Below are 69,584 nucleotides of genomic sequence, written 5' to 3'. Positions count from 1 at the left end.
TCTGTCTTTCAGTGCTCAGGTTTTTTCCGTCTCATCCCTGCTCTGGCCAGCTCTCTCTCAGCCTGCCATTCAGCTGACTGGTCAGCTCAGCTCCACTGTCTGGTCTGCTCCACTCAGCCCACCACTCAGCTCCACTGTCACTTTCCCCGTTGCTTTCTGCACTGCTCTCAGACTCTAGCTCACTGCGCTGCCCCTCGCTGCTGGCTCTCCTCCCTGTTTGCACTGCTGTTGCTTTTTGATCTGTAACCACATGGATTCCGTTTGCTGGGAGTTGTTTTCAGACTTTCAAAATTCTTACAATAAATGTAGCATTAAAGTCATAGTTCTGTTTTTCTATCTGGAAGGGCTGACAAATCTGGGCTGTTATTCACAATTTTTTAAAATAATAAATATATAAGTATGTAAGATTCCACAGGCCTTCTGGTTCTTTATGCTTCCACTTCCTTGGAAATAATAATTTAAAATGGTTTCTTCTGACCAGAATAGAAAATTAATCATAGTAATAACTTCAAATGTTCACTTATGAGTTGGTATTAGCATATGGAAATAATATGCAGATTTGTGCCTCTCCCTGCACCTATGATTGAACCTTTGCATTCTCCAGCAGTGCCCTGCACGTGTGCCTGGATCCATTGGCAATGCACAGTTGTAAAGTCTTCGGTCTTAAGCAATGTTCTTTAGCCTAGGAGAGACTAACCATCAAGCTTCTCTTAGTAGGATCTTCTACTGCAGTACAAGTGGCAATGGATGCAATCCCAGAATCCCATAGGCTTTAGAAAGCTACAAGTCTTGCATAAGTTTCCACTTTTGTATTTCTACCACTTAGTGTTATCAAGAGTTGTCATTATTTGGCCAAGCGAATGCTTCATTCCCAGAATCCAACCACCAAGCAAAGCTTTTTTTTTTTTACAAAAAACAATGTAGCTATGAGTTAAGCCCATCAGATCTTATGCTCCCCACTTGTTCTTCTCAGTAAAAGCAGTTATCTTAAGATGTTAAGAATCCCTGAATTTCCTTGAGAATGTACTTCCATCATAGAGTACTTTCTTGTGGCTGATGCCATGGCAGCAGGCTGTTTTCACAATTGCCAAGAAGTTGTTAGTCACTTACTCCACATGCCAAGAGGGAAGATTGCTTAAGGTACTGGAATCATGTGGCTATTAATGCCATGTATTTTTGCTGCATTTGAGCATTGTAGATCTGGCTCTGTCTCCCACCCCACCCCACCCATCCTTGGGGAAAACTCTTTACTTCCAAGCAGAGTTTTGTGTGCCTATTTGCCCCAAGATAGCTGCACTAATATTTCATATCCCCCGCTTTCTTGCCATTCCCAATTTTGTTATGCAGTATTGAAGGAAAGAAAGAGGATATGAAAGAATCTGATTTAAATATCCCACAAGGATTTACACACGGCATTGTTGCTCCATCTCTCTGTTCAGATGTGTGCTCAAGATTATGTTTTTAATTTCTGCTGTTTAATTTATTGTTGCTGCTGCTATTGTTAGTAAACAGCAGTAGCAGCAGCAACAACAAATTAAATAGCAGAAATTAAAAACATAATACTCTAATTCAGAGGTTTACAACCTGGCAAGATTTGTGGACTACATCTCCCAGAATACTGCATTATTAAACAAGTGATTTTAAGTCAAGGACTACCTGTAGAGGCACTTCCTGTTACCTGTTAAAAGATCTTTCACCTGGAGATGCTAAGTCCTGGATCTACAACTTTTTACACATCAAGCATATGTTGGACTACCTCTGAACTAGTCTCTCCCTAATGATGTGGCTTACTATAATGAAAATAGCAATAGCACTTGGACTTATATACTGCTTTATAGTGCTTTATAGCCCTCTCTAACCTGTTTATAGAGTCAGCATATTGTCCTTAAAAATTTGGGTCCTCATTTTACTGACCTTGGAAGGATGGAAGGCTAAGTCAACCCTGATCTGGTGAGAATTGAACTGCCAAACTGCAGTCAGCCGGCAGTCAACAGAAGTAGCCTCAGTACTACACTCTAACCACTGTGCTACTACAGATTTGAAGACACTACAGTTTCCAAGTTCATTTGAACAGCATATGTAATATGGAATGGGAATGTATGTGTGATCATGCGTGTGTAGCTGATATATTGGGATTTTGTTCCAATTTGTCTCCTCTGCATTTCTTTATCTGCCTCTTCAGTAACACAGAGCATTGGTTTCAAGAAGTGCCAGCCTTTGCCAAAGAATGAAATCAGCCTATCTTTAGCAGTGTCCCCCAAAACATTTATATTTCAAGGGCATTCAGAGACAGACCAGGCTCCTGAGCCAATCTTCCCAGTTGGCATGTCTTCTTGTTTTAATCCTGATGAAGATAAACACAGTTCCATGGGAAAAAACAGCAGATAAGAACATTGGGCAGCTGGGAACTTTGAGGCGAAGTCTACAAATATGTAGATTGCAAGGCACTTCTGTAAGCAACAATTGAATTGAATGCAAGGAAGGCTTTTGTTAAGATATTTAAATTTAGTAGCTGGAGCAGTGAGGTTGTGCAGTGAGCCAGAACACAGTTGTACTAGATTGATACCAGAGTGCTTGCTCTTCTGGCAGGGGTGAGGTCTCTTTTTCCACACCTTTTTCCTTTGTGGGCCCTGTGTCTTTTGGTATTTACCTCATGATGTCCCTACTTTATTGATTTACCTGATGATGCTCCTGTTTGCCTAACTATCTAGTTTATTGTATATAAGTTGTAAAATACATTTATTTATTCAAAGCAACAAGTTTGTATCAAAGTCTCTGATTCCATTTGGACACCAACTCTGCAATTCCCTGAGTTTTTGACTCTCATGCTGAAGGCAAAGTTCTAAGAAGTGTTGGGCACCTTGATCCCTGTCAGTTAGCTTTAAAGATGTCTGAATTTAATGCACCAGGTGAGCAAAGCACTTGGCCATGAACATTGGAAACATTGAGAGCATGTTGCAAATGTAGAACATAACCATACTGATAAGACTATTTGCCTCCCATAATTTCTTTACTATCAGACTTTCCCTTCTCTTGTGGATGCACACTGAATGGCACCCAGCCACCAGTTTTGGAGCTTTCTTTCTCATTAAGGGACTGACCTCTTATAAGCAAGGTGTTACACCTTACAACCTTTGTTTACTCATATGTAACTGCCCTTATTTAACAATTTCATCCTCCTTCACTGGACATTTTCATGGGAATTAAAAAGGACCATTTAGTTCACCGCAAGCAACCAAATAACTTGGAGTTTCCCTAAGAATTGAATTTTTTTTAGAAAGTATCATTAATTGAAATAGAAAAGCCCCATTTGACTATCTGTAGAATTCATGTACAGGCTTATTTTCTCTGTCAGAAATTAAACCAGAAACTGGCAGATGTTTGTTGTCCTTGCATCTATCTCTAGTTTTATCTGTGGACACCTAGTTTAGCTCACAACAGAGCCAGGCCAGTACAGGAATGGTACATCCAAACGTTTGGTTCAGTTCCATCTCTAATCCCTTCCCCACTTGGTCCAGGAGACACAGGTCCAGGATGCTGGGGCATGAACTGATGTGACAATGGAAATAAATCATTGCACACAGGGACTTGTGTAATGCAGAGACGGGGAAAAGTATTCCAAATATTCTCCATAGATATATAGACAAGATACCACTTGTAGGAAACAGTCTGAAAGAAATAATGCAAGAGAAAAATAACTCTAACCACCAAAGACTTAATATGTTCACAGGTTCTTCATTATGGTTTGTTCATAGGTTTTTCATTATGGTTTGTTGACTGAACCATGAATGGCTGAGCTCACAGAACATACTAAATGCCATGCTCCATACCCATGAAGGGTTCATTATTCTTTATGGTTCTTTTTATTAGACTTTTTACATTAACAAAAATTTACTCTACATGGGGCTGCCCTTGAAGAATACCTGGAAGCTCCAGTTGGTACAAAATGCAGCAGCCCGCATGGTTTTGTGCAGACCCCAGTGTACACGTTTCACCTCTCCTGCGGAAGCTGCATTGGTTGCTGATTTGCTTCTGGGTGCAATTCAAGGTGCTGGTTCTCACCTTTAAAGTCCTTCATGGCTTGGGACCAGGTTATCTGAGAGACCGTCTCTTGCCGGTCACATCTACCCAACCCATCAGAGAGGGGAGGCAGGGAATGTTGTGGGTCCCATCCCTGAGGGAGATACACCTGGTGAGACCCAGAAGAAGAGCCTTCTCTGTGGTGGCTCCCTCTCTCTCTGGAACATCATTCCCCCAGAGATTAGAATGTCCCACTTTCTAATACTATTTTGGAAGGCACTGGGGGAACCCAGAGTGGGATGTAGCCCATCAAATGGCTAATGTGATGTGCTGTCATCAGGACGGGCATGGGAGCTGGGAGTGATCTTTTTATTTTTTTCAGATTTTGTTCTTTTGTACTTTATTAATTTATTTGATTCTTTTTGTTAGTGTTTATTGTTTTTTATTTTAAATATGGTTTTACATTCTGTAAGCCACCTCAAGTCTCCATGGGCAAATAGGCAGCAGTATAAATTCAATAAATAAATAAGTAAACAAAAAGGAACTCTGCTGAAAACCCAAATACCAGTCAGAAACATAATTATGAGGTCCAAGGCTACTTCTGAACCTCAAGTGTACAGGTAGTCCTTGACATACAACCATTCATTTAGGAACCATTTGAAGTTACAACGGCACTGGAAAAAGTGGGTTATGATTGTTCTTCATATTTACGACTGTTGCAGCATCCCCATGGTCATGTGGTCAAAATTCAGGCACTTGGCAACTGGCATGTATTTGTGACAGATGCACTCTCCCAGGGCCATGTAGTCACCATCTGTAGCCTTCCCAGATGGCTCCCAACAAGTCAATGGGGGGGAATGGGGAAAACTGGATTTACTTAATGACCACGTGATTCAATTAACAACTGACTAAGTTGCTTAAAAATGGTGGCAAAAAGGTCATAAAATGGGGCAAAACTCACTCAACCTTCCTTAGCAACAGAAATTTCAGCTCAGTTGTGGTCGTAAGTCAAAGACTACCTATAATCCTGGAGGCATTGTTAACAAAATGAAAATCAGAGACATTACAGTTTATGGCTCTGTTCGGAAGTACTCACTCTTCCAGAAAATTCAGAGGAAGTGGGAACATCATCTTGTCTGAAGTTGGGAAGCTTCCTCTTTAATCAGTCTTCTGATTAATAGGTGTTAACAATCATCATGTTTTGTGTACTTCTTGGGAAAAATCCATTGTTTCTAAACTACAAACTTAGACTAAAGGCTATCATAAATGTCATCATACAAAAAAGGAGCTTTAAAGAAAAGCTGAACCCTTCTATAACGACTGGGTTGTTTACATAAAATAATTGTCTCCACAACCCTTTACCATACCCTCTTTTGAGGAACCATACCAAAGTGCTAAATACATATGTTAACGCAAACCAAATCAACCACATCAGCTTAGAACACAAAATGCAATGATTAAGTTGGATTCAAAGTTTTACATATTCAAGGATTGAAATCTTGATTTCAACAGCATTGAGAATTCAGTGGGCTTCAAGAGCACTGAACAGAGTATTGAAACATTTTGAAATCAGTGGGGCAAATTGGTTCTACATGAATTTGACTGATCCTTGTCTGTCTTCCTGTGGTATCCTTTAATCCAGTTCTTCCTCTTGCCAGGCTTTGAATTTTGTCCTTTCAAAGAAACTCCTTGACTCCTTTCAATTATGTGGAAAGGAAGTGGTGATAATCCCTGCCTATAACATTCGGGCTCCTCAAAGTGAAAAATCCATACTAAAGTTATTCTTTGTTGCAGGATGTATGCATTTCCTCTGCCAGGTCCTCCCTGATAATTGGATCTCCATCTGGGAGGTTGACAAATGAGTCCCTGTGGCACAGCAACTCTCATTGAGTGGTAGGGGTAGCTCTTGGAAGCTCTCCAAAGCTCTTATCCTTGGAGATAAGAGTCTAAAAACAGATGGATGGTGACAATTTCTAAGATACCTTGGGCAGGATTTGCCTGGACTGTGGAAGAAGAGTGAGAGATTACAGAGAAGTGTTATCAGTTCAGAATATTTATTTGTGCGTTCTCATTTCATGTGCTCAAAAACAAGAAGACTTTATGTAAAAACAGCTCAAAAGAAGGAGGGAAGGAAAAAGAGATAGCAGGTAGAATTTGAAGGTGTCTCTTCAGGCCTTTTCAGTTCCCAGACCAAAATCCTTAAGGTACAACAGAAAAGTAGAATATTTTCCATTTCTTCAATTGAATTGGCATCCTTCAGTCTCAAGAGACTATGGCAGTGGTGGCTAACCTTTTTGGGCTCCTGTGCCAAAAATTGTGCATGTGCCATTGCACACACACTTGTGTGCCAGCACCCAGAATGCAATGTGCCTCTCCTCCCCATGCCCCCTGCACATTTGTGCGCAACACCTCCCCCCTTTACCTGCACTGCTCCTCACAGCTGATTTTTCAGCTGGTTTGAGGCCTTTTTCGGCCTCCCAGAAGCTTGGAAAAAGCCTTTGCAAGACTTTTCAGGCCGAATTATAGGGCCGTTTCATCAGTTCCTACTGGTATTACAGGAAGTGACAAAACAGGCCTATAATTCATCCTGAAAAGCCTTGCAGAGGCTTTTCCAAGCCTCTGGGAAGCTGAAAAAGGCCTCAAACCAGCTGAAAAACCAGCTGAAAAACCAGCTGTGAGGTGCATGCATGTGCAGTGAGGTAAGTTTGCTTATGGCTCACGTGCTAGCACAAATGGCTCTGCATACCCCTTGTGGCACACATGCCATAGGTTCGCCATCATGGGACTATGGTATCGTGCTCTGAAAAGAGGCCCTAAAACAGCATCTAGTGTGGCTAAAAAGGCCAATTTGAGAATGGCAATCCCTTCCACACTAAGGACAGATACCGTCTGTCTCCTGTCCAGCCCCCGGATTAGGGACTGCTTCTTTGCTTCAGCCTGCCGAACGGGTGTCTCTTCAAATTGAAGAAGGCCATGCTGCATCTTTAGCCTCTAAGTTGAACGATCGGAAGTCAAGGTTCTTCCATTACTATTATTTATTCAAGATTCTTTATTCTGCACCTTCTTTGCTAGTGGTGCATTTGGAATTAACACTGAACTGAACTGAACTGAATTCTTTATTGGCCAAGTGTGATTGGACACACAAGGAATTTGTCTTGCTGCATATGCTCTGAGTGTACATAAAAGAAAATATACATTCATCAAGAGTCAAGAATCATAAGGTACAACATTTAATAATAGTCATAAGGTACAATAAGCAATCAAATCATACTAGGAAACAGTCAATATAAATTGTAAGGATACAAGCAACAAGGTTACCATCATAGTCACAAGTGGGAGTGGATGGGATAAGGAGTGATGAGAAGATTAATAGTAATATAGTGCAGACTTTGTAAATAGTTGACAGTGTGGAAGGAATTGTTTGTTTAGCAGAGTGATGGCGTTCGGAAAAAAACTGTTCTTGCGTCTAGTTGTTCTAGTGTGCAGTGCTCTATAGCGTTGTTTTGAGGGTAGGAGTTGAAACAGTTTATGTCCAGGATGATTTTCACAGCCCTCTTTTTGATTCGTGCAGTATACAGGTCCTCGACTGAAGGCAGGTGGGTAGTAATTGTTTTTTCTGCGGTCCTAATTATCCTCTGATGTCTGTCTGTCCTGTTGGGTTGCAGAACCAAACCAGACAGTTATAGAGGTACAGATGACAGACTCAATCATTCCTCTGTAGAACTGGATCAGCAGCTCCTTGGGCAATTTGAGCTTTCTGAATTGGCGCAGAAAGAACATTCTTTGTTGAGCTTTTTTGATGAAGTTTTTGATGTTAGGTGTCCATTTTAGATCTTGTGATATGATAGAACCTAGAAATTTAAAGGTCTCTACTGTTGATACTGTGTTGTCTATTATTGTAGGAGGTGGTAGTATGGGAGGGTTTCTTCTAAAGTCTACCACCATTTCTACGGTTTTGAGTGTATTCAGTTCCAGATTGTTCCAGTTACACCATGAGGCAAGTTGTACAACCTCCCATCTGTATGCGGATTCGTTGTTGCCTCAAATGAAACCAATCACTATTGTATCATCTGCAAACTTCAGTATTTTAACAGATGGGTCGTTTGAGATGCAGTCATTGGTATATAGGGAGAAGAAAAGTGGAGAAAGCATACAGCTTGGGGGGGGCTGTGCTAATTGTACAGGTATGAGATGTGATTCTGCTTCACCTGCTGCTTCCTGTCTCGTTAGGAAGTTTATGATCCACTTACATGTTTGTTCAAGTACCACTAGCTGGTTTAGTTTAGTTAGAAGAATGTCTGGAATGATGGTATTGAATGCTGAACTGAAGTCTACAAAGAAGACCCTTGTGTAGGTATTTGGAGATTCAAGGTGTTGTAGGATGTAATGCAGAGCCATGTTAACAGCATCATCTGTCGATCTATTTGCTCAGTATGCAAACTGCATGGGATCTAACTGCAGGTCTGTGATGGTTTTCAGGTGGGACAGCACAAGCCTTTCAAAGATTTTCATAACTACAGATGTTAGAGCAACTGGTCTGTAGTCATTCAGTTCCCTGATGGATGGCGTCTTTGGCATTGGGATGATAGTAGGGCATTTGAAGCAAGAAGGAACATAGCACATCTCTAGTGATTTTCTGAAGATTCGGGTAAAGATGAGAGCCAATTGGTCAGCACAGACTTTTAAGCAAGAGTTATCTTGTCTGGGCCTGATGCTTTTCCTGGCTTTTGTCTGTGAAATAGATTTTGCACTTCTTTTTCTATGATCACCAGAGGTTGTGAACCCAATGGGTTGGGGTCAGTTGTGAAAGCTTTGGTTGTTGTTGGTGTGTTTGAGATGTGGTCAATTGTAGACGGCTTGGCTGTTGTTGATCTGTTTGACATGGGGGTTGTGGAGAGAGGTGGCTGTAGTTTCCTTTCAAACCTGCAGTAAAACACATTCAGGTCATCTGCTAGTTGTTGATTTCCTTCTGCCTGGGACAATATTGTTCTCATGGTAAGTGATAGAAATTAGAATTGCTGGGCCATCTTCTTGAGCTTTCAGTGTTGCAGATCCCCTTTATAGCCAACAGGGCAAGGTTGCGTACATTTTGTTACCAAGATTTATGTGGTATCTCAAAATCTGTACTGTAAAAGAGGATGAAGTCAGGGCCCATTTGGGAAGGCGAGTTTGAAAGCATGAAACTGTGTCCAAAGCAAGGCTTAAGACCCTCATTTGACACCCTAACACATCCTCAAATACCCATCAAACCTCAAACCATCAATTGCTTGGGCATCATTTTCTCTGGGAAAATTTGAGGGGTGGGGGTCATATAAAGAATGTTGGCAGGCTGTAAGTATCCCTTGGGATTGATTTAACAGGTAAATCTCATCAGCCTCTTTTGCCAATTTTTTTGTAATACATTCCAGCAGAAAGTTATGAGGATTATCTCCTGTTTCTTTAATAGTGTGCTATCTCATCTTCTTAACTCATTCTTTTCTTATCACAACATTTTCTGTGAGTTTTAGAGAAATGCCATATCTTCTCCTTTCATTATTTTAACATATCTTTTCATTCACTTTTATCTTGGTCATTTCTATTTACTTGTTTTAGGCCAATTTGATAGTCTCAGATTTTCTCCATCAGCACTTTTGAGCTTCTTGTATGATTTTTAAACATTTTATTTTAGTCATAGTTCCTTACAAAAGATTTGCTTTTGATGGTTCCGTTCTTTTCATCATCCTTGGAAATACCTGTAAACAGTTTCACAACAAAATAGTCCATGGAGAAATAAAAGCCATTCTAGTGTGAAATTGTTAACGAGGATTTGTCATTGGAGCATATTAAAGCTTTTTCTCTTGAGATGAATAGTAAAGCACCACCACCTATTGGCCAAAATGAAAATTTGGAAATGCTGTTTAGTTATAAAATCTGCTTATAAGATCAGGCAGGACAGGGTAATAAGTTTTTTTTGTTTTCCTTTACTGCTGCATAATTTCTTATGCTTCAGCCCTCATTACCAACAACAGATAATCAGAGTTGGAAGGGACCTTATAGGTCATCTAGTCAAACCCCCCACCCAAGCGGGAGACCCTATACCATTTCTGACAAGTGGCAGTCCAATCTCTTCTTGAAGGTCTCAAGTGATGGCGCTCCCACAACTTCTGAAGATAAGCTGTTCCATTGGTTGATTGTTCTCACTGTCAGAAAGTTTCTCTTTATTTCCAGGTTGAATCTCTCCTTATTCAGTTTCCATCCATTATTCTTTGTCTGGCCTTTAGGTGCCTTGAAAAATACCTTGACCCCTTCCTCTCTGGGGCAGTCCCTCAAATATTGGAAGACTGCTAACATGTCTCCCCGATCCTTCTCTTCATTAGACTAGCCATGCCTAGTTCCTGTAACCGTTCTTCATATGTTTTAGTCTCCAATCACCTAATCATCCTGGTTGCTCTGACTTCATTAGCTGACTTTGTCATTTTGTCCTTAAGTCATAATTAGATTTTAAAAGATATGGAGTCATACCAAATGGCACTGATGTAGTCTTATCCATGTGCACATAAATAGACATTCACTTTTGTCCTATTGTCCTCTCTGCTCAAACAAACGTGAACATTTTTAGAAACACAGTCTGTAAACTATCAGACACAATTAACTACCAGGAATTGAATAAATTTGCATATCTTAGTACAATAAAATTCATCGACCATGCTGTATTATTATTATAGGGAAGCGGGGAGATTTTGCCCTGTCATGTCTAATACAGATTAATAGAGTTGGAAGAGATCTGGGGGGCTTTGAGTTCAACCTCCAGCCCAAGCAGAAGACCCTATACTACTTCAGACAAATGGCTGTCCAATTTCTTCTTAAAAACCTCCAGTGACGGAGCACCCACAACCTCTAAAGGCAATCTGTCCCACTGATTAATTTTTCTCATTGCCAGGAAATTACTCCTTAGTTCTAGGTTGGATCTCTCTTTAATAACTTTCCACCCGTTATTTATTGTTTTGCCCTAAGGTTGACCTCCTTTTCTTTGAGACAGCCTCCCAAATATTGGAAGACTGCTATCATATCACCCCAGTCCTTCCCTTTATCAGTCTAGACATACCCAGTTCCTGCAACCATTCATTATATGTTTTAGCCTCTGGACTACTAACCATCTATAATAATAATCTCCAGACTGAAGAAACTCTTTGGAGTAGTTTCTACACTCCATACAACATTCACTGAGCAGCCCAGGAGACAATACAATGGTGAGGCTGATTGGAATCTAAAACCTGAAGAAGGCCCAATTGTTAAGGACTACTGAACTGAATTCTGGAAGTTGAAGGCGACAGTTCTTTAGGCTGCTAAGGTTGAGAAATACTGCTCTGGAGACCATTAACTGTGGAATGATTGGAATGCAATGGGAAAACTGGGTGATGATGATTCCAGCTATAGAGTAAAAAGTTGTAACCATCAGAAGCTTCTAATGATTTTTCTTTCAAAGCAGGCTTAATTTAGGAGATGATTTCTCTTGGAATTCCTTGCTACTCAAGAAGTAGAAAGTAGTTTATTTTTATACATGTAAAGATAGTCTGGGATGACAGTACAGGTAGCCCTTATAACTATTTGTTTAGTGACCATTCAAAGCTACAATGATGCTGTTGTATAACTTACAACCCATCCTTGGACTTTTGATGGTCATAGGATTCCCACAAGTCACATGATCAAAATTTGGGCACTTGGCAACCAGCATGTATTTACAATGGTTGCAGCATCCTGAAATTACATAATCGCCATTTGTGTCATTCCCAAGGATTTTCAACAACCAAAGTCAATAAGGGAAACTGGATTTGCTTAATAATTCATGTAATAAAACATGGCAAAAAGGTCATAAAATTGTGCCCAATTCACTTAATAACCGCTACAAGGAGAGGAGGATTAAATATGAGAGCTCTATTTTAACTATATCTTGTTCTTTACTTAATAAAATTGGAATTGTGAACAGCTTGCCAAAAACATATTGCTTGATTTGCCATGGTTAAAACAATTAAATAATTGCTTGGAGACAGTGAAATTCACCCATGAGTCTAGAAAGAATGGCACTATATAACCAGCATTCTATTAGTAGTCTGTCTACTGGGCTTAAGATAAGTAACCAATGAAAACAAAGGGCCTAGTATTCTTTCCAGATTGAAAACCTGAAAGAGGAAGTTTTATAATAATACTTGTGTTTCATAACCTAGGGTCATGTGATTTTATTTTTATTTTTTTAAAGGTTTCCTTCCTGAATTACAAATTGAGAAAAATCATGCATCTTTACTTAGGAGGTAGACTACTTCAGCCATTGCAAGCTTTTACAATAGTTCAAAGAAAATCAGCCTTCATATGGGAGACAAAGGTAGCTGTTGCAAAGTATTTTCTCTTCCTGCAAAGAAACTTGAACAAGGTGGTTGAGTAGAAGTGGAATAATGCACTGCAGGCAAAAACCTGGACCAGGAAAGGATGCAGGGTTTCTGCAGGCTGTGAACGAAATGGAGCTGCTAGAATAACATGCATTGATGAGACAGTGGTGTCAGTAGAATGCCTTTATCTGTATATTTCAAATTCCACATTCTTGCAAAGTGAATTCCCTACAAAATAAATCTATATCATGAGGTCAGTGAAGAAATCAAAAAGGCAGGTATATATCTGGCTGTTAAAAAGATTTTATCAGTTGTATTCAAGGACATCTCAGAATACAGACACACCACTTTTTACAATATCATTGAGCTGGGTAGCTCCAAAATCTCACATAAATCTCACCAGAAGTACAAGGATTGTGAGTTCAAGTCCTGATAAACTTGAGCTTGAACTCCATTGAGTAAGATGTGGCTAAGTATCTGAGAGGAGTCCTAGTCAGGATGAAGTGGGTCAAATATTGCCCCAAATGGAAATGTAAGTGAAAACAGGTTACCAGTAGACCTCAACTTACAACCATTAATTTAGCGATCATTCTAGGTTACAACAGCACTGGAAAAAATGACTAGTATTCACACTTATGGCCGTTGCAGCATTCCCATGGTTACTTGATTAAAATTCAGGCGCTTGGAAACTGCCATGGATTCACTGGCCATGTGATCACCATCTGTAACATTCTCCAACAAACAAAGTCAATCGGGGAAGCCTGATTCATTTAACAACTGCTTAATAACTAGGGCAAAAAAGATTGTAAAATGAGACACAACTTTCTCAACAACTACCTCACTTAGCAATGGAAATGTTGGACTCAATTGTGACCCTAAGTCAACGTACTTGTAACTGGGTAAAAGCTAGAATATGCTCTTTTTAAAACAAACAGATAATTTTAAAACAAATCTGTTCTTTTAAAGTGGAGTTGAATTGTTGATTGGTTAGGAAACATCAGGGAAAGAAAAAAAAACCTTGATTTTTAACTGAAGCCACAACAACTTATCTGAGAGTCTTCTTTCCATGCAGCTGGCCTTATCTAGGCTGGTTTTCAGTGGGCCTTAAAAAGCCATTTGTTTCACTTTTATTAGACTTTTTGGTGATTGAGTACTTCATATATTACTGTCTTGAAAATGGATTTTAGCCATTAAAAGCATAATCTGAAATGCTAAAATTGCTCTCACATAATGGTAATTGGCAGCTCATTACTGGAATTTCTTTAAGTCAGCCACTGGCATTTGGCAAAAGAATAATGAATGCTTAGATCTATCTTCAAAGATGTCATATAGATCAATGAGATACTCCATGGTAAAAGCCAGAATTGCTTTCCTCCGTACTGGGTCTTGTTGCAAACCTTATTTCTGCAAGTAATTTCTGCAACTTTTTGCCTCCTCCCTCCTTTCCTCTTCCTCCTTCTCCTCTTACTTCTTCCTCCTCCTCCCTCCTTCCCCCTTCTCCTCTGTCTCTTTCCTTATTTGTAAAACACTCAGCTAAACTAACTTGTGGACATCCTGATTGTACTGTATTGTCAAACCTCAATTTCCTCTACCTTTTGAAGCAAAGATAAAAGTATGGCTGAATCCTGATTGTTCTCTTTTTCAAAATTTATTATTGAACTTTATCCATCTGAAAAGATTCTCACATCAACCTTCAATCCATCTATGTTGGAGTTTAACTTGTTAACAAACATATTCAGGAATCCAGGAAGGGGATTAGAGAGGGAGATGAAAAGGAAGTATTAAAGTTATTGCAATGTCTCATGGACTGTTGATGGATGAAACAAAATGAACAGTTAAGACCTAGAAAACATATTTTCTCTGTCTTGATGCCTTTTAGACATTCACACACAGAGAGAGACCATATTCATGGTTTCAGAGAGATGGAAAACTTCAGATCTCTTTCCATAAACCTCTTCATCTGGTAAGTAGACTTGTAAATAGGTTCCCCTACTTATATTCCCTGCCCCCTTTCTTATGGATTGCAAGAGAACATAAATCCATTACAGTACACAGATGTTGCTACAGGAATTTCAAAACTCAGTGGCTAAAGGTGTCTAGAATGTATACCCATTTACTGTACACGTGCACAAGACTCCTGTTCTATTTCCTCATTTTATTTTCCATTTCCATATATTTTAATATGTTATATCAACTATCATTTTTTTGCACAGCTATTTCTCTTCTTTTGTTTACCATTAAGGCCTACCAGTTAATCAACTGTCAGCAGACTACAAGTATTATCTTCCATCTTCAACAAACACACAGCAATGTTATCAAATAAATAATGCAGCTCTATATTTTTGTTTCTCTTCTTTATTTTGGGAAGCTTGGGGGGGAGGGTGTCAAAATGTCATGAGGTAAATAATTTTCTATCACAAGGCTTTTACTTTTGAACTGTTGATATTGCAATTTTTATGTGATTTTTACACAATATAAATAATTCCAGACCTCTTCATTACTTTCCTTGGTTAGAAAATGGGAATCATTGTGATTTATCCTGGGAAATTTAACTATTATATTCAAAGACACAGATACGAACAGGTATATTAAGAGTGCTCATCATGAGGATTCTCTAGCTAGGTTGGTCTAGTGGTTAAGGCACCAAACTAGAAACTGAGAGTCTGTGAGCTCAGGCATGAAAGCTATCTGAGCGCCTTTGGGCCAGTCATTCTCCTCATCCCAACTCACCTCCCATGTTTGTTGAAGGGAAAAGAGGAGGAGAGAGGAGCATTGATTGTGTTCACCATCTTTATAACAAATAACAAAGACAGGATAAAAATAAATAAAATTACCTGAGCAGCAAAATAGATTCAGCAATAACAGTAGGATTGCACATCTCTGCATCTTCTTATGGAAGACTGTGAAATATAATATTCTGAACTAAGATGGACAGAGGCCCAATCCAGCAGGTCTCTTCTTACATGCTTATGAAATCTTATATAGAAATAAAATGTGAAGTGTATTTGTTCAGTTACCTTGCCATCTTCTCTTTGTTTTAATCTTCCACCACATCTGTTCCTAACAGAAATGTTCAACATTCCCTAGTTTATATTTCTAAGAAGCCATCTGTTTGGAACATGTCCAAACTTTACACAAATACTGCATCAAATTCGCCCCTCAATATTTATGCCATTGAGAGATATAATATCATTCTGAAATGAAGAATCAAGATTTGGGGGATTTACAAATTCAACCATTTCAGAGCTCTCCATACCAGGAAAGGAGGTACCTTTAACTTGGGCTAAATGAAAAGGTGTTAGTACACTCAGGTTCAAAACAATAACTGCTGCCCCTTTAATTCTTGGCTTCTCTCCAGGGTCCTGAAATGTGCAGATGTTCAGAAATCCTGATGTTAATTGACTTGCCTATCACCCTCTCCTGGTTCCAATCCTTGACTTACCAGTCATGGGCACTGCTATACTATGAAAATATGCATGTCTAACCTTAACCAAGAAGGTTGAAGCTATTGACTAACTCCACCCTAGATAACCTAATATAAGTTTTCCCAACTTGCCACCCTCCCATTTCTGTTTATCTGGAATATAGTTGGGCCGTCTTCTGATGAGATGGAATTTATAAACTAGAATTAAATCAGGGCATTGACTGGCCAGAAAGACTCACAAAGATGACTGTGTTTTAAATTTGACTATCCCTGTAAGATTGCTACAATGACAGAATTATTCTTAACAGAGGAGAAAGAAGTTTCTGACAGATTTTTTAAAATAGAAAAAAACTGTATGGATGAGCCATCTTCAGCAATTTGATGACTTGCCACATGGGGGAGCAGCTGCAGCTCCTGAAGGATACCAGTCCTAAGTCTTGGTATAAAAAGATGAAACTGTTATGACTATAAGCAAAACGAAATCTGATCCATAATCTTTATGAAAAAGGATAGAAATGATAATCCCCTCTGAGTTATTTACAGTTCCAAGTGAGCACAGGTATTACATGTGATACTACTAGTAGTAATTTAATGTCGGGCTATAGTAGTGCTACAACTTGACTTTAGAAACCCTAGTATTTGAAAGTCTGAAAATACTTGTTTTCTGGATTTCTTTTCCATCTCTCATCATAGAGATAACTGCATAGTAGAGAGGTGGTTGGGTGAGCAGAGGTTAAAACGACTGTTCTTTCTCCCTTTTCCTTATTACATCTGGATTTCTTTTCTCTGCCAACTCTGTTCTTTTGTTTTGGTGTTTTTGGTATTATTCCTTGAGTTTAATGTTTTTAACCATTGTAAACCACCCTGAGTCATTGGGAAGAACTGGAGATAGATGGATTCTTGCAAAAAAAAAAAAAGCCAACCCTAAGAATTATTTACAATTACAAGTGAGTACAGATATTACATTCAATCCTGCTACTAGTAGTTTAACGTTGGACTGTAGCAGCATTACAATTTGAATAATTTATTTGTGCTATTGGCAGAACTCATCCTTCCCAAGTTCAACCCAATAGGTCCCCAAGCAGGGTGGGATTCTGAAGCATCACCATAGATCGGGAGAGCCCTAGACCTATCAGGTACATGAGTGGGGGAGCAGCTCCTGGAATTCATAATCATCACGCTGCTGAAATGTATGGCCTATTAGAGCAGGGGTCCCCAACTCCCAGTCCACAGGCCAGCACCGGTCCGCAGCATGTCAGAAACTGGTCCAGGCAAACAAGTGAAGCCCCATTCAAGGAGTGCAGGCAGAAACATCACACACACATACACACACGGGTCCACAGAAAAACCTTTCTCCACAAGAAATAGGTTTAAACCTCAGTTCTGCCAACACAGATGAGATCTTATCCATTTGGAACTCTGCCAGCCCCTGAGATTTTCAGACTCTCCACTCCACTGAAAAGGAAGGTCCCAGCCCCCAAAAGTTTACAGGCTGCTGATTTTGCCCCTATAAATCTTGATACACCAATGCTATAAATTATTTGTTTGCATATCACAACCAGTCACTCAGCCATCATGCAAGGGAAATTACTTATCCCAATATGCCAAGAATATATGATTACAGATAACTTAGACAAGGAAAAGCTATTTTTGTCATGTTCTCCAATATAGATCCTGAAGTGGTGGAAGCAGAAAAACTAAAACAGATACAGAAAAATGAATAAATTAATCAACTGGAGTACAGTCAAAGGTCCATTTCCAATAAATTCAGTTCAACAAATTCCCAGACTTCTGTCAGGAAAAATATAAGAACAATAATCATCAACATATCAATACCTATGCATTTTTTTCCTTGCCTAAGAAAAGTAGAACCTTACTTTTTTCACCAAAATGAAATTCAGTGGTGAAAAAACTAAGGTTCTACCTTTAGGCAAGAAAAACAAAATGCACAGGTACTATAGGTGGTACCTCGCTCAATACTAGTAACTGTGAGCGGAATCTTGGAGTCCTAGTCGACAATCATTTAAATATGAGCCAGTACTGCTGTAGCTGCCAAAAAAGCTAACACAGTTCTAGGCTGCATAAACAGAGGGATAGGATCAAGCTCAGGTGAAGTGTTAATACCACTTTATAATGCCTTGGTAAGGCCACACTTAGAATATTGCAACGGTTGCTGGAATTGGGTATGTCTAGTTTAATGAAAAGAAGGACTAGAGGTGACATGTCAGCAGTGTTCCAATATCTCAGGGGCTGCCACAAAGAAGAGGGAGTCCAGCTATTTTCCAAAGCACCTCAGGGCAGGACAAGAAGCAATGGATGGAAATTAATCAAGGAAAACTAGAACTAAGAAGAAATTTCCTGATAGTTACAACAATTAATCAGTAGAACAACTTGCCTCTAGTAGTTGTAAATGCTCCAACACTGGAAGTTTTTGAGAAGAGATTGTACAACCACTTGTCTCCAAAGTCTCTGTTATTCTGTTATTACATTTTCCAATTGCAGCTATAAGGGTGGTTTTGATTGGTTTCTTTTGATTTTATATACCACTTGTTCATCTTCTTCTTCACTTCATGTAAAAAGAGGTCACCCCAATGGAGTCTCCATCAGGACTCAGCAGGAAAGAAAAGGACAGAGTCTAAGGCCAGTTGAGTCACACCAATATAACAGTTCTCGAGTTACAAATGGCAACTTGTGGCCATTCTTTTTTTCAGCCACAAAAATGCCACAGACACAGTGGGGCACACACAAATGGTACAGACCACACCAGATTCAAAGGAAAGAAGGACTTTTGACCATTTGCACATTCAGGTCATCTGTTGAGAATTTTTCTTCTCTTCTCCTGAAAATTCTTGGTGTCAAGCACTAGATATAAGAGAAGCGGGAGGGGAAGGGGAAAGGGAGGACAACGGGTATGCTCATCTGGTCCGGGGTAATCCCAAAGAATGTTTATATAAGTACCAACTCAGCAATTGTGTTCAGATTTCACATCAAGTGATACTGAGGCTATGTGGATTTGGATGTGTGCATGTGGTATACTGTAGTTTTTAAATCATAGTTGATGAAATAAAATACCGATTGTAGATTATTCAATGAAACATAGTTTTAAAATGGTTTAGTTTAGCATGAGATTCAAGCATGGGAGAACCCTTAGCTCCAATAAGTCTCCTTCATCACCATGTTCTCCAGCTTGAAGTACTAGATTTATAATGGGGATCTCCAAAATCAACACACTGGGAGGGTCTCCTAAGCTCCTTACCCATCACATCTTACAAACATTGATCCTGTTCCTCAACCTTTACTGAAACCCCTAAGCTCTTTAAACAATAGTTAAGTTATAGAAAAAGATGGGGTTGGGATTCAAAGCTGTTTGGAAGTTCCATTGATTCATTTTATGAGTCCACCAAGCTACATGGTGGCTTAATTCTGTCTCAATAGGTTATGCCCTCTCTTCCAGTGTGATGTTTTAAGATAATGTATGAACTCAACCAGTTGTGATTTATCCAATACATTACCGTTAAAGAAACCATGATTTAAGACAATGCATGAAGCCTATCACTTCTCACCAGAACAGTGTGTCCAACCTGTTCAGTATCTAAGTACCACTTTAACCTTACACTGTATTTTCTTCTCCTTGATGTTATCTAAATGAAATATATGGGAAAGACCATAAGACAGGAGTGATTCTTCCATGCCTTTCTCTGTCACCTCAACAAGTGAACAGTTCAAACCAATGCAAGGTCACACCACACTAAAGGCTTCTATTTCATACCTCCATGGAGGAGAGGAGGATGTGGCTGTAAAATCTCACACCAAATAATTTCACAATTGTTTCTAAAAGCCACCCAAGAAGGCAACCTCCGGGTTAATAATATTTGCCATGACCCAGGTTAGGCCATAATAAAAATGAAAGAGTAATATTTCATGTCAATGAGCAGCAATAAGTGAAGAAAAGAAACTACTGACTTTACAAACTACTAACAGGTCTCCTTAGGAGTTTAAATTGAATTTGCAGAAACTGGGAAGAAGGAAAAAGATCATGGTGAAACATATTATTATTCATCCCTTGGCACATTCAATAGTGCTAAAACAGAACCTGCAGACTGCCTTCCAGTTTTGTATCAAATTTAATTTTCTACAATAACTCTTCTGACTTCTGAATGCACATTATTTTATTCCTACTGCCCAATTTTTTCAGGACATAAAAGACTGTTTGCCATATCTATTTTCTTACCTAGAAGCCCCCTAAAAAAGACCTTGGCTCAAGATTTCCTAAAATATAGATTTATTTTGAAAGTTAAAGCCACAGTTGCTCTAATACAATACTCATTTTAATTGACATTCAGGCTATTCTTTTAATCTCAATAAAGTGAAATACTCAGGTTATTAATTTCTATATTATTGCATTATTCTGTGCCTTTTCTTTCTATACCATACCTGATATTGTATATTTAAGAATATCTGAATAATCCTGTGGTATCAAGACCAACAGAGGCCAACTAGATGCTATGACCCTATTATCTTTTCATATATAAAGGAGTGTAAATAACATTCTCAGCCAAGAACAGTTTGGCTTATAGTTCCTACAGTTAATTGCAGGATCCGATAACAGAACAGAGCAGCTGATCATTTTTTAAAAAGATAAGGCAAGCAAAGGAGAGAAGTGACTTCATCATCTCGCTGATATACTATGACTGACAATGCAGCTTGCAAGCACGTGACTTTGAATTGCATTTTTGATTATTGATGGACAATATTGGCTTGGATTTTTAGGCAAATTTTCTTCTCTCCCCCTCCCCCCCTTTCTCGGTTGGCATTTTTATTTTACTTTATTTGGAGCAACTCCTTGGAATGGAAGTAAATATAGGGAGTCCTCGGCTTATGATCACAATTGAGCCCAAAAGTTCTGTGGCTAAGTGAAATATTTGTTAAGTGAGCTTTGCCCCATTTTATGATCTTTCTTTCTACCGTTGTTAAGTGAATCACTGCAGTCAAGTTAATAACAGGTTGTTGAATGAATGTCACTTCCCTGTTGACTTTGCTTGTATGAAGGTTGCAAAAGGTGATCACATGAACCCAGGACAATCAGTTACCAAGCATTTGAATTTTGATCACATGACCACTGGGGTGCTACAATGGTCAAAAATGTGAAAAAAGGTCATAAGTTTTAACTGAACAGTCATTAACTCTGATAAATTGAGGATTACTTGTAAATAAGTTAAGACTGTTTATGGACAAGCTGTAAAGCCCTTGAGAAGTTCCCTTTCTTACACCATTAAAAAAACTTGCTGATTGATTCCTACTGTTTGCTTCCTCTTTTTCACCAACTACCAATATTCCCTTATTCCATGAGAGCTAATTTTCTCCACGTATTCAATGAGGCACTTTCTGAAAATCCAAGTATGCAACAACAGCATTGACAGGACAATCTCTGGCCACATGTCTGGCTGTCCAATCCGTATCATCTAAAAATGAACATGATCATAACAACCACGATCATTTGATTTATGCCTCAAAGAAGCCCTTGTGTGTGTGTCCCAGAAAGGGATTAAAGGAACAAAGCCGCAGGACAGGAAATAAATGGTACATTAACTTTTGCAGTCAAGAACAATAAAGTCCATTATGATGAAATAAAATTAAAAGGATTAAGAGAACAGCATCAACAGACAAGTGACAAATCAAGTGTAGCTTCCATGACTTAAGTGAAAACAACGCAGAAAACCCGTGAGTTTACCCCCCAAAAAACCTTTGCTTCTACAGTTTCTCTCAAGGGAGATGAAAAATCATGAGAAATTAGGATTTATATAGACGACCATTGACTGATTAACCATATGCCCTGCCTTCCCTCCAGAAGCGCAAGGCCATCAGGTTGTCCACGACTTATGGCTACAATTGACATCAAAATTTCCATTGCTAAGCAAGGTGACAATAAAATGAAATTCAATGTAGAGAAAAGTAAAGTCCTATACTTAGGCAAGAAAAAACAAAAGTATCCATATAGACTGGGTGAACCAGGCTCAATAGCAGTAACTGTGAGAGGGATCTTGGAGTCTTAGTGGACAACCAGCTAAATAGGAGCCAAAAGTGTGCAGCAGCAGCCAAAAAAACCAATGCAATCCTAAATTGCATTAACAGAGGGATACAATCGAGATCAAGTGAGGTACTAATACCACTCTATAAAGCCTTAGTAAGACCTCACCTAGAGTACTGCATCCAGTTTTGGTCACCACACTGTAAAAAAGATGTTGAGGCTCTAGAAAAAGTGCAGAGAAGAACAACCAGGATGATTAGGGGATTGGAGACTAAAACATATGAAGAACAGCTACAGGAGCTGGGCTTGGCTAGTCTAGTAAAGAGAAGGACCAGGGGAGACATGATAGCAGTCTTCCAATATTTGAGGGGGAAGGGGTCAAGCTATTTTCTAAAGCGCCTGTAGGCCAGACAAGGAATAATGGATGGAAACTGAACAAGGAGAGACTCAACCTGGAAATAAGGAGAAACTTTCTGACAGTGAGAACAATCAACCAATGGAACAGAAGTTGCCCTGGGAAGTTGTGGGAGCACCATCACTTGAGGCCTTCATGAAGAGATTGGACTGCCATTTGTCAGAAATGGTGTAGGGTCTCCCGCTTGGCGGGGGGTTGGACTAGATGACCTATAAGGTCCCTTCCAACTCTGATTATCTGTTATCTGGTTGTTAAGTGAATCACACCAATTTTAGGACTTTTTTTTGCTATGGTTGTTCAGTGAATCATGCGATCATTGAGCAAATTCTGCTTCTCTCATTGACTCTGCTTGTCAGAAGCCAGCTGGGAAGGTTGCAAATAAGGATCACGTGACCTTCAGAAGCACCTGAATTTTAATCATGTAACTGTGGTCTGCTGCAATTGTTATCAATGTGAGGAAGGGCTGAAAGCCACTTTGACAGTTGCCCTGGGAATTAAAAGGAGCAAGGCTATCTGCTTTCACCCATCAGCCCCCAAAACCAAGAGTGATGCACCTGCTATTCAAACAAGGAGACCTCCGCCTCCTCCAGGGTAGGTATCCTGCAAATCAGGTTGTCCAGCCTTGAGAACTTTAAGACTTGTGGACTTCAAACTTCCAGAATTCTAGGAATTGAGGTCCATAAGTTTTGTTGACACCAATTGGGCACTTTTCTTGATAATGAGTTTATAATTTCCTTCCTGTTCCCCCCCCATTTCCTAATCTTATCCACAGCCTTAGAATTTCCTTGTGTCTCCCATCCAATCCACTCCTAAGCCCACCCTGCTTAGTTTTTCCAGATCAGCTGAGTGTTGCTGCCAAACTTTGTAAGGCTAAAAATACATATTCAGCATGCTTTCAAGAATTGGTCTTTCTTTTTTCTCTCTCTCACCTTCTGCGTTTTTTCATGAATTTCCTCCTAACCGGACTGTCCTGGATTAGAGAGGCTGGCCTCTATCTTGGTTTCTTCAGCCACACTTCCCTCCCTAGGCCACAAAAGCTGAGTTCACACAAATGGGTTAAAGAAACCAAATGACCACATTGGGGCCCTGCGGGAAGCTGGTTATTGTAAAAGAAACTAAAAGCACCAACAACCAACAACCTGAGTTACTAAACCAAGCCCAGCTGGAGTTGGTTTTATTCAAACTTCAGGGCGGTTTCAGAACCATTACCAATGGCTTGGGGGGGTGTTCTTTCTTGAGGCGAGTCCTGCGTCCAAATGGCACAGGCGCTCGTTAATTAGTGGCTATTTTATTGAGGGGGGAAAATCCTGTTTTCGGGCTTCCCACCTTGCGCCAAGTCAAACGGTTGAGCAGCAGAACACTTTTTATCAAGGAGTTGCAAGCTTTGCAAAAACGCTGCGCCTGGCTCCGTCCCTGCCACGAGGCGGTTTGCTTGCTCGGGGCCGAACTCTGACTGTGGCTTACCGTCTTAAACAGGGGTCCCCAAACTTGGCAACTTTAAGACTTGTGGACTTCAACTCCCAGAGCTGGCTGGAGAATTCTGGGAGTTAAAGTCCACAAGTCTTAAAGTTGCCAAGGTTGGAGAGTTCTGGCCTTAAAAGAAAAAAAAAACAGGGGGGGGGGCTTATTTAGCAAGATTTAATCACCGGGGGAGGCGAGCGTCCGGCGAGGCGAACCCGCCTCCTTTCTGCAGCCCCAGCTGGTTCGGCAGCGAGAGAGGCGTGCCCGGGGGCGGGTTGGAAGACTACACCTCCCGAGGGGCTTTGCGCGGCCCAAACAAGGGGGCGGGGCGGGCGCTCCGCGGAGCCTTCGCTGCGCTAGAGGAGGCGGTTGCGGCTCTCGTAAGGCGATCGGTGTCTCTCTCTCTCTCTCCCCGGCCATGTCCGCCGCCTGTTGTCGCCCCGCTCCGGAGCCCACGCTGGGCAGGGCTATCCCCGGCCCTAACAAGCTGCTCGACTTGGCCCAGGGAGTCTCCTTGCCTCCGGGCGACTACGGCACCACGCCTGGCGGCACCCTCTTCGGAACCACGCCTGGCGGTGAGCAGAAGCCGCTGGAGGGAGGAGAGGTTGGCGTGCCTCTGAGCATGCAGAGAGCGCCCAGAGGGGGAGATGCTGAGAGGGTCTCTGAGCACGGAGAGAGAGCCACAGAAGGGAGAAGAAGCAGTGTAAACAGTCCCTCTGAGCATGGAGGAGAAGGACTGTGCCTTGCCTTTGAGTATGCAAAGAGCATGCAGAGGTGTTAAGGGAGCCTCTGAGCATGCAGGGAAGGGAGCAGGAAAAGAGAGCGGAGCACCAAGGGGAGCCTCTGCCATGGAAAGAAGGGCAGTGGGGTGGGGAACGCGAGAAGGAAAGTATTGCAAACCTTGGAAGAGAAGGAGCAAGAAAGTGAGCTGGCCTGCTGGTGGAGGGTAAAACGTCTTGTACAATAATGCTTCTGGGCTAATGTTCCTGCAGGTTAAGGTAGGGTAATTGTTCTTCTGAGAAGGGAGCGATCCGGGGCTTAACCCTGAAATGGTGCCCAACTTTTTAAACTCCTTTCGAAGTCGCGCTAATGTCTTTCCAAGAAGGGCAGACAGTTCTGTCCCGCCATGCACGGCCAGCTGTCAGGCTGGACTCAAGCTTGCCAGCTTTTCTCCACTTATTCAAGAGTTTTCGTTTGATCAATAACCCCCTGAACTCTGTGTGGGTAAGAGAAAGGAGGATTCACCCCAAGAGGGAATACCACAATGGGGCTAAACCTGATTTCAGACTTCTCCTATTCTTAATGGAAAAGGCTGGCATTCTTCACACACACACACACACACACACACACACACACACAGTGGAATTAAGGTCCTTAAGAGGTGGCATATTTCTTTAAGATGGGCCCTAGGCCTACTCTGTCATGAAATCTCTCAATATCTGTGTAGAAAGACAATGCATAAATGAGTTCAGAGGCCACAATAAACAAAATGGAGTGGAATTTTCTTATTTGTCTAAAAGGAAACAGAGTGGACATATGGATCAAGCATCCAGTAGGGATTTTCCAGCCAGGAACAGCCTTTCCTGGGAAAATGCTCAAAATGGCTAATATCCCATCTGAAACTTGCTTATAGATATGAGGATCCTGGCTCAGAATAATATTTATCTCCAATTTGGTGCCTTTCCAAGTTTAGATTAATTAATACTTAGGTTCTCAGTGGCTCCCTTGAGTGCCTTAACAGTACAAACATTGGCCAGGGAAGAAAATACTGTGCTTTGAAGGTAATCAGGAATAGTGATTGAAGCCTAGAAACATTTACAGGAGACTAGCAATGAATCATGGATCATTAAGGACCTTTTTTTTTTAATCCAACAGAAAAACCACTGTTCCGTAAAGTGTGCTGTAAGGTGTGAGTGTGGTGTATAAAGAAGCATTGCACAGAAAGTTTTTTGTCCCAGGCTTTGGTGTAGGAAACCTGACACAAACCTCTGAACTACAAACACTGCAAAATAGGCTTGCTTTTTTTCAGAATACAGGCATGCCTATCCGTACCTCTTAATTGCATTTGGACCGGATGTGTTGTGTAAACGAGGGCTGAGAACATAAGAGTAAATAAATGTAACATTGCAACATTTTTGATGGCGGGCAGACTGGGAACAAGATATATTTTCTGCCTGAGGTGTATTTAGGAGTGCACGACTAGGACTCTTTTAAGACATCAGTACAGATAGTCCTCAAATTATGACCACAACTGAGGCCAAAATTTATGTGGCTAAGTGAAACATTTGTTAAGTAAGTTTTGCCCCATTTTACAACTTGTCATGGTTGTTAAGTGAATCATTGCAGCTATGTTAAGACCAGGCTTGTGACCTTGCAGACCATGTGACCTTGTGGATGCTGCAATGATCTTAAGTGTGAAAAACAGTAATCAGTGGTGTAATTTTGAACAGTCACTAAATAAACAGTTGTAAGTAAAGGACTACCTGTATCCAATGCAGTAAAATACAGTGGGTACCATAGCTTATTTGCTTTCTTAAAAACAGCCCAAGTCTGAATTAAAATGTATTTGTTAAAACTGAGGCATCTTGAAGCCGTAGGTTTTGCTTCTTTTTAGCTATTTATTTATAAACCACCCATGTGTCAATTGCAAACTCAGTGATACATGGGTAAATGGTTGCTGCTTCTGATTGTCATGATGCTTCCTCTAATAGACAGGCTGATGCATGCAACTTCAAAGTTTAATTCCTAATTTCTGATGCAAAGTAGCGAGTGCCTTTAACTCTGGATACATTTAAGGGAACTTTAGCAGGCAGTCCATTCTGGAATGTATTTGGGGGGCTGGAGAAGAGGCACATGGCAGGTCATGGGAACTGGGTGTCAGTAAATGCAACTTAAATCACAGGGGTGGACTTCTAAACTTGCATATTTTTGTCCAATAAAATGTGCAACTTTTCTTAGGTGAGATCTAGTCTGTAAACAATATGTTCATTAAAAAGAGAATAACTTGAAGTATTCATGACTGCGTGGCAGGTACTGGATTGACACTTAAAAGAAGCATGCATTTGAAGAGCAATTCTGGTTTGCTTCAAAAAAGAGGAATACTGGTAATATTTTATTAAATTTGTATGCTTATCCGACTCTCAATGACTCTGGGTGGCCCCAACAAAGAAATTGTAATAAAAGATAAAAATAAAAGATGGCAGGTGTGACAAAGGCGGTCTCTCTCTGGCCAAAGTCTTGGGTGAAGAGCCAGGTCTTCCTGGCTCTTCTAAACAGAAGAGTGAGGACTGTCCAGATCTGAGGTTGGGGTGGACTATAACCTTATAGAAAACGTGTGGTTGTTTCTTCTGTGCTTCAGTATATTGTGTGTTGCATCATCTGCCATTCTGAGAAGTTATTTTTGAACGTGGTTTGGATTGCAGTAAGTACAAGTCAGAGAAGTATTGCAATAAATACTGCTATAGAGAAGATGCACTTCAAGAGTCCCAATAGACAACATTGTTTAATTATTGTTCGCTTTTCCAGTTTCTCCACTTGCAGAGAATAACTGTCCTATCCTCTCTGCTGGCATTGCCCAACGTGTGATCGAAGCCATCTTTTTTCTCTTATCACTAAGCAAAACACTCATAGACACAACTTTAGCATTATTGAAATTGAAAATACAGTTTCCATAGTACAGGTGACCTTGAGTTTCAAGGTCTGGCCTCTTTGTCTTGTGTTATTTAATCATCCAGTAGTTTTGTGGCATTGTCAACAACAAGCAAAAAAGATGAGGGAAGGAGGGAGGAAGGGAAGAAGGAAGGGAAGGGAAGGGAAGGGAAGGGAAGGGAAGGAAGGAAGGAAGGAAGGAAGGAAGGAAGGAAGGAAGGAAGGAAGGAAGGAAGGAAAAACACAAGGAATTTGTTTTATTTGACCGATAAGCATCAGTGAATGAATTTGCCTGCTTTCTCAATCAGTTGAAAAGCCTGTTGCAATCAGAAATGATGCCATTAAAAGCTATTGTTGCTGGGTGGAGGAGGGTGAGTTTACAGCTGCTTTTCACTAAAACAAGAATGAATGTGTGTGTGTGTGTGTGTGTGTGTGTGAATGAATGAATGACTAACGTGGAAAAGCAACATGAACAACCTACAGCTCTTTGATTTTCTATGTCCTAACATTGAAATAAATAGGGGGAATTTTATAAAGGAAACTAACCTATCTACGGATAGTCCTCAACTTACAACAATTCGTTTAGTGACTGTTCAAAGTTACAACAGCACTGAGAAAAGTGATTCGTGACCGTTTTTCACACTTACAACCATTGTAGCATCCCTGTGGTCACATGATCAAAATTCAAATGCTTAGCAACCGACTCGTCTTCAGCAATATTGCCCCCAACAATTTGAGTCCTCATTTTAGTGACCTCGGAAGGATGGAAGGCTGAGTCAATCTTGAGCCGGTGAGACTTGAACTGCCAAACTGCTGGCAATGGGCAGAATTAGCCTGTAATATTTCATTCTAAGCACTGTGCAACAATGGCTCAAAGTTTATGATGGTTACAGTGTCCTGGGGTCATGGTCACCTTTTGCGACCTTCTGGCAAGTAAAGTCAATGGGGAAGCTAAACTCACTTAACCACCATGTTAGTAATTTAATCACTGCACTTAACAATTGTATGTTGTAAAATAAGGCAAAATCCACTTAAACAGCAACAAAAATGTTGAGTCAATTATGGTTGTACGTCAAGGATTTATAGGGGAAGTTTGCAAAATTCCTTTGGTTCTTTGAAGTCAATCTTAGGTGGGATTAAAGGGGTGCATAATGTGGTTTAGAGACACCATGCTCTGAGCATTTTTGCTTCCCTACATTTGTGCACACAGCCCAAGGGTCAGTGTGAGATTTGCACAGTTGCAGCAGAAATCCTCCTGCTTCAGAAGTCTGGAGCTGGAAGGAAACATGTTCAGCTCTGCTTGTTTTGTATTGCATAATAGTTTTGGGCTGCCATCCAGGCTGCTCACAAGGTAACTGTTATCATTTCTGGTGTCACCTTGATGAACTTTAGCAGGTTGTGAATCATGAGTTATGAACAAGATGTACAAAGCAATTATTTACTAATGCCAAAACTTTAATGTTGGAGAAATCTTATGGAAAACCTATGGTCGCTTCTTCTGTGCTTCAGCGTATTGTGCATTGCATCATCTGCCACTCTGAGAAGTTATTTGTGCACGTGGTTTGGATTGCAGAAAACAGAAACTAGGCTGTTCTGGCAATAGTGTTTTTATTCTGTGATTTGAATGTATAGCCTGAACATTTTCTTTCGTAATGATTCTTTTTTAAAAGTTCGGCCTTGAAGTAGAGGCAGAACTAGGTGAATCCACATCCTCTAATGGTTGCTACAGCATTTAACACAGCTTCCCTTCTGAAAATAATACAGCTGTGGTGTCCTCCTTCTGGCCACCAGCCTTTAAAATGTAGGGAGAGTGAGTGAGTGAGTGTTGAGTGCTTTTTGTCTCTGACTCTAGAGTAGAAGAATGTCCATAAAACCTGAAAAATGTCTGTCTGCAGACAGTTTTGAATGGTTGCTCATGGTCCCCTCCACGAGGTGAAAAAAGAGAACAAAATGTGGTGGAAAACAATCTGACTGTAATTATCATGAAATAATTGGTGTTTGCTTCTTTCAAATGTACTCAGAACCAGCAAAGAAGATAAATAATCGTGGGTCTAAACTATATGTTTGTAGTCCCCTTGGCCAAACAGATAAAGTATTATTGCAAAATTTTTCAACCTTGGCAGCTTGAAGATGTGTGGACTTCAACTCCCAGAATTCCCCAGCCAGCCAGACAACTTCAAGCTGTCAAGGATGAGGAACAGTGGTCTATTGAGAGAGCAAATGCATTTCCACATGGAGAGAGCCAGTGGTAGACAAAAAAACAAAAAGCGGTAAGATGGCAAATAAAGTTTAGGATTAACTAATAAAGCTGAGCTAGAACCCAAAGGGGGAAAAGGTAAAGACTGACCCCTGCTCTGTGGAAAAGTTACAGAACACAACCGAGAAGGGATGAGGTCATTTTGTCAGCTGAGGACCTGGGAAGGGGGAAAGATAACCAATTACCATAAATCTAATGCCAGCAGGGTTGGGTTGCACTTCGGCTATGTTTTTTTCCTAGCCAAATGCAGAAATCCAGCTTGCTACACGTCTCTTGTTCTCCTAAAAATTCAATAAAGGTAGTGATTTGTTTACATTTTCCAATACCTTTTCCTTTCAGCAGGAAGAGATTACGTAATGCAAACTGCTAACTGGACTAAAATGTATTGTTTTCCTTTTGCTCTAAAGCTGAGCCTGGGAAAAGGGAGGACAAACGTCTGGTTGAAATCCCCTCTTTGTATTTCTGAATACAAGGAAGTGGGATTTCGAATAGGGCAGTTAAAGTCCTTGTGAGCCACAGTCTTTTCAGTTTCCAGCCTTAATTGTAATTTTCTCTCCTTGACCCCAAGGAGGATCCCTCAGTCCTCAGAAGAAGAAATACTTTTTTTGCTGCTGTGCAGTAAGATTGATGGCCGATAGTCCTATTTGTGGGCTGTTTTGAACCGTCTCAGATTGCCCCTGGGAACATGGCCAGTTTGACCAGTGTCACAACATTCATGTTAATGGCATGGAGGCATGGACCTAGCTCACAACAAACATTCAGCCTGTGGTCCCCTTGGAAAAGTCCATGGGTCTGGATTTTGTGAAGCCCATTGCAACCACAGCTGAAAAAAATTACAGCCAGGCAAGATGGTGTTTGGAACAATCAGCTGTTTGGAGACAATAGAGAGATAAGCTAAAGAAAGTAAGATTGGTTGTTGGCCTTTCAGGGTAGTCCAGACAAGAAGTACTAAACTTTGTCCTTATTGTAAAGGTGCATTAACAGAATCTTGCAAAGCTCCTTTCCTTTTATTCTCCAATGAAGTAGAGATGCTCTCTTCTCAAATGCCCCCCCCCCCCATCTCTTTTCTCTCTATGGGTTGAGATATCTCTTGAGTGAAGGTTGCTTAGTCTGCAATTCTTCCTTCTGTCTCCCAGGGTCATTTTTGCATACCATTACACTGTGCCTTTTGTGTGGGAGGAGTGACAGATCCTGGGTTCAGAGTGAAAAGAGGAATCAGCCTAAAATCATGACACAGCCACAAATGGTCCAAGCCCAACCCCTCTTGAATTCTGTTATCTAGCACCAAAATAGTGCTGCTCATTTACTAGATTCCTGTGCATAGGTCTGAGCAATAAATCAAGTTTGATTAGAATTTATTGAATTGAATTGAATTCTTTATTGTCATTGTACGTATATACACAGTATACATATAACCAAATTCACATAACACCCAGAGACCACACTCAACATGCACACACACAACAAACCCCAAACACTTCCCCACTACAGTTAACATGTAGTCTTGGTTTTTCATGCCCGACCTTTTCTGACTTACTAATAAGGGGCGCCCACTCTTGTCCAGGGAGATCTCCCTTTCATGAAGACTCAGGTCGGTCTTCTCCAAACTAGGTTGGGCTCCATCTGCCAGAATATCTAACCAGCATGGTGTTCTTCAGAAAAGATTTGAACATTGCAATCCAATACATCTGGAAATTCCAGATTATTTGCAATAGCAATAGCATTTAGACTTATATACCATTTCATAGTGCTTTACAGCCCTTTCTAAGTGGTTTACAGAGAATTGATCATATTTGCCCCAACACTCTGGTCTCTCATTTTACTGACCTTGAAGGATGGAAGGCTGAGTTAATCTTGGGCCTGTCAGAATTGAACTACTGGGAATGAGCAGTGAGTTAGCCTGCGATACTGTATTCTAACCACTGTGCCACCAACCACTTGCCATTATTTCTGCTTCCAGATAGGAATGTGTTGAGGTTGTAAAATAAATTGGGAATCTGTTTTGGAATGCCAGCAAGAAACTTCCATTGGTTTTCAGAAGAGCTTTCTCAAATGCTGTTTCCTGTCCTAGAATAAAAAGGAATGGTCCACTGTGAGAAGCATGCTGACCAACATACCATCCCAATGCAAATAGATGGCCTCATTCATCTATGCGACCGACTGATTTTGTGGTACATATTGTAACGAATGGTACAACGTAGTTCGGTACAACAACGAAGACAGGAAAAAAATATATTCTGCACTGAACAAAAACATACCATTCAAGGAAGAAGTAGCTATTTTGCCTTCAGAAGATCTTTGTCCAATATATAGCATCTTTGCCTCCATGTCACCCTCAAGAAAAAACAGATGCTGAACTAACCCCTTCCAAGAGTAGCTTTAGAAACCTAGAACATTTAGCCAGGAGCTAAAAACTCTCCTTGTGTAGCTTGTTTACCTTCAGTAAACTGGCTTGTAAGCAAGGAACATCCTTAGAACCCAGAAGCGTAAATATTGAGAGCGGTGTTACCAAAACAGTCCATCTAGTTTCATAGGCCCAATCCACACTAGACTTCCTCTGTGTATGTTTCATATGAGTGAGATCTGCTCTTCCAGGAAAAAAAAAAAAAGGAATCCCTTGTGGAAGAATGGTTGGTGAAGCTGACAGATTTTGCTGAAATGAATAAATTGACTTCTTTGATGAGAGAAAATATTTTATTGACTTATTTATTTATTGAATTTATATGCTGTCCATCCCAACTGGCAAAGTAACTTGGGTGGCTTATCATGAACATAAAAGTTTGAAGAACTTTAGATACAGAAATAAAAACGAGGGGAAGCCTCTTACTTTTTGCAAAAACATAAAAAAAGAACTTGTGATTTATGGGTTTGATTACTAGACACAATTATAGAAAGAAAATCATATAACTTCAGGGGGGGGAGGGAGACGGAGGGAGAGAAGTTAAAATATGCTTATATTTATAACTGCTGCAAAGAATATTGGAAGTCACTTCTTTATATCTTTTCCTATTTTTCTTCAGCTTTTTTTCTTGCACTTTTTGCTTTCTCTTCAATTTCTACCCCCCACCCTTTATAATAGCTTGTCTTTGTTTTTATTCTCTTGTTTCAAAGTTTAGTGTGTATGTATCAATAAAAGAGAATATTCGTAGCTTGGGGATTGAAATGAGGGGTCCTTCGAACTTGTTTGCTTTCTTGCAGATGTTTCATGACTCTAGACCAGCACTGGTGATCTTATCTAGTTTGGGTAATGAAATGTCTGCAAGAAAATGAACAAGCTTGGAGAGCACCAAGGACCCCCTCCCTCATATGCCTGTACAAAATCCCATCCATAGACCCAATTGTTTCCTGTTCCTGTTTCCTGAAGCAGGCACCCAGAGAGTAGAGTCCTCTGTCTCCCCTCTAGCAACTGAAAATATTTCAAAGCCTCTGTTTTCACCCTGCCTGGCTATGGCATTAAGCAAACAGCTTAATGCCTGAGCATGTGCCTGAATATAAACTCAGGGATACAGATCTCCAGTGAACCCCTTATGAAATGTTCTTTCAATAATTGGTACAGTGACAACATTTCTAGGAAAACAGTCTTTGTTCTGCGGGCGTTCCAGCAGCTGGCAGGCATCAGAAGCAGTGAAAGCCGCTTGTCTGCAAATCCTGATTCATTGCTGTTTAGCATCGGGTGGAGCTCTGCGCTGTGGACTCCCAACCGTTGAATCCCTCCCCGCTCCACCCACCTTGTCCCTGGAAATGCACCAAACCTCAGAGGGTTGGAAAACAATTTAGTTCTAATTGCTCTGAACAGGGAATCTGTTTTTTTGTCATCCATTTTTCACCAACCCTTTTTTTAAAAAATGTGTTTTGAAAAGTTTGACTGAAATATCACCAAGGAAATAGTGCTTCTTTAGCAGCAGAGCTTAGGTACTTTTTAAAAAGCCATCGTGTTCCTTGGTGTAAATGTAAAAGCATGGCTCTCCTTAGGAGGAAAAGTGAGGACACTGAGTACATTACATTCTTGGATGCTGCTAGACTACACTCCCATAATCCTCGCCTGGCCAGTGGAAATAGCAAGAGAAGAGCCACAGGTTCTCACCCGGTGTGCTTTCCTAATCTTTGCATCCAGCTTTTGAGAAGCAGATTATGCAAGGCCTAATGCTCCCAATGGAAGTGGGCTCTGGCCATTGCTTTGCAGTTAAATATAAATTTAATTCAAGCTGAATTAATTTGATAACAGTTTTGATTATCCCCATATTTCTAATAATTATCTAGTCAGGATAAAATTCCAATTCAGTAGCAAAAAAATATTTGCATCCAAAAGTTTTGGGAGAACCAAAATTCCACCTGCTTTTTTTAATTACTGGAGTTTAATTAAATCTAAGGCAACTGCTGAAATTTAAACCCATGCTTTGGTATTCTTGTTACCAAAATGCCCAGTTACAGCTAATAGCACTCCATCCCATCAAATTTCCTTCGAGACGGATCAGTGTGGCTTGGTTTTCTAAATGTGGCTACGTTTTGTTTTGTTCTTTGTGGAACATGTCACATTTTGATCTCTTCGGTGTTAGAATTAAGTCTTCTTACTGTCTTTACTTGCTATCTCAGAATTTGTGATGTATGTGTGTGTGTTTGTTTGAATTGGTCAATGACCACAATAAAATTTACAAATAAGGCAAGTACCCACATTGTGGTTTTGAGGTTGAAGCTTGGGGTTGTTGAGTTTAACATTAAGCCTTTAAAAAAAGGTTCAGATTTTCTTGGCTTAGGTTGTAAAAGATTTGTACTTAAAGCTATATTTGAAAGTTGCTTGGCCAGCTCAATGTTGAATTTAAATTCTGAAAATATATACATTTTTCTCCCTAATTCTCTGTCATTACATTCTTGCTGGAGGGCAATTGCAAAGGCAGAAAGAATCTTGTTAAGAACTCAGTAGGAACAATAACATTACTGAATATTTCTCTGAAAAAGTCTATCAAAATGACAAACTTGCTTTTGAATCCTGTTGTCAGCAGGCAAAGAGAGACGTAGAATTTCAGGTGCAGTGAAGCTGAACCAAGCATACAAAAATATCAAAACCGAAATACTACTCAGCCAAAATTAGCTGTAAGGATTCCTCTGCTGTTAATGCACAGTCTTTTTTTTTTTAAGGAAGACTTGTACATTTTTCTTTTTTCTTGGTCCTATTGAAGTGGCAAAAGGCTAAGTTACAACTGAAAAATGTAAATAGTGTGTAGCTTGCTTAATGCATGGATGAAGATCTAGGATTGGTGGCTATTCAAGACTTGATTACCTAATGTAGAATATATATTTCAAAACTAGGAGTCAGTTTCTTAGCCCAACCAGAGGACTTGCAAATGTCTTACATAATGCCTCTGTTCAGAAGCAAAATAAAAGTACAAGGCTCCTTCTAGTGGTCACCCATAAACCTATCTATTGCAGTAATGGGGCTTTGTTTCCCTCCTGTTCTAATAGCTCCCGTAAGACCTTTCATGTGGTGGAGAATACCTGCGAAAGGTGACAAATTAGGAAAGGCAATTGAGACTCTAATGTGGGACCATCTCTGCCTTTCTTCTTGGAGGCTGAAGAGCAAGTAGCTCTAGAATGGGGTGTGCAACCTTGACAACTTTAGGACCTACTGGGTGGGGAAGCCTGGGAATTGAAGGGCACAAGTCTTAAAGTTGCCATGTTTGGACACTCCTCCAGACAAAGAAGAACCAGCAATTCTTAATGATAGAGTAGACCTTGAAATAAGCAGAAGAATCAGATCTGTTCACAAGTTTTATGCAGCCTCAATGGTTGTGAACTTACACAGATTGCATATCATCCCTTGTTTTGCTTCCATCCTTGTTCTATTCTTTTTGCCCAAAAAGGGAAAGCAAGGCTAATATGCACTTCTCCTTGTAAAACTGTCCAGATAATCAAATAGCAATTATGTTATGCTGCTTACTTCTCAGTTACTATTAATCATCAGTGCTTCAGACAGTGTGTACTGGCCAGCTTTCATTGTTGTGGAAAGCCACAGTTTTATGACCATGGGTTATGATGAACCTTAATCTATTTTCCCAGTTTATTGGCTTCTGTGCATTACCCTTCACTTTCCTCAGGAGTTTCTGCTTTTTATGTAAAGTAGCCTGATTCTATTATTAAATAGCAAAGAAGAAAAACTTAGCTATGCTGTGAAAAAAAGCCTAAATCCAACCCTATTTGGGGAAGACAAGAAGCTGTCGAATATTAAAAGTGCAGTCTACTTAGATATGGAAAGACTTGACAGTACCCCCAATGGAGGAATGGTTGATGAAGCTGATTTTTTTTTTCTGAAATTAATAAATTTATTTCTTTGGTTAGAGAAAAGACATTATCTACAATCATTGGTAACTGGACTTTTGGTATAAAAATGAAAAAAAATGAACTTGTTATTTATGATTTTGATGATTGGATAGGATAAATTATTAAAAAAACAGCAATAATAGGATATAACTTTAGAAAGAGGTTAAAATATATTTTATTTAAAACTGCTGTGAAGAATATCACAAGCCACTTATATATACTTCCCCCCTCTTTTTCTATTTTTTTACAACTTTTCTTGCAATTTTCCTTGAATTTTTTCTTTTTTTCTTTCTTACTTTACATTAATTTCCATTTGTTTTTATCTTTTCCTTTAAAAGTTTGAATAAAAATTATATATAAAAGAACAGTATAGATAACATGGCAGGTTAACTGGAATTTCTTTTTGAGCAATATTTGGTTCTTTAACTTTCTAAAAACAACAGTAAACTGTAGCTGTCTTTCTCTTATAGGTACCCGCATTATTTATGACCGCAAATTCTTAATGGCATGCCGAAACTCTCCAGTTGCCAAAACACCACCTTGCAATCTTCCAGACATTCCAGGTGTAACAAATCCAAGTATGGATGAACTCCAGACTGAGATCAACTTCATGTCTGCTGAAGACGAGAAACCAGGCTTAGGTGTGTGGTCACCTGTACAAATCACAATATATGGTTGCTGAGTTGGGTTACAGACATTGCCTTTCTCTGTGCCAAACCAAGATAGCCTAGTCAGTTTTGATCTGTCATAAAAACCATAGATGCTTCACCATGAATACTGGGTCTAATGACCACATGAAATTTCATTATTATTTTTATACATAACTCAAGATGCTGAACATATCTAATAGACAGACCTTCCTTCTCCTATTTTCCCAACAACAACAACCCTGTGAAGTGGGTTGGGCTGAGGGAGAGTGACTAGCCAGCTGGCTTTCATGGCTAAAGCAGAGTGGGGACTTACAGTCTTTTGGTTTCTAGCCTGGTGTCTTTATCACTAGATCCAATAGTTATACTGCCAGTAGTCCTGTGAAGAGGAGATGCCGCCATTATTTGAAAGGAGTATAGAGACTCACAATCTGCAGCTTTCTAGCCAGGTGCTTTAACCACTAGACCTGTGATGGCGAACCTATGGCACATGTGCCAGAAGTGACACGCAGAGCCACTTCTGCCAGCACGCGAGAGGTAGCCCAGAAGAGCCCCACTGCACATATGCGCGCGCCCCCCATCAGCCAGCTGATTGCCACGCATGCGTGGTGGGAGACGTGCACACATGCACAGGGGCATGTGGCATACAGGGGGCGCATGCGCAGAGGCACGTGTGTGTATGGGATCATGCACAGGAGGTGGGGGGAGTTCGTGTGCATCATGGATACAGACGTGTGCAATTTTGGCACGCAACATGGAAAAGGTTTGCCATCACTGCACTAGACCAAACAGGCCTAGAATTCTTCTCTCTCTCATTTCCTAGAACAGGGCCGCACCAGGGTTCTGTTTGACCTGGGGGGGGGCGGGTGGCATGGCCAGGGTGGGCAGGGTAGCTCAACATCACTCGTGTCAGGGGTGCCTGGGGCTACCCAAGTGCTCTTCCAGTGAAAACAGGCTCCTGAGCTCCGTTTTCAGCTGCAACAGCCTCCTGCAACCCTCTGTTTTCATTGGCAGGGGCACCTCAGGCCAGTCCTTCACTGTTTCCAGGGCTGCCCTGTTGGCCAGATCTAATCACTCTGTGGGCCAGATCTGGTCCACGAGCCTTGAGTTTGACTCCCCTGTCCTAGAATAACTGCTGCCAGGTGCACAAAGCCTGTGGAGTTCCATTTAAATTCCCTGCACAATTCTGCATCAGTAACCGTCTGGCAGTTGAAGTCCACAGGTCTTAAAGTTGCCAAAGTTGGACACCCCAGTGCAGAATTTCCTACTATATGATGAGTGATTTAGATGCTAAGGAAGGAAATTAAATCATTATACAGGAAGAGTAGCCTTTTAGCAGCTGTTTGACTGGTTTCCCCCATGTTGTGAAACTCTGTGTCTGTCTGAATACCAAAGATGCTTTTTGTTTTCCTTCCGTCACTTTGGACATTCCACAGACATCTTCTTGGAAGCTGTGAGGCAGGGCATGCTTGACAAAGAAGGCCCTTAATTTATATTTTGTCTTTCTTTTAAACTTTACAGCTTCCATGAAATTTTTTTATGTAACAGTAAATTTCAGTGAAATACATGTTTAATAAGCTTATCAATTTATATCTACCTTTGTACATGATCATACACAGGTAGTCTTCAACTTGCAACAGTTCATTTAGTGACCACTCAAAGTTACAATGGCACTTTAAAAAGAGACTTATGGCTGTTTTTTACATTTATGACCATTGTAGCATGCCCATCAAAGTTTGGGCACTTGGCAACTGATTCACATTTGTGATGGTGGCAGTTCCTCGGACGATGTGATCACCTTTTGCGCACCTTCTGACAAAGTCAATGGGGAAACCAGATTCACTTAAAAACCATGTTACTAACATAACAACTGCAGTGATTCACTTAATTGTGGCAAGAAAGGTTGTAAAAGGGGGCAAAATTCACTTAAAACCAGAGCCACAGTGGCACAGTGCTTAGAATGCAATACTGCAGGCTAAGTCACTGCTCACTCCAGGAGTTTGATCCTGACTAGTTCAAGGTTGACTCAGCCTTCCATCCTTCCGAGGTGGGTAAAATGAGGACCCAGGTTGTTGGGGGCGAGAGGCTGACTCTAAACCGCTTAGAGAGGGCTGTAAAAGCACTGTGAAGCCTTATATAAGTCTAGCTGCTATTGCTATTGCTACTAACAAGTAACAGAAATTTTGGGCTCTATTGTAGTCATAAGCTGCTGTGCAGAAAAGAAGTTTTTAACTGCTTAACTCTCACAGCTTGTTTTTAGAATACAGCAGAATAGCTTTCATGTCAGAATTGTGACTTAGTCCCAAGAACGTTGAGTGTTCCTTTGTCTTTTGTTTTTGTTTGTTTAGGCTGTTTCTTTTATCCAAACAAAATAAGTCCTATGATTATAGATTGTGGTTGCAAATGAACCAAGTTGAGATTGGTAAGGTTTCTTGGAATTCCCCAGTTCTCCGCATCTTCGTTGACTGCTTTGCCCCAGCAAAACCACTATTGAAACTAGTAACCAAAAGAGATTTTTTTTTTTTAAAGGGCATATTTTGTTCTCTGCTGGGAACATTGAAGTAAATTTTGCAAAGATTACAGGCTTATTCTGCCCTGAACCACCAGCTTTCAAAGCAATAATTCTATTGTCCTTTGCCAGACTGGACTGCTGAAGGATTATAAGTTGTCAATTACTATGTATATGTTCCTTTCCTAAAGTCGCACTCATATATGAAGTAGTAATGAATTTCCACAGTTAAAACTGGAATGAGTGGACTATTATTCCTCTTTATGTTAAGGAAAACATTGAGTTGTAAAGCTTTCAAGCATACGTGGCATCCAGTGAATACACATGAAATTGAAATTTTTGTCAATTCTAAAGGTACTTTTTCAAAAGGCATCTGGATTTTGTTTTTTCCTTGAAGACATTTTGCTTCTCATCCAAGAAGCTTCTTTAGTTCTTCAGAACTGAAAAAGTTCAAGGAAAAATGAAGTCCAGATGCTGTCATGCCCTTGGTAGAGTCGGACTCTGAGGGAGAGGAGGAACAGCCGACAGTGGAGGTGTCAGGTTGTGGAGGAGGCTGGGGAAGGGCAGAGGCCAGCTGGGCAGTCAGAGGAAGAACCAGGCCCATCCCCTCTGCATCCTAGGACACGCAGGGAGGAACGGAGAAAGCAATAAATTGGCTTATGAGAGAGGAAGCGGCTATGATCCTCATCATTGATTGCAGCTGGAGAGACTAGTATATAAGAGAGACGATTACAACACAGCATTGCCAGAAGCAAAGTGTGTGTTATTTTGGCCTGAAGTTATCTTGGTTGGTGTCCTTCCAACAGACTGTGCCTTGTTATCTCCTTGAATTTGGTAATTTCTTATCCTGGTCCATTGTGGAAATTTTGTCATTGTAGTTTGTTTGATTTTTTATTTCACCTCTTATCTTCTCATTAAGTTTGGACTGTATTGCTTTCTTTTGAAGACTATTTTTGAGTTCGTTTTATCTCCAACTGAGAATTATTGAACAGTGGGGGCAAGTTGGAGGCATTAAAGGACATTTATTTACATTTTGGATTTTGTTACATTTGTGTTACACTCTGGGTCATCACAGATGCCTTTTGCAAAAGCATCTTTGGGACAGCCATGATCTGGATGACTAAGAATCTCCATAGACATTTTGATTAATCTTCTCTCTCTTTCACAGGTGAAGAAGCCCAATTCGACATAGATATCTGAAATCTCTCCTCTGAGGACAGAGGGGTTGTTTTATTCCTGATGATGAAATATCAATAACGCTTCCGAAATGAGAGAGGCTTATAGAATAGCCCACCGCTATGCAAAGCTTTTCAGGAGAAATGGTTCATCGTATTAAAATAATAATAATAATAAAGCTGGGAAAAAGAGGACATTTCTTACTACCTAAAGACTGAAAACATTGGTGGATTTTTTGGATGTTTAGCTTCCGGGGAGGAAGGATGCTAAAGAGAGAAGGAAAGTTGTTTCTGTGCCTCAAATCTTAGTGCCTTTGTTCCATAAATGTTGAGTTGAAGCCAGAGAATGATGCAGGGAGACTTAAGTAATCATGTTGGATGTAGACAGTGCAGTATCAGTGTAAGAATTTAATGATCTGGTGAAATCAACTCACCCATATCGGCAGATTTTTTGATACCACCCCTGCATGAAAACTTCATTTTCTTTTTGATTCTGAATGTGCTAGAGGAAGCAAATTCTTCTCTTGCTCTCTTTTTAAAAAAAAGAAAAGAAAAAAATGTCTTTAAGGTGGGAAAATGTTGCTGTGGACAAGCAGGCGGCCTTGCAAGTCCTTGTTTTTCTTTCTTTACAGGACTACGTGTAGATCTGTACACATTCTTCACTGTACCGAAAATTAAATAAACTGTTAAAATTGGCGTTTAAGTTTTAGATGAAGCCGATCGGTGTCCTTTCTTTCCACAAGCCTTCCTGTTGTCCATGCCGGTTGTATGTTGCTAGTGATGAGTGTTCTACATTCTATTTAATCTGCAGAAGTGTGAAATTTAATTCCCAGAATTCCCCAGCCAGCACATATTCTAGAAAGAACTTAGATTAGAGAATCTAAGGGGTTGGATAGTTCATTCATTCATTCATTTATATCTCCCGTTTATTATTATTATTTTATAAATAACTCAAGGTGTTGAACACACATAACTCACGAATAAAGGCAAATATACGTGTCCCAGGATAATTGAAGTTGGGTCGGTGACCGGGACCAGAGATTTACTCTTTTGAACTTTCGGACTCATGCTGGACCTCTTTTCAGGGAATTCCAGAGTCCAAAACCTCAGAAGAATGAATCTCTGGTCCTGGTCACTGACCCAAATTCAACCTTGCATACACAATACTTTTCCCTCCTACTATTTTTCCTCTCAACAACAACAATTCTATAAGTTGTGTTGGGATGAGAGAGAGTGACTGGTGCAAATTCACAGCTGGCTTCCATGTCTAAAGCAGAATGGGAACTTGCAATCACCTAGTGATTGGCCCCAAGTCACCTAAGGCAGGACTAGAACTCACAATCCCTTGGTTTCTAGCCTGCTTCCTAAACCACTACATCAAATAGTTATATTGCCAATGCTCCTGTGGAGGGGAAATGTTGCCATTAAGTGAAAGGACAATAAGACACATTTCCATGCAGTGGGCTACACTTGCCTGATCTACTGAATCACAGCCAAGTCAGTCCCTTTGTAAGCTAGCATATTGTGCGATTTCTGCCCTGTGCTTAGCCTATAGTACTGTGGATCATGTGAACCCGGAAAAAGATTAACCATCAGTTTTAGCATTGCCTATATTTTGCTACCCTTGCCACCCCAAGCTCAACTTGTGTGTCTCTTAATTGTCTACATACACACATACATACATATAGAAATTTTTATTTGGGTTTTCACAAAAAAAACATAATACAAATAAAACATCTTTTTTTGAAAATAGCGTGGTCCTGGGTTATACTTCTTCATATAGACACAAACTCAATTTCATGCTCACTTTTATGTTCTATTACATATCTTATTACTGTTTTACATTTTCTACCTAATTTTTCTCCTCAATTTTCTCAATTTTATTTTAATTATATCAATTCAAATCATTATATTTATACTTTTGTCTGTCCTGTTTCAATTTCATATTTTCTTTTCTCATTAAGCAAATTTTCTCCTGTTGTTACTAGTTGCAGTATGACACCTTTATATCTTTTAATTTTATCCATTCAACTTTGATTTAAGCTTCAATACATACCTTGAGGTTATAACATTCAATATAATACATAACTTCCAATCGAATTCTGCTTGGTACATTCTTAAAATACACACTATATTCTTTAAAAGTGACTATAAATATATGTAATTAAAACACTCATTCCATTCCAATTCAATTCGATCAATATGTTAAGACCTTAATGAAGACCTTTATTTTTAAGTATCGCATATCTCAATTCAAATCATTGTATTTGTACTTTTGTCTGTCCTGTTTCAATTTCATATTATCTTTTCTCATTAAACAAATTATCCCCTGTAGTTACTAATTGGAATATGACACCTTCATATCTTTTAATTTTATCCATTAAACTCTTATTTAAGCTTCAATTTATACTTTTAAGATTATAACATTCAATATAATATATAACTTCCAATCAAATTCTGCTTGGTACTTTCTTAAAATACACACTATATATATATATATATATATATATATATATATATATATATATATATATATATATATATATATATATATATATTTGTTTTCTGAGGTTCTGGTATTTGTGTGATAGATTTATCAACGTTTCGATGAAGTCTCATTCATCATCTTCAGGCTTCTGTCTCTCTGTGCTTTCAGAGTTTAGATGCTGCTCTCTTTAACTGCCAGTGGGGTGGGACTGATTGGGTGGGGCTTGCTGTGTTCTGATGGGTGGGGTGTTCTCATTGGTAGGGTTTTTGTTCTGATGGTTGTTAGCCGGTTCTGATTGGTTGGAGCGTGTTCTGTTCAGGTGGGGCTTGTCTCGCGAGATTCGATGACAGGCAGCGTTGATGAGTGAAGTCTCATTCTCATCTTCAGGCTTCTGTGGCTCATGCTTCACCTGAGAAGCACAGAGCCGAGCCGGAGACAGAAGCCTGAAGATGATGAATGAGACTTCATCAAGCGTGCCTAGATACTTCGAATCTTGTGAAGGTAGAAAACCTGAAACAACCTAAAGATCCATATATATATATATATGTATATATATATATATATATGTATATATATATGTATATATGTATATATGTGTATATATATATATATATATATATATATATATATATATATATATATATATATATATATATGTTATGCCTCACTCTATATCCACAGGTGAGCAATCACAATTCTGAAGTTCCAAAATATAAGCAACTAAAAACAAACCCCAACCAAGATAGCTGCTGAGCTTCCTTGAATAATATGCGCATGGGAAAAGAGGTGCGCCATTCTTCGAAGCTTGCAACAACACTGCCCCAATAGCTACATTAGAGGCATCTGTCTCGACCACAAATGGACGATTCGGGTCAGGATGCCTCAATATTGGTTCAGCCACAAAAGCTTTCTTTAGAGTTTCAAAAGCCTGTTGCTGCGGGGGCCCCCACTGAAATGGGACCTTCTTGCAAAGGAGCTGAGTGATGGGATCCATCAACTTGGCAAAGTCCGGGATGAAGGTCCTATAGTAATTTGCGAACCCCAGGAGACGTTGCACGTCCTTTACTCGACGAGGGGGTTCCCAATTACACAAGGCCTCCACTTTCCTTGGGTCCATGGCAATGCCCTCGGGAGAGATGATATGTCCCCAAAACTCTATAGAAGTCTGGAAAAAGAGACACTTCTCCAGTTTCGCATAGAGTTTATGCTCCCGAAGACATTGAAGTACCTGATGGACTTGACTAAGGTGGCTATCCCTGGACCTAGAGTAGATCAAAATGTTGTCCAGGTATACCACCACAAACCAATCCAGCATGTCCCGAAAAATGTCGTTCATTAAGTGCTGGAAAACTGCAGGAGCGTTGGTCAATCCAAATGGCATTACGGTGTATTCAAAATATCCTTATCGGGTGCCAAACGCCGTCTTCCACTCATCCCCCTTGCGCATCCACGCCAGATTGTAGGCCCCTCGAAGATGGAGCTTGGTGAAAATAGTAGCCTCCCGCAACCGCTCCATTAACTCCGGAATGAGCGGCAAAGGGTAACTATTCCTCACCATGATGGTTTTCATCCGGCGATAGTCACAGCACAAGCAGAGCTCTCCCAACTTTTTTTAACAAACAGAACGGGGGCTGAAAGGGGAGACGACGATGGTCGAATAAATCCACAAGCCAAGTTCTTATCCAGAAACTCTCGAAGCACAGCCAATTCGGGCTCAGACATGGAATATAATCGACCTTTGGGCAGTGGAGCATCTGGTAAAAGATCCACGGGACAGTCATAGGCTCGATGCGGTGGTAACTGATCCGCCTCCTTCTCGCTAAAAACATCAAGAGAAGTCCGATAGCTCCGGAGGTATGGAAACAGCAGGAGCGGCAATGTCCTGGCCAGCGCAGATATGTCTCAGATGATCCACGCACTGGAGACTTGGGAAGGAAATGGCATTCTGCGCCCAAGCCACCAAAGGATAGTGCAATCATAACCAGGATACACCAAGAACCAAAGGAAGATGGAGGTCCGAAGTGATATAGAAATTTATCGCTTCCTCGTGATCCCGTATAACCATATGCAATGGCTGGGTGGTGAGACGAATGGGCCCAGACTGAAGCTCACGCCCATCCACAGTTTCCACCTTGATGGGTGGATCCACAGCAACCAATGGGACCTCAAAGTGCATTGCAAAGGCCCGGTCCATAAAACTAGTAGTGGCCCCAGAGTCTACCAACGCCACCGCTGGAATCCCCTCCTTCCGGGACTGTAAGAAAATTCGGGTGTCCAACAGTAAATGCCGAGGAGGGCCAGAGTTCACCTCAGCAACTTGGGGTGGTGGTGTGAGATGTGCCCGACCTAGGGTTTCCCTGAGATCGGGCCTACCCCGTTTCCCCGATGGGCTAGAAGTAGATTCTGGCACTGGTCTTCATGTCCCTCTTTGTTTGCAGGAATTGGCAAAATGTCCCGGTCCCTCACAATAAAGGCACAGGCCTCCCTGAAACCTTTGTGCGCATTCTTGCACCGTCAACCAAGGGTGGAGTGCACCCAACTCCATCGGCTCCTCATTCCTGGTTATAGTTTGATAAACTTCCAATGGCGCGGTTTGCAAACGTGAATGAGAGGGTGGTTCCATGACTGGCCGTCTGCTCCTGCGCTGTTGTAAACGGGCTTCAATACACAAGCACTGAACCACAAGCGCATCCAAGGTTAAAGCCCACTCCACATGCACTAACTCATCTTTGATGTTATCTGCCAAGCCCTCCTGAAAAGCATCCGTGTGGGCTGACTCATTCCAAGTAGAGCAGACGAAACTCTGCAATATATTCTTGCAGAGGACGTTTCCCTTGACAAAAGTCCCACAAACGTCTAGCCACAGTTTGAGTTTTAATGGGTTTTCAAACATAACCCACATTTGCTGCTGAAAGCCCTGGAAATCATTCAACAAAGGGCTATCTTGGGTCAACAAAGGAGTAGCCCATTTGGCAGCCTGCCCAGATAAGAGGCTAATAATAAACCCCACCTTAGCCCGGTCATTTGGAAAGTCTTCAGGCCACAAGGTAATAAATAATTGGCACTGTCCCATAAATGCCGGGAACATATCAGTCTGTACCGAGAATTTATCCGGCATAGATACCAGGCTTTTCCTAGAGGGAGGGGCTGAATGAACAGCAGGAGTTTGCAAATGTGAAACATGGTTTACCAACTGTGTTACCTGGTTTTGGAGGATCTGGTTACTTTGTAGCAGTTGGTCTATCTGTTGCTGTTGCTGCTCCAACAAACGCTGCAGTTGAGTTTGGTCCATCTTGGTATGAAGATGGTTTGTCAGGCCAGAAGCAAAATGTTATGCCTCACCTATATCCACAGGTGAGCAATCACAATTCTGAAGTTCCAAAATATAAGCAACTCAAAACAAACCCCAACCAAGATAGCTGCTGAAGTTTTTCCAGTCCTCAGCAGTAATTCCGATATCTGTTTGGCAAACCTGAAGTGCCTATAAATCACAGTGCCTCAGAGAATCTTTACAAGACTTTCGCTCTAACAAGACACTTTGCTTCTGGCAAATTTCTCAAGCCAATCCGTTTCCTTTTATCCCCTAAAGGGGGCGTGTTAGTCTCATTAATCACTGGCTTGACGCTTCTTTCCCAATTGAGATTGACATCTCAATCTTCGTCTATTTCTCACGTCAAGCCAAGATCCCTCAAACTCCTCCTCCGCACTTGAAACCTATCGCATGTTTTCCTGATTAACTGTTCCCGGCTGCTGTATAAACAGAGGGAGATTTGGGGGACATCACCTCCAATAAATCAGGTTCGTCTCTCATAGCTAAGCCCACTTCCTCATCTTGGCTGCCCTCAGAATCACTCAGCAATGCAGGCTCAAATTTCACTACCAGATCATCTTCACTCGAGCTCACATCTGCCAACGGAACAGATTCCAATCCCGGAGTCACAACTCATTCCATTCCAATTCAATTCTATCATTAATATTCATTGAAATCTTAACACCTTTAACATTTCTTTTCAATTGAATATCATACTTCCTTATGAACACTTATAAGCTTTCCATAATTAATTATTTTTCCCCATATTTCTCTTCACTTATATTTTCATAAATCATTAATAATACACTGCTCAAAACAATAAAGGGGCACTTAAACAACACAATGTAACTCCAAGTCAATCACACTTCTGTGAAATCAAACTGTCCGCTTAGGTAGCAACACTGATTGATAATCAATTTCACATGCTGTTGTGCAAATGGAATAGACAACAGGTGGAAAGCATAGGCAGTTAACAAGACATCCCCAATAAAGGAGTGGTTCTGCAGGTGGTGACCACAGACCACTTCTCAGTTCCTATGCTTTCTGGCTGATGGTTTGGTCACTTTTGAATGCTGGCAGTGCTTTCACTCTAGTGGTAGCATGAGACGGAGTCTACAACACACACAAGTGGCTCAGGTAGTGCAGCTCATCCAGGATGGCACATCAATGTGAGCTGTGGCAAGAAGGTTTACTGTGTCAGCATAGTGTCCAGAGCATGGAGGCACTACCAGGAGACAGGCCAGTACATCAGGAGACGTGGAGGAAGCTATAAGAGGGCAACAACCCAGCATCAGGACCGCTATCTCTGCCTTTGTGCAAGGAGGGACAGGAGGAGCACTGCTTAAATGCCTATTAATGTCAAAGTGGATTTTTTTCAATTTCTTGCTTAAGTCTCTTAGCTGTCAGTATAAGGAAGGGAAGAGGAAAAAAACAAATCCTTTCCCTTCCCTCTCTCCTTCGCTGCTTCAAAATCTTCTTTGGGAGCAATGTTATTTTTTATAGTTTAAATTCCAGGGTACCTTACATTGTTGCTTTTTTAGCTTAACCCGCTCAACCAAAACTTTCTCTTCTTATCTTCCTCCTGCACATTCTTTTCCAGTTGAGTTCTTCTTTGAGGTGGCCATTTGTGACCACTGTTGCAACCGCCTTTGTGAAAGAGAGTAATGGCCAGCTGGGGAGGAGAGATGCATCTCTCCTTGACCCTGCTGGCAGTCTTCCCCCTCTTCACCACCTCTACAGGGTGGCTTAGCCCCGAAACCAGCCAGCTCGGAGCGCTCTGGCAGCGAGCATAGATCAAAACAGCGCACGATCACGAATTTCGCTCGGTCGCTGAAGGAGCTCAAACTGGAAGTCCCCCAAGTCACTAGTTTTCATGAGTCACTTCTTGTCCCTTCTAAGTGAGCGTGCTGCATTCAGATGCAACATGGACTTTCCTTCATTAGTGTAAAACTGCCAGTCAACTTCCTATTGGTTCCTATATGTAAACTATATTGAACCAATTCCATGCCATTTGGGCAAAACCTCAAGAGGACTGGGATTTAGCTATTACAAAATCACAAAACTGCCTCACTTACTTTGGCCAAGTCATGTGAAGGAATTCACTGGAGAAAGCAATTATGCTTCAAAGAGTTAGTGGTAAAAGGAAACAGGGCCATCAAAGGATACAATGGCTGGACACCATCAAAGCTGACACCAGCCAGAGCCTAGAACCATGATGGCAAACCTATGGCACATGTGCCACAGGTGGTACACAGAGCCATTTGTGTGGGCATGCGAGCCCCAGCCAAATTTACATGTATTGCGCATGCGCGTGCCTCCCAGCTGATTTTCGGTCCATTTGAGGCCATTTTTGCCCTCCCAAGGCTCAACGGAAACCTCTGAAGCCTTGGGAGGCCGAAAAATAGGCCTTACGGAAATATCAAAATATCGGAAGTGCCGAAACAGGCCTGTTTTCAGCCTCCTAAGGCTTCAGAGGCTTCTCTCAAGCCTCTGGGATGGCAAAAACACACACACCCCGGGCTCCAGAGACCCTCTGGAGGCTGAAAATATTTCTGAAAGGCCCATTTTTTCGGCCTCTCGAGGTTGCAGAAGCTTCTCTCGAGCTTTGGGAGGGCAAAAATGGCTGAAAATCAGCTGGCAGGCATGTGCATGCACAGTGCAGGTAAGGGAGCAGAGCAGGGTGTGCATACATGCGCAGGGGGGCAGGGCCATTGCATTGTGGGTGCCGGCACATGCTTGCTTTCAGCACACCACAACAAAAAGTTTTGCCATCACTGGCCTAGAACAACTCAAAGAAGCAGTGAAAGATTGGAAGAGGTGGTGAAAGTTTGGAAGACCTGTCCCACAAAATTGCCAAGAGTCAGACATGACTGAATGGATAATATCATCATCATCATCATCATTCACCTGGTCCTATGGAACTGTCTTGTTATGTCAGAATTATCAAAGATGCAGATGGAAGAGGACACTGCTGCTGTTTTGTACTATCATGCTTTTAATGTTGAATCTCCTGAATCCCTCAAACCTTTTTTTCTTCCACTCCTTTGGGAAGGAAGAGCCTGGAATTTGTCATGTTTTGGGCCATACGAAAACTAAAGAAGAGAATGGGGCTTGTAAATTGTTCTTTGACATCAGAGATGTATCAACTTTTGGAAAAAAGAAAAAAAAAGAAAAGCCATAATACTATTTCCTTTTTTGGTGCCTTGTTAGAAATTGAAAAAAAAACCTTTAAAAGTTCAATGCAATGCAGTATATTCAAAGAGCATTTGAACAACACATTTGATTTCCTTCTTTAAAGGATATTATGAGTGTAGGAAGCTGCCTAGATTTCAAAGCCAGTGTTTTTCTTCAAATTGTATAAATGTGAGTGTCTATAAGCACTAACTGTTACACTTTGCTTTTTGCGTTCTATTTTGTTCTTACCTCACTGCTTATAATTGCCTCCTGCCCATACTTATACCTCCTGCCCATATTCCTATACTCATAAAAACAAACATGAACATACACATACTATACATCTATCTATTTATTCCACCTTTTAATTAATGGCTAATTATAAATTAATTTAGCTCTGTTTTTGAGAAGAGTGATGAAACTTAGAGGGTTGCTGAGAGGTGCAGTCTGGGTAATCTCATAAATGATCTTTGGCAAAAATCCTCCAGTGTGAAATTCTTGGCTAAACTCCCTTTCTTTGTATATTCCCTTGTTAAAACAATCCATGATGCCCCAAATTTCAAATGCCTGAGGGGGTCAGATGAACAACTGCTGTCATGTTAACACTTGAATGCCTGGCAGACTGAAGGCAGTGCTCAAGAAAACATTTACAAATGAGTTCCCTCTTGAGGTTAAGTCTGCCCCTATGCAAAATGCAAATTTTTGTTAAGGCAGGATGCTAAATGATATATCCATCAGCATTTAACCTCTTTCTATTCATGATTGGGAGACAAATCCTCTACTGATTGAAATGGGAGGGATTTTTTTCCGCTTTCCTTTATATATTTCCATCTATTTAGGAAATACATAAGCTATCCATAAGTTATAAAGATATAAATGTTTTAAATAAATAAATGTTAATGTTTGAATTGATTGAGTTTTATAGTTTTAAAATGATTTTGTGTGGCTTTTAATTTTTGATTTGAGGGCTGGCCAAGATACAGTTGAAAAATGAGCAGCCATATAAATGTTTAAAATAAATAAATAAACTCACTTTCCAATCCTGGATCCTATTTATGGGTGCAACAAATTGAAAAAAACTAAGACAGAGATGGTACAAACTCTTATTAGTCCCTATAGGATGCAATTCATTCACTTCTCAGAGGCAGTAGTTCAATTTCTGTTTGCTGAGTTGAGTGAAAAGTAAAGGAATAAACTCAAACTAGTGATTAAGAACCACATAAACTGATGAACCAAAAATAAACTTGGGTATGTTAGAAAGATCCAATATTTTGTGACCGAGTTCAGTTGCCCTATTCTGATCTGAATCTGAATATTCTGGCCTTCAGAAGTTGTTGTTGCTCTAACACTGGAAGTTTTTAAGAAGCTTTACCATTTTCCTGAAATGGTAAAGGGTCTCCTTGAGCAGGAGGTTGGGCTAGAATACCTCCAAAGTCTTTTCCATCTCTGTTATTCTATCTGAGATCCTATGAATCTGCCTTCTGGGACAGATTCTCAGCCCATCTGAATGGCTCATCACATTCATAGGAGATATCATCTCGTCCATAGGGAATAGCTATGACTGAACCAGGTAGCGTTGGGATATGAAACAGACTGTGCTGCTAAATATGGTTTCTTCTGAGTAAGAACTCCAAACGTCTATTTTACTTGGGTTAGAAGATAAGAATCTTCCTCTCCACCACTTACCAGTATAAATTGGGTAAATGTATAACTTGTAACTTGTTCTTGCTGGTTGTAGGAGTCAAAACAAAATTAGAAGCTGAAAGGTAAAACAAACAGACGTTTCTTGTTATAATAGCCACCTGGCAAAAGATCAGACAAACTATTTGTAGATATTGCTGCAGATAACACTTGCTTAATATTTATGGTTTGCCTGCCCTGGATTTTAAATGTCTAGTCCTTAGCCAATGTAACTTATTTTAACCATCTCTATTTTGTGATCTCCTCTACACTTGCTGTGTTGGAAATATATTTTTTGCTGGTGGCAGCCAAATAAAATGCCCAGTGTTTTCCACCCTAGCAGTAATTGTTGATGAATTTTAAGTATCCAAGCCTGACTTGGAGAGCTCACAGTTTTGTATGCATACCAGAATGCTTCCAAACATCATATTATTATCATGACATATATCCCTCCTTTTTCTACTTTCTTACTACATTTGCATGCCAATTTTGACCATGCTAAGAAAGTGTCAGCAAACACCAGTATCTACTGCAAGGAAGAGCACAATGGAAGAATTTCCTGGTCTTAACAGTTATACTTCCACCAGCAAGGTCCAATCATCTGAAAGTGTGATCATCAGGAGGACCTTCTTGGCTACTGAAAGTGTGAGATATGAGACTTAGATTATTCCATGCTCTAACTTTGGATAATCTTTGTCCTATATTGAATGTGTAAATTGTTATCCCTCTTTTTTCACTAGAAACTTGGGTACTAGGCATGGAATATATTATATATATATTTACAATACATGCAACTGTATTTCTTTGGAATGATCATCAGCTGCCATTTTATCTATCCATTAACAATATCTCTAAAAATCATTTCATTAAAAAAAATCAAGAAAATTTTCTGATTTTTTATGGCTGAACCATGCTGCTCTTGTTTCCTGTCCTGTCTCCTACATTTGTAGTGTCTCCTCTGAAACCTCAAAAGCTTGCAGACATGGTGCTTCTAATCAAGACATTACTCAACTATATTTTTTAGATTTTTTTTAAAAAATAATTATTTTTAAAAATTGCAATAGCAAGAACAAAAATATATAAACATATATTGATGAAATGAAGAATATTTAAAGAAGAATTTAGTTCAGATTATGTCTGCTAGTTCAGAGAAAAAAAATCTCAGATGTATATTTATGTGAGCGTGTATATTATGAGTGTGTTAAAATCTTAAGAGCTCTGGGATATTTCACTATTTGATTGTGACATACTTTTTGCTGGATTGAAATATTAATATTAGAAGATAGATATAGACAGACAGACAGACAGACAGACAGACAGACAGACATATAGAGATTAAAGATGAATGGATAGATGGATGAGAGAGAGAGAATCAGACAGACAGACAGATGGGTGCAGAAAGCAAAAAGAAATAATCAGTTTTTCCCTGAATTCCTCACCAATCTTATTTCATTCATTCCATCACCCTATGTATATTTATCCAAGCATTGAAAGGAACTGGATTCTTTAGATGCTTCAACATTTTTTAGAAGACTGGGGCTACACTATTTGAAAGAAACAACAGAGTTGAAAGTGCCTCAAGGGAAAAAAGATGCTAACTAGACTTTAATGGTTGGCTCAGCCTTACAGACATTCCTTTCTCTGTTGTTTGATGCAGATTTCTTCCCTTTCCACATATGTAAGCCAAGGGGTCCTCTGGCCCTGTAGAGTTAGCAGCCTCTCCTTAGCGTAGCCTTCTTTTGAGCCACAAGGAGTGTCCTCATCTCTATTCAAATACAAAGGTCTGATCAGCATTTGAAACATTTGTCCCACTGCTGCGTATTCCATGCAGCAAGAATACTTTGCACCAAATCTAGCCTGGCCTTTGCCCACGGCATAAATTTAGCTCCCTTTTTATTGATTTGAAAGTCTTTCTGCCATTAGTTCTAGAGATCAAGGAGATAGAAAGATCCACTGTCTGGATTCCTGCTTTTTCATAAGCATAACAATAGGGTTGACTTGACTTGGGTTTGTGGTCAATGTTGGCCCAAGGACAATAGAGCTCTCCCAGTCTTTACTCAAACACAGAACAAGTTTGATGGGATCCAATGGGATGTGTGAACCCAGTCAGCCAACCAGGCTAATATTTTATCTCTGTGAAAAACATGTTAGTTTCAAAGGTAAAAGGAGCCATGTGTCCTAATAGATAAATTTGTAGAAAACCTTCTTCGAGGGCTGCCTCGTCCTCCATATCATTTTTCCCCTTTTCTTTCTTTTTTTATTTTTGATGAACAACTCTCAGTAACCTATTTTATGTTCAATTGGTTGAAAAAGGCACCTTCTGGCAAGTGATGAATACTTAATGAAATAAAGTATATTTATACTTTAATAAAATAAAAAAGAGAGTTAGCTTTGAATAGAGCTTTACTCCTGCTAACTTCATGACTATCCATGTAGTTTTCTTGGTAGTCATACAGATGTGGCTTGCTATTTCCTTCTTCCAGATAGTTTTGGATTTCTGATTGACTTTACAGTCCTGGGATACAGATGATTTTCCATCTCCCATCCAAGAACTAACCAGCTCTGACTCCTATCAGCTAAAGAGGACTAAGTTCAGTGGTTCAGTCATTAAGAAAGGTGTCAAATTTTCTTGAGAAGTAATGCTCTGTGTGGACTCCAGCTCTTCCGATCACAATTGGTGGAATGTTCCACCTTAAAATAGCTTTCTCCATTCTGGGAGAATTAAGAAGTGTGGTAGACGTATAGGCTCTGTTCCCCTCTTCCAATAAATATATTTGAGGAGGATTAATAATTCAGTATTGTCTTATAAGCATTGGTGGTTTAAGTATGTAGGACATTCCTTAGATCAAGTCAAACTATTGATCAGTTTAGTTTGTTACTGTCCATGCTGTTTTTCACAATTTATTTCCTTCCAGATATGTTGGCCTATATTTCCATCACTTCCCCCCATCAGCAGTAAACAACATCTCAACATTCTAGATAGGATTCTATCCTAGACTGAGTTGGAGGTGCTATGGATTAAACTTGGGACTTTTACATTGCAAAGAATCAGCTTGAAACCCTGAATTATGGGGTTCATATGGTTGACCTCCCACTTGCTCAGAAACACATGTTTGTACCCAATGGAAACCAACTGGAATTGGCCCGTGTCAACTAACACCAGCACCACCTTGGAGATAAAAGGAAACATATGGGTTCCTCCAAGCACTGTGATCTACTGGTATGGGTTAGCCTTCCCTCCCCCCAAGCTGGCAAGGTGGGTGGCATTACAGCTTTCCTTTTTCTTTAAATCCCTGTATCACATGTGTCTTTGCCCTTGGTAGATGATGCTTACCATGAGGTGGTAGGAGGAGAAAAGTTAGGTTCACTCCTCTGTGAGAATCATTTGGGGCAACAGCTTCTGCAAATGAGTCTCTAGTCATGCCTTAACTGCTGTAGGGTCACAGCAGTGTGAAACTTTGTCTGCATATGAGGACAATGCTATTCCTCTAGCCTTGGAGGCTAGCCTCAGGGAGGAGACCCAGACACACTTTGATTATCTACACAACGGACAAATGTGGATTGGAAGGCAATGCTCTCCATGCCACTCACTAGGGGGAAAAATACCACACACACACACATACTTATCCTTATGCTCAGAAGATTTCCCCTTCCTACCAAGTATTAATCTCCAGAAACCATGTCAAGATGTTCACAAGGAGCTTCAAGGATACAATATTATGTGTTACGAGGGGTTCTTAAATTAATACATATTGTCAATACATTTGCACAGATGTATGTATTTGTTTGTACATTACCCACTGGCTATATTCATACAACACATTTACTCTGGTTACTAATTTAAACCTAACCCAGGATTATATAATACATTGAACTATAATCAAATGGGGAAGGTCTGTACAATGCAGTAAAACCATAATAAACCTTAAAATTAATGAAACGTAACATATTATATTTAAGTTGAGGTTTAGTGTTATTATTTATTCTGCTGCACCAAAGGAAGTTGGAAGTCAACACCTTTTTTCTCTCCCCCCCCTTTCTCCCCCTTTTCCCTTCCCTTTTCCCTCCCCTATCTTTCCTACTATTTTCTTTTGTATTTCTGTATCTTATAGAATTAATACATACATAAATAAAAACTTTGGTTAAGTAAAACATATTGCACAACTCCTGCTGAGAGGCTTTCACTTGGCTTAGTTAAGTGTGATCCAGATTTCCCTCAAACACAGCCAAAGAACATCAAGAAATAAAATTGGACATCACAGACTCTGCACTACAAGATTATTAATGAATACCAATGGTCTACAATAGAGAATAAAGCACACTGATCTTGTAAGTTCCATCTGGTCTATAGCTAGGAAATTCCATCTTGGGTCAAAGCAACTCACCATTAGGACTCAACTGGCTTTCCCAGTTGAGGGAACTGAGTTGAAGAAGGATTTGGGCTCACACTATTCCACCCTAGTTCATTAACAGTCGAATTGCCCAGAAGATTCAAGGAAAATCCCTTTCCTCCTTCCTCTGAACATGTCTACATTAGGATATTAGGAGATAGAATGAACCGGCTACCTTACAATTCCCACACGCCTTGAGGGAATTGTTAGAGTATCCTGTTTGTCACAGGGCATCGTTCTACTTCCTGATCCCATGTGGCCAAATTAGTCATAGCCATTAGCTAAATCAGAACCATTCTGGTAAACAAACATTGCAGATTAGGCAAAATCTTGGTTTAAAAGCCCTTGGAAGTGCTGAAGCAATATTCCACATTTCCTGTCCAAATTGCCTCACCCTTATTTAGAAAGGAGGATGACCAAAGAATCAAAGACTACTTGATTAGCACTCATCCTTCTTTTTGAATAAGTGATCTTCAACAAGCACATCAATATGTTCCTCCCGGAAGGGAGAATGGAATGTGAGAACATAAGATTACTGCTCTGTGAGTATAAGAGAAATGTCATTTCCATGGATTCATATTTACCACACGATATTGTTACGAACATTAAATCAATGTAGTTCTTTCTCCAGCAACACAGAGGATGAAAGCTGGTCTAATCAATACTTTTTGATTCTAATACCTGGAAAGGAATGTAAATTCTTCCACCCATCATTGTTTCCACCTTTTGCACCTGTATTTTAATTGACATGTTCTGAATATGTCTCCAAATTCAATTTATGGGCCTTATCCATCCCTTCCCATGTTTGTGCCACCCCCATAAACTTGGCTAAATACATTGATCTGCAAATTTTGGAAAATTATCAACCTCTGAGATAAAATGTGTTATTTTACATATTTTGATTAGATGAATTAGAAAACAGGTGATAAAGATGCTGCTTGGCAAAAGTTTTCAAGATATTTCACAATAAAGATTTATACACAGGTGAGTATATTTGCCTACAAGGGAGGGAAATGTCTAATGACCATGATGCCTCATAACTTCTTGACAAAGTATGGTAGAACAATGAAAATGGTACCACATGGGACTGTATAAATGTATCTTCACTTTGAAAACAGCAAGGCAGATGACTATGAAAAACATGTGGAAAATTTGCTTAGGTCCTATAAAGCACTTGGTGCAAACATGTCACTAAAAATTCACTTCTTACACTCGTGTTTAAAGTATTTCCTTTTGAACTGTGGGGCAGTGAGTGATGAGCCTGAGGAGTCAACCAGAATATTACAGGCATGGATTAAAGATACCAGGGGAAATGGAGTCTATCAATGTTTGCTGATTACTGCTGGAATCTCCCCTACCAAAAAGCACAGTTTAGATACCAAATAAAGATCGAACCTTGTCGCTTAATCTGATGTTAGACCTTGTCAGTTTTTCATGCAAAAAAATATGAAAATGTTACATGAAAAAACAGTAAATGAATGGAAAGTTATGGTATTTGCATCAATTAAAAAAGATAAATTTATAATGATTGGTGTGGTACCATTCTCATTGCTATATCACATTTGCAGAAAAAGTATGGAACATAATTGCACATGCCCCTCATAATTTTGAATTATTTTGCTGCAATTTTGACCTGAAGCTGTATCTTGGAGACTGGAGCCAATTAATATTCAGGACTTAATTTTCTGTATCAGTGACCCAATTCTGGTAAAATTAAGCTACTATCATTTCTAAGGCTTTCTCTTTGCAGGCCAGTGATATTAACCAAACCAAGGCACAAAAGGTAGAGATGCTAAAGAGTCCTCTGTGTGTGAATGAAAAAATTTAGGACAGTGGCTGAAATGGACCTTCTAGTACAGCCTTTTCCAGCCTGGCTGGGCCACAATTTCCTCCCTGCCTTCCCCACACCAGACAACATGACCAGCAAGAATGGTTTTATGGCATATTAGGAGACATCGAGTGGAGAAGACAAACATAACAGATCCATATGTGAAGTTTTAGTGAGACTGTTTCTATTGGTTCATCCCTCTGTAATGCCACAGCTCTGTTTGTTCCTACTTTTTCTCTCATCCTTTCTTCAGTGTTTCACATGATGATAAACGTACAGTAATGTATATCTTGGTGAACATTTGTGTATGCTATTTAGAGTGAGTTGACAGTTGTCAATCACCTGGACACGCAAAGCACTTCTTTTTGAGGACTGTTAAAGTAGCTGGACCCTGGTTTTTCTCCAGATCTGTGCTTATGTTTGGTATTGTCTTGCTCTAGAAACTCTGGGTTTGATATTTTCACCCACAAATGGGCACTTTTGTAATATAAAGCTTTTCCTTTTCTTCAGACAGGAACCAAATTCCAGATATTGTATGACAAAAATGCAGAGGAGACCCATATAGTTTTGATGCAGGGAAAATATTTAGTGGAGCTGCTTCTTAGTTTCCTTGACCAACCATAGAGATAGCATCAAGTGACCTCTAATTTACCTTGTTTCTTGTTAGGACAATTAGCAGTTTAGAAGCATGAATGATCATTTTCCTCCTCATAATGCAGATTTGATCCCAGTGTCTGAATTGCCACCTCTCATGATGATAAGATTCCCCTTGGATTGGGGAGGGGTGTCTTTTTTTGGTTAAACAAACATCCATTACACAAAAGAGCCCAGACTTGTGATCAAAGGCCATGTCCCAAAGGAAAGAGAAAGACATTGTCCATTTTTCAAAGGAGGGCTTGGGGTAGATAGCTGCTTACCATGCTATTGATAAAAGAGTATAAGATCCAGAGTTCCTATTGTCTAGATAGAATGAGATTTCTACCATTTGTTATAAATTCTCCACTTAAAAAAATCCCCGTTTTTTTTTCTAATATGGAAGGCAGGAAATACTTTTTAAAATCCTAATGTTGTCATTGTAGAAAATTCTGCTGTAGTTTCAGAGAGATTAAATCTCTAAAAAGGGTGATGGACATGAGATACCAAGCAGTTCAGAGTCTACCACACTGGATCCTGTACATATATCCGTTTTGAAGAGTGAGCGCATATTGCTATTCTATGGTTTGCTTGTTAATTCTTATCCTACCTTTCCAGAAGTTGTTAATGGGGAGGGGGGCCATATATAATACCTCCCCTTCTAGTTCCAACCCTACAACAATCACTGCATGGTTTGTTGGGCTGAAAATGATCTCTGATACACTTCTGGGGCTACAAATTGTGCATCCATCTCTTTACTGTTCTGTGAAAATTCAAGTGGGAACTGACCTCTAAAATCCACAGGTGGGTAAGAGCTTTGTTAAGATCAAGAAAAATAGCAAGCCGAGTTCTCTAGATTTATTGTGTGCTGCCCAGAGTCTGCCTGGAGGGAGATAGGCAGTTCATAAATATGGTGAATAAGTAAATAAATGCAATTCCTTTCCCCAACAAAATATTATTATGATCAAAGGTTGATTGAGCTTTACTTCTTTGTTGGAAAACATAATGCAGCAGAACACCATCATTTTGTCCTTTTTCAAAGACCAGGGATGGGTGGGGTGGAGAGGTTGAAAATCAGTCCTTCCCAGTCCTGACCCCAAACAACGCAGGAGTGAGGAACGTCTTACTCTCAATAGATATCTAATGTGGCTTCAGTATTACCATTGATGGTTGGGGCTGCTGGAAACATTGGAAAAGGAGCATGACAGCCTCCCCATTTCTCTAATTATAAGTCTGATCAGCAAAGTGCAGCTAACTGTAGCATTGTTTAAGAGTTTAAAGGTTGCTTGCTTTCAAAATTCTCCATTCACTGAGTATTCCGCATGTTTCTTTTTTTAACCAAATTTTCTTTGATTATTGAATATGCTTACACCTTGTTGGGATGTTTTTTGGAGAAGAGACTAATGTGTGTGTGTGTGCATGCGTGTGCACACTAAAACACCAACAAAAGGAATGTGAAATAATTGTTGGGAAGAAGCTGGGGAAATAACTTTGGAGAAAGGGATGGAATGCAATATCCCACAGGAGGGCAGTGAAGACTGAGAGGTGGATAGGAACAGGAGATTTTCAAAATGCAACATTTGGTGTCAAGTTTCTCTTGCTCAGTCCAAATACCATTTGTCCTTCTTTCCTCCCACTTCAACTGCCAAAATATATGTACTTTATTTTAAAATGTTTGCTTCAAAATATTTATAAACCCCAGTTTTTATTATCAGATTGGATGCTCTGCTACTCTCTTTTACTATATAATATAGTTAATAATAATAATAATAATAATAATAATAATAATAATAATAATGGTGTAAAACCTCTCAATGTTTCCTTTAGAGTCCTGTAGCCATGTATGTGTATTGCCAAATTATCCTTTGCTCACCATTTTCTGGTTTTTGTTTTTTATTTTCATTTTATAACTCTTGAACTCATCTATTCATTTATTTAAAATGTTGAGATCCATTCCTTTGCCAGTTTCTTAAAATACATTGTGATGTTTACATCCCAGTTTGTGAAGATGAATATTAAATTCTTATCAAAACACAACATCCAGCTTTTATTTTTCTATTTTGCATTTATTTTTAGAAAAATGATATCAACAATGCAATCAATGATGTTTCATTACTACAAATTCTGTTAATAGCACCAACTATATCCTTGGTTATTCAGAATTATTTAAATATAGCTCATTCAACAATCCTGTCCACATGCATATGAATGATCTAGGACATTCTTAATTGTTTCTAGCTATCAGGAAACTCCCTCTCAAAGCAAGTAGAGTTTTTAATGTATCCCTTGAAGTGTAAAAAGTTAAAATAAATATATGAACTCATATGAATGCTATACCAATATCTGCCTCTCACACCTTTTCAGTCACTTGAAATAGTGATTGATACTTTCTTCTGAATTTCTCTTAATCAGATCTTTCAGTTGGTTTGATTGGGGAAGAAGTCAGAGGATGGCATTGCTAATATCCTTGTTCCCTATGACATGTGGCTTCATTAACTTGTAATCTCTCTGGCCACACTTGCTTCCCAAATTATAAAAGTCCCATCTGAATGCTCAGGAGTTTCCTTGCAGTTTAATTAAAGTACACAAAACTAAAGATTTCTGAAGAGATTATTAAAAAATAAAAAAAACCCACCCAATTCACCCAAAGCAACCTTGTAACTAATCAAGTGCAAAAACATCACACTACATTTCCAAAAGTATGGAGATGTTCTTTTCCTTTAAGGGAAATTTCAAAAGCACAGATTGAAAGAGGTAAAACAGGCACTTGAAAGAGGTAAAACAGGCAAAATTCAGGGACATCCCCCCCCCACCCATTCATTGACCCATATCAACTTTATGAAAGGATCACTTAAAAGTTAAAGTTATATGACTTCTGCTAGATCAAATGGGCTGTCCATGAGATCCAGCATACAAAGTTATCCCATCAGATGTTTTAAAAAACCCATCTGATATTTTAAAGAGTCCCCCAAACAGAGCATAAAGAAATAATCTTCTTCCACACCTATTCCCCAGCAAATGATGTTTAGGTGGGGGGGGATGTCCCTGAATCAGCATGAAGACATCACAATTATTAAAGTTTATGAATCTTTCCTATTTATGAGCCAACATGGTGGGATATAGAACAAATGCTATGTTTTGGGGTTGGTTGAGGAGTCACAATTCCATTTTTTGGCAGAAGTTCCAGGTAGTTAGAAAATCCTAGAAAGGTTCCACTAAAATAGACTCTCACTGTGCTAATAAAATCTTACACATTTGCATTGGCCATCCTTCTTTAATCTGAACAGGCTTTGAATGTAGTTTATCCTGTAAAAATAGAAATTGTTGGTGGAGCTGTCCTGCAGGGGGAGTGCTGCATTTTTCTTACTTATGAAATGCCAAAGGCAAGCTACCTAGCCCATGTGCCTACTTTACCCCCTGGTTTACTAAGAATGCTGCAGACAAGACTTTAGAAAAGCAACTTGACTCTCTGTGTTGAGGAATATGCTTCTTGGGGAATATGCTTCTTGCCTTTCTCCAGCAAAAATTCTTTGATCCTTTGCCATAAAATGTGCAATAATGGGAAGTTACTTGCAGAAGACTCCCATTAGCCAGCCAGCAATAGTCCATAACCATTAGTTGCAGCCACATTCTTCAATTACCATGTCTTCATGGTGATGGACCTTTATTCTTCCCTTCTCATGATAAAGCATGGACAACGGACTTAACCTGATTGGAGCACAGGATGGACAGGGCACTCGGTTAGGTTGGTATACCTTCAGCAAGCTCTGTGAATAGAAGAGGAAATCATGAGCATCATCTGTAAGAATGGACCTAGAGAGATTAAGAGGATTTAGTATTATGAACTGGCATAATACATCATAATCCTGATTTCAATAAGGGAGAATATTTATAGCTCAGGGTTGACATAAGAGGTCCTTGGTTCTCTCTGAACTAGATTGTTTTTTTGCAGACATCTCATTACCCAAACTAGGCAACATCATCAGTGCTAGTCTGGTGATGATACCTAATTTGTGTAATGAAAGATCTGTAAGAAAACAACCAAGCTCAGAGAGAATCATGAATCCCCCAGATCCTGGCTGGTCTCTGATTCACATAAGGAATCATCAACATATTTAGAAGGCTCAGCCATCAAAAGTGGGGTCATATATTTTACTTTTAGACAGAAATGCCAAACAAGTCAACAATTGCACTTTTATTCAGTATGATCAATGGGAATGGATCTTTTATTTCTTCCAGCAAAGTTTACTTGTTCTGATTTTATTTATGCTGAATGGGATTGCAGATTTTCAATGATGTGTTTTGCCTTGAACAAGCTTGAACAAAGCATCCTTAAAATCTGCTTCACAAAGCAATATGGCCCCCCTTACTTCTAAAGGTAAAATGGAACTTATAAATGTGAGTCTATGTTATTATAAAGTAGCATGTGCATAATTTAAGACAAAGGCCATTCTACTACTGCTTCTTAAAACTTTGCTTTTGCAGCTCCCTTGCAAAGAACTGGGGAGTATCACTCTATGAAGTCCCAGCCACACTCCTTCATACCTGAACATAAGCATGATTTGTTGGTTTGAAGGTCTCATCGACAGGTGATGGACATTCTCCTTCACAGCGATAGGCATTATACTTCTTGGGATGCACAATCCAGCTTCCAAAGCCAGTTTTATCAAAATCCACCATCATATCAACTCTTTTGCATAGAGACCTGCCTTCTTCCGCCCACTTGGAGGATTGGAGACTGCTCAGTTTAATTCTTTGTTTCTGTTTCCTGTTTCTACGATGGCGACGTCCTCCAGCTTCTTTGGTTATGTTATCAAACAGAACATGCTTGGACATCTCTACAGTTTTAATGAGACTTGAACGCTGAGAAGGCTCCATGGGTTGCTTATCTTTGGAGAAGATCACCAAGATTGCTCTATCACGACCATTGGACACAAAATGCTTCTCATCCTCTCTAGAATTATTATGGGCATGCTTATCCTGAAATGCACCCGCTGTTGGGTTACTATTGTCCTCAAATATATTCTCCTCTTCCCAGTCTTGCTGTGGGACTTCTGGAATCTCAATGCCTGATGGCATCCCTTGGTGAAGCCAAAGATGTAATAAGCTAGTGATGTTGAAGACTTTCCAGGGTGAATGGTTGAGCGAGAGGCTACTCACAAAAGAACCAAGGAACACCCTATCTGTGCAAGTCTGATTCCCATAACATGTGTAGTTGTGGCTATGATAAATATGCACAGTGATATTTCTAGGTTGAGAGAAAGTCAGTACATGAACCCGGAGCTGTGCCAGCTTGATATCATAGCTGCTGGAGATGGAGGTCATATCAAAAGAGAAGTCCCAGTGCTCCCCAAATTGGAATGAAGCTGGAAGAAAGCAGAAGGATAGCAATTACACAATAAAGTTCATGCTTTGAAATGTTAGCATAGATTTCAAAACTACTCCAAAAATATCATGTAGGAAGACATTTCAATGAGAAATAAAATTATGAAATGTGGTGTTGGAAGAATGTTCAGCTATATTCAAATTTATAATAGAGACACTATTATATCAGCACAATATAATGTCTCTTCTCCTAAATCAAACTTGGGGAATTAATTTTTCTGATAGTTTGCATTCAAAGATGACTGCAGTTTGTAAGACCCATACATTCACCAATCCATTCTTGCTACTTTTCCAGTTCTTAAACAAAGTTACCAATTAATGTTCAATGGAAAGAGCAGAGCTGGTGCCTTAACTACTAGATCAAACTTGTTCTCAAAGCTTCATATCTTTCCAATATTCCCACCATTTAATCTTCATCACTATAGCTCAAGATTTACAGGGGGAGTATTTTAAACTAAATATCTTTTGATTGTTTGCACATTTAAACAAAATCATAGTTACCAACCTCTGTTTATTGTGTGATCCTAGAAAGACATTTTAGTCTTATGGGTAAAACATCAGACTAGAAATCTAGAGACCATACATTCTAGTTCTGCTTTAGGCACAAAGCTAACTGGGTGACCTTGGGTGAGTCACTTTCCCTCAACCTTAGGAAGAAGGCAATGGTAAACCACTTCTGAAAAATCTTGCCAAGAAAGCCACAGGGACTTGTCCAGGCAATCCCTGAAAAAACACACATGATTGAACAGAAGGGGAAAAAAGCTAATTACAGTTTATTTATAAATCATGCTTAAGCAAGGACCCAGAATCTTCCTTATCTTAGTTGAGCTGCTAAGATCAAATAGGTTATTGAAGGAGCTGAGTGGAATACTTCTCTGCCAGTCCTGCTTCTTAGCTAAACTACAGTCAGGTTAGAAAGATCAGAGCATGTTAACCGATGCTTTTGTCTCACCAAAAATGAATCAGACTTAAATACCAAGGGAAGCATATGAATTCCACAATCTTCAATAACAATCACGACATTAGTGTGCATTCTCACTTATTTAGGAATTTAAGAATAATTGCACAAAACAATGCATTGTTAATTTGCTAATTAGCTCTTTTGGTTGGCATCTAAGAGAATGGACTGCAAATTATGCCTCCAGCCTCTGTCCCATACTGGAAAGATTGCCTAGTAGCCAAGCCATTAACTTTCAAGTCAAGTCTTTGCTGAGAGTCAAGTTAAGGTTAAGGTTAAGGCATCAAGCAAGAAATCAGGAGGCTGTGACTTCTAGTGTTACCTTAGACATAAAACCAGTTGGGTGACCTTGAGCCAGTCACCCTCTCTCGGCTCTAGGAAGGAGACAATGGTAAACCACTTTAAAAAAAATCCTTGCTAAGAACATTGCAAGGACTTGTCCAGGGAGTTACCATGAGTCACAGCTGACTCAAACACACACACACACACACACACACACACACACACACACACACACACACAGAGCAGTCTTTGCTCCTCCAAACTGGCAATATGGGGAAAACAAGCAATAGCCTATTTATAAAGTTGTAACATTTGTAAAATACATAAAAGACAAAAAATGTGTTTGAACTGCTTTGGGTATTATTCTCCTTGTGTTTCACAAACAAAGACATTGGGAGCCTATACTTAAGACTTACAAGAAAGAAAAATTTCTGGAAAAAAATACTTTTATAAGCAACTAATATTAACCTGGGCTTGCCAATAGCAGCTCCATAAGGTATATCTCTTCAAACTACTGTTCACACTTCAGTGTCTTCCAGCTAATTCTTAATATCTAATATTGGTTAACTAATTAATTAATTGGGTTGTGGATGTTCAAAGACCAGATCTCATTAAATGCCAATGAAATCTGGATTCCACAACCTGGGTTGTTTGGATCATCCCTTCCCACTCCTTGTAACATTCTTGAAAGGCTGTAATAACTTATTAGGATTTGTTTTAAAAACGTTAAAGTGGAAAAGGGATGGAGGGAAAATTCTATGTTTTATAGCATTTTGAAGAGCTGAACAGAACAAATAAGAAAGACTAAAAGAAAGTTGGTAGTTCACATATTTGAGAGTTAGAGGCCTGGGTCTGTGTGTGTTAAAAAATCCTTGGATTAACTGAGTTACATCCGATCAAAAGGACCAGGGATGGCATGAAGATTGGTCATTACATCTTGAGACTCCCCAACTGGAGAGCATTACTAAAATAATAATCATCCAGCATCAGTACTCTATTGTTCATTGAGATTGATGAAGTGGCAGTTATTGCTATGAATACATAGATAAGATAACCTTTATTGTCATTTTTTACTGTTAGCACACTGGCACACATTAAAAATGAAATTCCATTGCCTGCTCTAAAAAGAAAGTATGTATCTACCCATACACATACATAGCACACTTATACACATGCCATATACATCCATATGTGTATGGGTTGATATATACTTTCTTTGGAATATATAAAAACTGTACTCAAGCATTGCTTCCATGCTATGCCCTGAATAAGAGGAAGTGAACTACCAATAATCTTTTCTATCATCCTCACCAGTCTCTGTGGTGCCTTCCTTTTCTCAAGCAGTAATGCTTCCAAACCAGACAATAATGCAATATGACAGGATGCTCATGTCTCTAACTCTCAGGTGTGTGAACTATCAAGTTTCTCCTGGTCTTTCTTATTTGCTCTGTTCAGCTCTCCAAAGTCTATTATGATGCTACAAAATATGGATTTTTTCCCTCCATCCCTTTTCCACTTTAATGTTTTTAAAATAACTCCTAATAAGTTATTACAGCTTTTCAAGGATGTTACAAAGAATGGGAAGGGATAATCAAAGCAACCCATGGCTCTTCCATTAATTGCCATGAAACCCAATAAGGTTGAACCTAGACCAGTCTTCTCTGTCAAGTTGCAAGTCATAGAATCATCTTAGATATTGTAGCAATTAATTCCACCGACTCACATCCTTAGTGGTTCAGGGCTGTGAATATATGTGTGTGTGAGTTTTTCTATGAGGGTAATGCACATTGAACCTGTTCATGCTACTCCTCTGGACTTCTATAATAAATAATACCTTAGGCTAACATAGGTTCAGTTAACAGTGGCTTAGAAACATGCAACTACTGTAGCATGAGCCAACTTATCAGAGGAAGGAGTTACTTCGAGACAGCCATTCTGCTTTCTGAACCCAAGGTTAGGCTTTGAACATATGTGTTTTGAAGAATGAGTGTAAAGACATGTGAGAAGGACCCTATCTGTAGAATGTGGGAACCCAGTCATGTTTCTGAAATGGTCTTGCCCGTGCTTATCTAAGAAATTGGTGCTTTTGCAAGCCGGTGTTCCCTTCCCTTGGAAGCAGTGAAGGAACCTGCTGATCTGCTCCTTTCACTTTTACCTGCCAGCAGGTTAGTATCTCCCACTCCACGCCTGCCTTGGCTTTGGAGAACATTTACCTGCAATCTTCCAGGGAATCCTTCACGACTCACCTGCATCTATTGGCTCTCCCCAATACACAAAGATGCAGTTTGACACTTTGGTACCCCATTCCCACCCAGGAATATCTGCAGGATGTCAAAAGTGTGAAGGATGTGGATTGGTCCTCCTCCTCAGACGACTGCGGGGAGGGGGGAAAGCCGGGGAGGGGGTGGGGGATGCAATCCACAACGAGGAATAGGGGACAGGGGTCTGAAACCTCACCGTCACCGCTATCACCCCTTTCTAAATACAACCCTAGCCCAATTCTGTTATCCCTCTTAAATTATTATTTTTATTTTATTAGATCAAGAGAACCGCGGAACTTACTTCGAGCCACCAGGCTGAGGATGGAGTCGGATTCTTTCAAAGCTGAGGCTTCGGCAGTGGACTGGCCCAGGTGATGGCCGGCAAGCAGGGAACGGTAGAGGTGCAGCATATACACCGGGTACGCGGCTCTGGGGTGCCGGAGACGGACAGGGGCTGTGGCAGAGGGCTTTTCGGCTCGCTGCGGAGAGAAACCGGTAACGGCAGACTGGAAACTGAGCAACAGGTTAAGGAATGCCAGAGTCCAATAGGCCCGCTTCTGGATTGAAGTGAATCTGGAAGACATCTCCGGAGCTGACTTGGCAGGAGAGGAAGAATTTCCTTTCCTATCTTCTCTTCTGCAAAGCTTCTCTGTCTCTCTCGCTCTCTCTCACTCTTTCCGTTCTTCTCCGGAGCCACTCCGAGCAACTTCTTCTCCTCTTTCTCTCTCCAGCCTTCGTCTCTCAATAGCTCGTCGAGAAACTGGGCAAGTTTTTATACCTGGACTGCCTAATCTTGCCAGCCTTTGATGTCAACAAACTGTCCGAATTTCGACGTCCTCCACACGTTCCCTATTCTCATGCAATTCTCCACCCTGCGCTGCGCCACCACCACCCCGCGGAAGGGGTGACGAGAACCAGCAATTAATTATCCTTCGCCTTCCCATACATCACCCCAAGTGGGATGCGAACGATGTGATTCTTTCACAGATGCTTGAAAAGAGCCAGATCTCTGATGGGTGCTCTTCAGCCGCCCCGCCTCCTCCACTTTATTCGGATTATCGGATGGATCCTTTTTTGATCTTTTCTTGCGAGAATCGGAAAACTCAGATCTCAACGGGAACAGCCGCTTGTGCGCTCTGATCCTTTTAATCTTAGGGGAAGATGAGAGTTGATGTAATCGAAATCCTGCCCAGGGGAAGAAACCTTTGTTCATTTCATTTTATCATTTTTTTTATTCCAGGTGCATCTAGCTATCTCGTTCTGTATGGACTCTTGATATGCGCATTTGTGCGTGTCTGCATTCATTCATTCAGGGAGGGTGCCAAACTTAAAAGCCAAACCTTAACATATTTCTTTCTAAGGAAGCCTTTGTTTTACACTTTTGTAGTAAAAACAACAAAGAGTTTTCTGGTAGTTTAGGGATTAAACGATTTATTATCTCAAATGCCTCCCTTTCATCTGACAAAAGTGATGATTGGCCCTTAAGCTTAATCAAGACTTTTTCTTTCTCTCACCTTCAGAGAAGGTAGACTGCACACTTCTGCTTCCAAAGGCTCCTTCTAATTTATTGCAACATCGGAAGAGTTCTTTTAAAGCACAAAAATTATATTTGCTTATCTTGTCATTTATGCTTATACTTTTGAGACTGAGGAGCTGCAGACAGCAGACTGTAATGCTGATTAAATTGCTGGTCTTTGAAGTACTGGAAGAATCACTTTGCTCTATTAAACCTCGAAAGTGCTATCATTAAAAAAAACATACACACACATTTTTTCTAAATGTCAATATTGTGGAATTCCCAGTCAGGGCTCAGACCAAATTGAGTGAATCTGAAAAATCTATTTGGGTTCTTTTGCTGAATCCATATCCGAGACTGTGTATTTGTTGATTTATTTACCTGTATTTATTTCATTACTTTATATGTTGCATTCAGTCTGGAGGTTCGGATATTTTTCCCTACAAAAATATGCTCTAAATTAAAAAAATAAGCTCTAAGTGGACTTGAACTTGGGTTTTCCTGCCTGCCTTCCTTTCACCCATCTTTTTCCTAGTCCAAATCACATCAGCTTTTTTTAACTGAATGGACTTTGCTGAATAAAATAATGTAAACAGATTTTAAAGACCAGTTCATGATAAAAAGAATTGCTAACCCAATGCCCTATAACTGAGCATCTGTGCTCTGTGCACACATTAATCTATTTTATTTTTCCTAAAAGTCTAAGAGCCTGAATTTCCAATAATCTTGCTTTTCAGTTTTGCTTTAAACTACCTACCTACCTACCTACCTACCTACCTACATACATACATACATACATACATTATTCTTTCAGGTCTCATGATTTGGATAGATTCCATTCATTTATTATTCTCTTGATAATTTGTAAAAGGGGAAAGTTTACTGATATCCTAATAAAATCAATAAAATGTGACTGCATGGCAAGGGAAAGTTTTTTTTTTTTAATGCAGCTGTAGATAGAGGTAGGCTATTTTGCTTTTTTCTTTCTTGGCTGCTTTGACTAACTCTAATGTTACCAACTTCACATTTCCATTATTTTATTTACTCATTTATTTAAGAATGATATTATTTTATTAGTTATTGCTATGGAGAAGACTCTACAAATAGCCTGATCATGTGCCCTGAAATGTGGACACTGTGCCTGCCTGCTTGCCTGTCTTCCTTCCTTCCTCCCTCCCTCCTTCTCTTCTTTCCTCTCGCTCACTTTCTTCTTCTTCTTCTCTCTCAATACAACTATTATTTTTGTATGTACCCTTTTATTTCACCAAATAGATAAAAATGGGGATTGGGGAATTTCAATCATATTTGTCCTGACCTTCCTCCCCAGATTTTTTGTTTCAACTTTTCTATGATAGGTTTTTACTGCCACCAAGTGGTTTTACAATTTTTCGTCCTTTTCCAACCAAAAATCATTTC

The 69,584-nt window shown here is 40.0% G+C and overlaps 2 protein-coding genes across 2 annotated transcripts; one reads left to right on the top strand and one right to left on the bottom strand.

Annotated features, from left to right (window-relative positions):
* Positions 1–24,055: 24,055 nt before the first annotated feature.
* Positions 24,056–40,971, top strand: EIF4EBP1 (eukaryotic translation initiation factor 4E binding protein 1). The gene is made up of 3 exons (XM_026717229.2): positions 24,056–24,286; positions 36,402–36,572; positions 40,256–40,971. Exons 1-3 carry the CDS (start codon positions 24,130–24,132, stop codon positions 40,285–40,287), a joined length of 360 nt encoding a protein of 119 aa, XP_026573014.1. The 5' UTR covers positions 24,056–24,129; the 3' UTR covers positions 40,288–40,971.
* Positions 40,972–59,811: 18,840 nt separating this feature from the next.
* LOC113447203 (nodal homolog 2-A) lies at positions 59,812–67,767 on the bottom strand. The gene is made up of 3 exons (XM_026717245.2): positions 66,954–67,767; positions 62,312–63,132; positions 59,812–61,533 (listed from the first exon to the last, which is right to left on the bottom strand). The coding sequence occupies exons 1-3, from the start codon at positions 67,234–67,236 to the stop codon at positions 61,381–61,383; spliced, it is 1,257 nt and encodes a 418-aa protein (XP_026573030.2). The 5' UTR covers positions 67,237–67,767; the 3' UTR covers positions 59,812–61,380.
* Between the last annotated feature and the right edge of the window lie 1,817 nt (positions 67,768–69,584).

Source organism: Pseudonaja textilis, chromosome 9 (assembly GCF_049901715.1).
Source record: "Pseudonaja textilis isolate UNSWEBS1 chromosome 9, rPseTex1.2, whole genome shotgun sequence".
NCBI classification, from domain to species: Eukaryota; Metazoa; Chordata; class Lepidosauria; order Squamata; family Elapidae; genus Pseudonaja; species Pseudonaja textilis.
The sequence above is the reverse complement of the archived record's forward strand: the minus strand, read 5'-3'. Positions and strand labels throughout refer to the sequence as shown.

Coding starts and splice junctions, on each gene's coding strand:
- EIF4EBP1 (XM_026717229.2), top strand. CDS start 24,130: ATGTCCGCCGCCTGTTGTCGCCCCGCTCCGGAGCCCACGCTGGGCAGG. Junction 24,287..36,401: donor CTTCGGAACCACGCCTGGCG/GTGAGCAGAAGC, acceptor TTTCTCTTATAG/GTACCCGCATTATTTATGAC. Junction 36,573..40,255: donor AGACGAGAAACCAGGCTTAG/GTGTGTGGTCAC, acceptor TCTCTTTCACAG/GTGAAGAAGCCCAATTCGAC.
- LOC113447203 (XM_026717245.2), bottom strand. CDS start 67,236: ATGTCTTCCAGATTCACTTCAATCCAGAAGCGGGCCTATTGGACTCTG. Junction 63,133..66,953: donor CCTCAGCCTGGTGGCTCGAA/GTAAGTTCCGCG, acceptor GCTTTCTTCCAG/CTTCATTCCAATTTGGGGAG. Junction 61,534..62,311: donor CAAATCATGCTTATGTTCAG/GTATGAAGGAGT, acceptor TTCTATTCACAG/AGCTTGCTGAAGGTATACCA.